Below are 52,053 nucleotides of genomic sequence, written 5' to 3' on the forward strand. Positions count from 1 at the left end.
TGTCTCAAAATAAATAAACATTAAAAAAAAGAAGACTGAATTGCTAAGTCTAGCTCATGCTCACAGGGAAGGGAGTTCGGCCTTACAGGTTGAAGGAAGAGTATCGAAGACTGTGGACACTTTAACACAGTTGTAAGGTTGCTCTCAAGGAAACGCTAAAGCTTTATTGAGAGGCATCTACCCAGGGATTAATTAGTTAATGGTAGCTCCCAGGAGGCTCAGCTGTCAGGAAACTTCTGGGTCAGAGTTGGGATTGATCCTCAGGCCCAAATATCAGGGGAGGCCCCTTTTCCAGTGAGGGCTTCTCAGGAGCTGAACACTTATTTTGCTTCTGACCAGAGGAAACCCAAGTTTCCCGTGATGGCAGCTCCCTGGGCTCCACGATTTCTCCCCCAGGAGACATCACCCCGGCCTTCGGCTCAGCAAAGGTGTGCCCTATCTTTTGGGGAAATTGTGCCCTCTGACCTTCTTTTCTGTCAGCGACCTCAGGCTCTGGTGCTCGGTACAAGCCCTGCCTGCTTATCACAGCGACAGGCTGGGGCCTGAATCCTGGCTCTGCTATTGAGCTGTGTGGCGGTGGACGAGGGCCGCCATTAGTCAGAGGTGGAGGTGAGAGGAAAGAAACCCTGCCCATCCCCACCCTGCCTGGCTTCTGTTGGTCCCTGACTTGGGCCTTTTTCCAGGGAAGTCCCTAAGTCCCTTGGTCTTCTCAGGATGTCACGCCTGGAGGCAGCATGGGGCCAGATTCCCTGGGCCAAGTTCCATGGGGCTGGGGGCAGCAGGCCGACCTTGACCCAGAACAGAGCATCAGGCAGATGCTTAGGTCACACCCACGTTCAGGGTCTTGAAGTTGAGGAGGTCCCAGGCTCTCCCCACCGGGCAAGAGGAAGGCCGCCCAGGGGCAAGTCAGCAATGCTGAGGGGCCAGGAAGCACTTGACCCCGGGGTTGACTGCAAAGGTGGCCGAGAGACCTTCTGTACCCATTCTTCCTTTATTTCATTAAAAAAAATTTTTTTTAACATTTATTTATTTTTGAGACAGAGAGAGAGCATGAACAGGGAGGGTCAGAGAAAGAGGGAGACACAGAATCTGAAACAGGCTCCAGGCTCTGAGCTGTCAGCACAGAGCCCGGCGCGGGGCTCGAACCCATGGACCGCGAGATCATGACCTGAGCCGAAGTCGGATGCTTAACCGACTGAGCCACCCAGGAGCCCCTCCTTTATTTAGTTTTAAGTGGACTTTATTTTTCTAGAGCAGTTTTAGGTTCACAGCAAAACTGGCCAGAAAGTATAGAGTTCCCCTATACTCCCCGCCCCCCTGTCACATGCACAGCCTCCCCCACCACCTCCCCAAGTCCACGGCTTACATTAGGGTCCACTGTTGGGGTTGTTCGTTCTACGCGTTTTTGTTTTTTTTGTTTTGTTTTTTTTTTTTTTTTAAATTTTTTTTTTTTTTTAATGTTTATTTATTTTTGAGACAGAGAGAGACAGAGCATGAACGGGGGAGGGTCACAGAGAGAAGGAGACACAGAATCTGAAACAGGCTCCAGGCTCTGAGCTGTCAGCACAGAGCCTGACGCGGGGCTCGAACCCATGAACCGTGAGATCATGACCTGAGCCGAAGTCGGACGCTCAACCGACTGAGCCACCCAGGCGCCCCCGTTCTACGCGTTTTGACAGACATACCTGTTACCATGGGCTCATACAGAATAGTCTCTCTGCCCTGAACTACTCTGCACTCCACCCTGTCATCCCTCCCCGCTGCACCCCTGGCAACCGCCACTCTTTTTACCGTCTCCGAAGTTTTACCGTTTCCAGAATGATCTATAGATGCACTTGGACAGTATATAGTCTTTTCAGACCAGCTTCTTTCACTTAGTAATATCCATTTAAGGTTCCTCCATGTCTTTCCATGGCTTGATAGCTCATTCCTTTCTAGTGCTGAATGATATCCCATTGTCTGGATGTGCCACAGTTTATGTATCCGATCCCCCACTGAGGGACATCTCGACTGCTGCCAAGTTTTGCCACCTATGATTAAAGCTGCCATAAACATCCCTGTGTGAGTTTTTGTATGGATGTACATTTCAACTCTTTTGGGTAAATACCAAGGAGTGTGACCACTGGATCGTATGGTGAGAACATATTAAATTTTTAAGAAAGTGCCACAGCGTCTTCCAAAGTGGCCGTAGCCCTTGTGTCATTCCCAACCAGCAGAGTGGCATCCCCATCAGCAAGGAACAAGAATGCCTGTTTCTCCACATCCTCACCAGCATTTGGTGCTGTCAGTGTTTCTGATTTTGGCCATGCCGGTAGGTGAGGAGTGGAATTCATTGTTGTAATTTGCAATTCCCAGATGACACATGTTGTTGAACATCTTTTCATACGTGTATTTGCCTCCTCTGTATCTTCTTTGGGGAGTCGTCTATTCAAGGTCTTTGCTCATTAAAAAAATCAGGTGGTTAATTTTCTTATTATTGAGTTTTAAGAGTTCTTTTGTATATTTCAGATAATAATTTCATCTGATGTGTCTTGTGCGGGTATTTTCTCCCAGGCTGTGGCTTTTCTTCTCATTCTCTTGACAGTGTCTTTCTCAGATCGGGAGATTTTCATTTCAACAAATTCCAGAGTATCAGTGGTTTCTTGGATGGATCACACCTGTGGTATTATATTTAAAAAGCTCATAACCGTATTCAAGTTCGTCTAGATTTTCTCCTGTTTTACATTCTAGGAGTTTTTGTAGGTTTGCATTAAAAAAATTTTTTTAATGTTTTTATTTATTTTTGAAGGAGAGAGAGACAGAGCGTGAGTGAGGGAAGAGCAGAGAAAGAGGGAGACACAGAATTCGAAGCAGGTTCCAGGGTCTGAGCTGTCCACGCAGAACCTGACGCAGGGCTTGAACCCACGAGCTGTGAGATCATGACCTGAGCCGAACTCGGATGCTTAACCGACTGAGCCACCCAGGTGCCCCTGTAGGTTTGCATTTTATATTTAGGTTTATGATTCAGTTGAATTTTTATGAAGGGTGTAAGGTCTGTGTCTAAATTTTTTTTTTTTTGCATGCGGATGTCCACTTGTCCTAGCACCATTTATTGAAAAATCTATCTTTGTTCCACTGTACTCCTTCTGTTTCTTTCTCAGAGATCGGCTGACTATATTTGTGTGGGTCTATTTTGGGCTCTCCACTCTGTTCCAGTGATTTATTTGCCAGCACCGTATGTCTTGATTACTGTAGCTTTATAGTAAGTCTTGAAGTTGGGTAGTGTCAGTCCTCCAACTTTGTCCTTGTCTTTAATATTGTGTTGGTTATTCTGGACCTTTTGCCTCCCCATATAAACTTTGGAATCGGTTTGTCAATATCCACAAAATATCTTGCTGGGATTTTGATTGGGGCTGCACTGAATGGAGAGATCAGTTGAGAAGAACTGATGTCTTGATACTTCTGAGCCTTCCTGTCTGTGAACATGGAATACGCCTCCATTTGTTTAGTTCTTTCATTTCTTTTATTGGAGTTTTGTATTTTTCTTCATGTAGATCTTGCACATATCTTGCTCGGTTCATAGCAAAGTATTTCATTTTAGGGGGTGCTAATGTAAGTGGTGTGGTGTTTTTTATTTCAAGGTCTACTTGTTAATTGATGGTATATAGGAAAGCAAATGACTTTTGTATATTAACCTTGTATTTTGCAATCTCGCTATAATCACTTATTAGTTCCAATTTGTTGCTGTTGTTGATTCTTTAGGATTTCTACTTAGATGATCATGTCACCTGCACACAAAGAAAGTTGTATTTCTTCCTTTCCAATCTGTGTATCTTTTGACTTAATCAGTTTGGGTTGCTAATAACAAACACCATGGACTGGGGGGCTTAAACGACAAACATTTCTCACAGTTCCGGAGGCTGGATTAGCGTACCAGCATCATTGGATTCTTGGTGGGGGCCCTCTTCCTGGTTTATGGATGGTCACTTTCTTGTATCCTTGCATGGCAGAGACAGAGAGACAGAGGAAGCAAGCAGGCTCAGGTCTCTTCTTATAATGGCACTAATTATCATGATGGCTCCACCCTCATGCCCTAATTACCTCCCAAAGGCCTCTGCTCCAAATACTATCCCACTGGGAATTAGGGTTTCAACATATGAACTTTGAGGAGATGCAAGTTTTCAGTCCATAGCACCTTTCATTTCCTTTTCTTGTCTTATTGCATTGGCTGGGACTTCCAATAAGATGTTGAAAAGGAATGGTGGGAGACATAAGGTGTTGAAAAGGAGAGGGGGACATCCTTGCCTTGTTGCTGGTCTTAGTTGGAAATTATCTAGTTTTTCTCTCATTAAGTCTGATGTTGGCTGTAGGTTTTCTGTAGATGTTCTTTATCGAGTTGAGGAGGTTCCCTATGCCTAGTTTGCTGATGGGTTGGTGTTTTATTATGAATAAGTGTTGGATTTTGTCAAATGCTTTCTCTGCATTTATTAATATAATCATGAGATTTTTTTTTCTTCTTCAGCCTGTTGATGTGCTGATTACATTAGTTGATTTTTGAATGTTGAGCCAGCCTGGCATACATGGGATAAATCCCACTTGGTGACGGTGTATAATTCTTTTTGTACATTGTTGGATTTACTTTTTTGAGGACTTTTGCACCTGTGTTCATGATGTAGCTCTGTATTTTTCTCTTTTTTTTTAAATGTTTATTTATTTTTGAGAGAAAGCATGAGTGGGGGAGGTGCAGAGAGAGAGGGAGAGACAGAGAATCCCAAGCAGCCTGTCAGTGCAGAGCCTTGATGGGACCTCGAACTGATGGGGCTCACGAACCATGAGATCATGACCTGAACCAAAATCAAGAGTTGGACGCTTAAGACTGAGCCACCCAGGCATCCCGTGTAGTTTTATTTTCTTGTAATAGCTTTGTTTAATTTTGGTATTAGAGTAATTCTGGCCTCAGAATGAGTTAGGGTGTATTCCCTCTGCTTCTATCTTCTGGAAGAGATTGCAGAAAATTGGAAGAATTTCTTCCTTAAATTTACCGGTGAACCCATCTGGGGGCCTGGTGCTTTCTGTTTGGGAAGGTTATTAATTATTAATTCAATCCCTTTATTTAATTTTTAAAAGATTTTAATTTTAGGTAATCTCTACATCCAATGTGGGGCTTGAACTTACAGCCCCAAAATCAAGAGTCACATGCTCTACTGACTGAGCCAGTCAGGTGCCCCTGATTCAACCTTTTTAGTAGATACAAGGCCTATTCAGATTTCTTGTTGTGTGAGTGTTGGCCAATTGTGTCTTTCAAGGAATTGGGCCATTTCATCTAGGTAATCAGATTTGGGGACTGCAAGTTTTTCATAACATTGCTTTATTATCCTTTTAATGTTCATGGGATCCATCGTGATACATCCTCATTCATGTCTGATATTAGCAATATGTGTCTTCTCCTATTTTTCTCAATTAGCCTGGCTAGAGGATTATTGAATCTATTCACATTGTCAAAGAACCAGCTTTTGGTTTCATTGTTTTTCTTTATTGTTTTCTCATTTTCAATTTCATTGATTTCTGCTCTAATTTTTAAAATTATTTCTTCTGCTTATTTTGGACTTAATTTGCTCTTATTCTTCTAGTTTCCTAGGTGGAAGCTTAGGTTTTTGATTTTACATCTTTTTCTTTTCCAATATATGCATCAATGCTATAAACTTCCCTGTAATCACTGCATCCCACAAATTTTGGTAGATTTTATTTCATTTTCATTTAGCTCAAAGCATTTTTAAGTCTTCTTGAGATTTGTTCTTTCACCTACATGTTATTTAGGAGTATGTTGTTTAATTTCTACATATTCAGAGATTTTCCACCTACTTTTGTTGATTGATTTCTAGTTTAATTCTATTATGGTCTGAGAGCATACAGAACACATTGGAAATTGTGAGGGTGTGTTTTATGACCCAGAATATGGTATATCTTGGTGAATATTCCATGTGATCTTGAGAAAAATGTGCATTCTGTATTTTCTGGATGAAGTCCTCCATAGGTATCAATTAGATCCAGTTGGTTGATGGTACTGTTGAGTTCAACTGTGTCCTTACTGATTTTATACTTGCTGGATCTGCCCATTTCTGTTAAAGGGGAGTTGAAGTCTCCATATATAATAGTGGATCCATCCATTTCAACTTGTAGTTCTACTGGTTTTTGCTTTATATATTTTGACACTGTTGTTAGGCGCATATACATTAAGGATTGTTATGTCTTCTTGGAGAACTTTATCATCATTATAAAAAGAGGCATTACATAATGCCTCAACATTTTTCCTTTTCTGAAGTCTGCTCTGTCTAAAATTAATATAGGCTCTGATAAAACCCCAATAAGTTAAGCTCTGGCAAAATAGTTTCTCTTAAGGGCCTTGTTAAGAAAAACAGAGTGTTCTGGCATATTTCAACATGGTTACTTTCCCTTCTACTGTGAGAAGCAGGTTTTTTTCCTCTCTGAGTTTCACTGTGAGGACCTGGTAGAGCTTCAGAAGGTAAAGCTCACAAAGGTGTGGGACTCCACCCCTTCTGTGACTGGGTCACCCTGGAGTTTTTAACTCTCATACTTGTCCACACTGAGCCTCCACCAATTTGTCAATCACAGTTGAGCTTTTCCTATTCTGGTACCGGTTCCTGAGAAGGTGGCTTCTGCTTTGGCAAGTTGTGATTCTCTGCATTCGGCAGTCTGTCTCTCCAATTTGGGGGGCAGCCTTTGTCCTGTGACGTTCGTGGATTTAAGAGGATTTGTTGAATTTCCAGCTTGTTCAGCTTTTTACTTGTCGTTAGGATGGGCTGATGACTCCCAAGCTCCTTACATGCTGGACTGGAAACTGGGCACATGGTTGCCCAGCCACAAACTACATCTCCCAGCTTCCCTTGCAGCTAGGCATGGCCAGTAGGGTGTAAGTAGAAACCTTGTGAGCCAGAGAGCCTTTCCTTCCCTTCCCCTCTCCTCCTTCCTATGGGTTGGAAGGCAGATACAATTCTGATGAATTGGCTTCCACAGTGCAAGGGAGGACATCACTGTACGGAATGGCAGAGCCACAAAGTGGAAGGGACCTGGGTCCGTGGGTGACCACATAGAGCAGAGCTGCTCTGCCAACCAGGACCACGCACCTTTGGATTCTTACAGCAGGGAAGTAAAGTTCTAACCTCTTGGACCCAGAGTATTTTGGGGTCTCTTTATCAAGGCAATTTAGCCTGTACCCTAACTAATCCAGACCCCAAACCCTTAGCGAGCCCAGAGTTTCCTAGCCAGAGACAGCTGGCTGTGGTAGAAAGTACATGAGATACGGGCCGAAAACAGGCCTGCTCCAGGCTTGGATGCTGATTTACCCGGTAGCTCACCTACGCTCTCTGGGCACTTCTCCATCCTAATCCACCTCAACTTGCCTCCAATGAGCTGAGGGGCATATAAGTGTGGCGATGAACCACGGATGGCCGGGCAGTTGGTAAGAGCAGATTTTAATGAGGGACATCCCGAGGATGAAGCTTACTGTGACTATAGCCTATGAGAGCCCTCTGTGCCTCTGTCTGCAGATTTCAGGTGGCTAGACCTGGAGGCACTGTAGGAATGTGTCTTCTGGTGGCTCTTGGGTTTTATTAACATAATGGTCAAGTTGACTTTTTTGAGGACAGCTTCCAGGTCTGTGAATCTTAACACACGTGTAGCGTCCTGTGCTTGCTGCCATGGTCAGGATACAGAACAGCTGGCCCTTCTCACTGGGCGGGGCACAGGTGAGGCTCAACCTGGGTCATGCAGCTAGCAGCACAGCCGGGGGAGGCGGGCCTGGTGGGCTCAGGCTGAGCTGAGAGGAGCAAGCTGGGGGCAGCCCCCTCCTCAGGGCTCAGACCAGCCTCCTCAAGGCTCTTCCCTGCCCACTGGCCCCTGAAGAGTCCTAGGGGCCTTCTCAAAAAAGCCTGGCTCATCTGACAGGACCAGGGGTGAGGTGGCCCCCTGGAATGGCCACTGGCCTTGGTCTCTTTCCTTCCATTCCCAGAGGAACCATAGAGAAACTGGGTTGGGGCCTGTGTCACCCTGCTTAGGAGCCTGCAGTGGCTCCCTGATGCCTTCTTGCCCCATCCAAGGTGCTGAGTGTCTGAGGTCAGAGAGGAGGTTGGTCATTGTCTGTCCCCAGTCCCTGCTGCCCTGCCCTGGAGTGTCTGCTGCTCCCAGGCTCCCCCTGGGTACCCCTTGGTCCTCCTTCTCCCATGATCCCCTTCTGTGTCCCTGTAGCTTTGGCCCCAAGCTGCTGGTGCCACCTTCCTCCCACGGACCTGCAGCTGCCTCTTCTTCCCTCCTCTCCATCCATGCTCCATGGGGCAGCTCAGAATCCTCCAGTGGCTCCTGATCGCCTGTGGAAGAAAGTCCCGGATCCTCATCTGCTATTGGGTTCCCCCACTCCCGACCTTGCCACTGTCCCCCCAGGCACCTGGCCTCACCCCTGCCATTCCCCTCTGTGGTGCATCTGCCCTCGTTGGCTCGGATGAACCCCTCTAGGCTGGACTCCTGAGTAACTATTTTACCTTGATTTAGCACTGATTTCATGCATGTTGAGCTATTTGCTAACGTATCTTTCTCTCCTATGAGATGTTAAGGTAGGTGAGAACGGGCAGCTTGTCTTACTCTCTCCTGTGACCCCATGAAACCCAGTATCCACTGCATGCTTGTGAAAGAGGTGTTCCAGGTACTGTACTAATGGGGGCCCTTTCTGGCCCCACACTTTGCTCTTGCTGTTTCCTCACATTAGCATTTAATGTCCTTCTCTCCTCTCTCTGTCCATCGAAATCCTGCCTCTCATCTAGAGCTAGTTCAAGGGCAGCCTCTACCTGGAAGCCTGCAGTGATCACCCCCTCCTTATATTTCCCCAGCCTGTGTGGCCTGGAGGTTGGGCACAGTGTGCCTGCATCAGGCACATGGGTGACAGGAAGGGGGCAGTGCTGGAAGGGGAAAAGACTCCAGGAGCCCAGGGAGGGGATTCTGGGCCGGTTTGTGCATGAATGTAGGCAACTCTGCACTGAGGGTAGGGGAAGCACCAGCAGGTATGGGCTGATCCAGCAGCCCCAGGGTTTGAATGTGAACTCTGGCAGCAAGAATGCAAGGGAATCTGTGAGGAACGAACGGAAAGGATGTCTGTCAGGCTCTGTCGTGGGAGGCTCTGGGGTTATGTCCAGTCTCAGAAGGAGTCTGGGTCTCCAGGGTTCTGAAGATGTGATGCTGGTCAGGCTGACATGGAGGCTGGTCTGATGGAGGTCGGGCTGACCCAGGTGCCCACAGTTTGGGCCAATGGCCTCAGCAGGAGATGAGGAGGGTGTTGGCGAGTGCAGGAGCCGTGGAGGCTGGTGCCGAGGGCTCTCTCCGCAAGAGCTCACAGCCAGCCAAAGCCGTGTGCAGGGCGTCCAGGATGGCTGAGGGTCCAGATCTCCCCTCTGGAAGGGAAGAGTAGACAGGGAGGGCACGTCAGTTTGCTCACCATGGCCCACAGGGGCCCTCCCCAGCCCTCTCTTGTCTCACTCCCACTGAGGACCCCAGAGAAGCTGGCTCCTAGCACATAATTTCTGGCCTCCCTCTCGATTCCAGGGGCCATTCCAGGTGCTAGACATACCCAAGCCTTGCCCAGCAATGCCCTGTGAGGCTAGCAAGCAAAGGCTTATGACCAGTTGGTCATCCCATTAGCGTGTGAGGCCCTTTGAGGAGAGAGCTTGGCCTGGCTCGTCTTGATTTCACAAGACACAATCTGGCACTGATGTAATCCTACTGCCCCTGAACTTTATCCAAAAATGGCGACCATGTAGCTCAGTGCTTAAAGGAGAGACCTAAGGCTTTGGGTGCAGCTGGCACTTGGCCTCTCTGTGCTTCAGTCTCTCCATCTGTGGAATGGGCACAATAACAGAACCTTCTTCAGTGGGCTGCTGTCGTGATGCAGGGGGTTAAAACCATGTGAGGTGACTCTCCAGAGCCTGGCCCATAGTCAGCCTGCCGACTGAACTGAGAGCAGGGAACCCTGCCCAGTTCCCTTGGGGGTTTTGGCCCTGCTAGCTTCTGCTGGGCTCTTCTCCCCAGGACTTCTGTTCCCCTGCTCTTGTCAAATAGCATTTTGAACTGTTCCTGACTATGTACTTTCAGGGTGGTAATGACAGTGGAATTTTGCAGACAAGACACTCAGGACAGACAGTGCTGAGTCAGGCTACCGTCAGATGCTGTCCAGGCTCTGATAGACAGGAGAGATCTCCTACCATGCGTGGGGTCCTTGCAAGCATCCAGCGTGTTCAGCAAAATCTTCCCCAGGGCTCTTTTCGATATGTTCTGAAAAAGAAATAGAGACAGGGCTGGACTGCACTGTGGCTGCTGTGTCCTCGTTCAGCGGGTCGGACTTGGTGGCCCCTACGGGCTTCTGTATGGCTCTCTGGGGCACAGAGAGTCACTACCCCCCTCCCTTCCTGGCCCCCTGGCCCTAGGCTGGCAACACTGCTTGCTGGGCTTCTCAGAGACTTTTGGTGGGTGGATCGAGTGGTATGCGGGACCCATTCCATCAAAGATCACATATTTGTGGATTACCACTCATGTGCCCAAGGAGAAGTAGGCACTTGGGAAATAAACATGAATAAGAGCATTTCTATGCATGGTCTCATGTAACCTTTGCAACAGCTTATATTATTAGGCTCCTTTTAATGGGTGAAAAAAGCAGTGCTGAGAAAGAATGAGACATTCGGCCATAGCCACCCAGCAAGGAGGCAGAAGAACCAGCATTACCCACAGGCTGCATGGCCAGAAGCTGCCTGCTGGTGCTGGCTGCCCCTTAGCTCTTCTCCCAGGCTGTGCTAATCTGGCCTGGGCCTTGCTGGTTCTGTATCCTAGGCAGTCTGGTGCACAGGTAATAGCCTGCTTAAAACTCAGGCAAGCCGGGTTCAGATCCCACTTTCACCTTACAGCGGCTGTAATTCTAAGTTAATTGTCTCTCACGAAAAAAATTTTTAAATGTTTATTTATTTTTGAGAGAGAGAGAGAGAGAACATGAGTTGGGGGAGAGGCAGAGAGAAGTGGGGACAGAGACTCCGAAGCAGGCTCTGTGCTGACAGCAGAGAGCCTGATGTGGGGCTCGAACCCACAAACCATGAGATTGTGACCTGAGCCAAAGTTGGACGTTTAACTGATGGAGCCACCCAGGCACCCCTCAAAAAAAAATTTTTTTTAAATAGTTTGCTGAAGCTATTTAGGAACACGCTTGATTTCTGTACTCTGATATTTTGTCATTCACCTTGCCAAGAAATTACAATAATTTGCTTATGGATTCTCTTGGGTATTTCTGTGTAGATGAATATGATATATAATTACTGATAGCTTAATGTCTTCTTGTCTAATCCTTACACCTTTTCTTTTTTTTTCTTGTCTTATCGCATTGGCTAGAACAACTAGCTGGAATACAGACAGTGAGGACAGTCATGTTGGTCTTGATTCTGACTTTAGAAGGATTCCTTCTAACATTTCACCAATATCCGTGAGGTTTGTGAGACGTAGTTGGCTGAGACTCCTTATCTGGTAAAGGAGGGTCCTTACTGTTCTTTTTTTTTTTTTTAATGTTTATTTATTTTTGAAGAAGAGAGAGAAAGCAAGTGAGTGGGGAAGGGGCAGAAAGAGAAGAAGACATGGAATCCGAAGCAGGCTCCAGGCTCTGAGCTGTCAGCATGGAGCCCGATGCGGGGCCCAAACCCACAAACTGAAATCATGACCTGAGCCGAAGTCGGATGCTTAACCAACTAAGCTACCCAGGCTCCCCTATGATTTTCCTTTCTTATATTCATCCTTCTGTGGTTTTGAAATCAAAGTTAGGTTAGCTTTATAGAACAAATTAGAGAGCCTCCTCTTGTTTTTAATTACCTTCCCTGAGCCTCCTTTTCTGCATTGGAAAGTGGAGATAACACCTGCCTAATGTGAGGAAAGCTCAGAGCCAGGTGCCCAACATAGGCCGGTGCCCCCTTCTGAGAGCCCCTCTCGTTGCCCTGGGTGGGCCACCTCCTGTGAGCCTACCAGGTCCCGGAGCCTTTGCAGGAGCTGCACCACGTCTACCAGCTTCTCCTCCAGCAGGGACAGCCGCACCCTCTCTGTCTCCACCATCTGCAGCTCCAGCCTCAGCTGCTCATTCTCTTCCACCTTCCGCTGCAGCTCTGCCTGTGGGGACCAACGGGGACTCAGCGCCCACACTCACCGTGCTGTCTCCGGGCAGGACCCACAGCTTGCCTTGACCCTTTCTCAGAGGTCATCTGGCCCCCTCTGCCCCCCCCCCCCAGCCCAGAGAGGCTGCATGTCTGGCCTAAGGTCGCACAGTATGTTGGGTTAATGTAAGAATATGCATATTTTGGTTTCTATTGGAGAACTTCATTTTCCCTTCTCTATCCATATGCTTTCTTTTCATATATATATATATATATATATATATTTTTTTTTTTTTTTTTTTTTAATTTAAATGAAAAAAAATTTTTTTTTTGGTTGCAAGCAACAGAAACTTTTCTGGCTAGCTTAAACAGAAAAAAAAAAATTCACTAGTGGGCTAGGGGTCATTCCCAGAACAGACCGGTGGCTGGAGAAGCTCAGGGATGGGGCTGAGACAGTAGGACGGTCTCAGGCCTTTTGTCCAGGGGCCAGAGCTGAGAAGAACACTTTCCAGCAACTCTCCCATCTCTCTCAAGATGGAAGGCCTCAGGAGAGGGGCCTGATTGGGCCAGTGTGAGTCACTGGCCCACCCCTGGCCAGGGGAGCACTGAGACCGTGGGTATCCACTGGGATACCCACTAGGGGGCAGATGCCAGGCAGTCATAAAGTGTCACACGGCTATCTGCTTTCTAAAGCAGGGATGCCAGGAGTAAGGTGGTCCCTGTTCTTAGCACTGATGGAGGGAAAGAGAAGCAGCCGAAGACGTGGTGCCCTTAGACGCTCTGAGTCCTCTTTGGGCTTTGGGCAGGACAGAGAAGGCGTGGTGCCTATGCCTCCTTGCAGACGGGCCTGGAAGGTGGGCTTGGGGACACAGCTCATGTGCCTCAGTAACTCTCCTGATCCCCACTTCCTGGAAATTTACTTAGAAAAGGGGTGGTGGCTATGCCTTGTGGAACTGCATCAGACCAACGTCAAAGACAGCATGGGTTTAGAATTTCAGGTATATAAATATAAAACGATCTTCTATCAAAACGACAGTTGGCAAAAGCGCAATGTGCTGGGGCTTAATGAAATGGCGACTCTCAGTAGCACTCCACACTTGATTACTGTGGGATGGAGAAGTTGCTTGGAGTGGAGAGATGAGAAAAAAGGCCAAGCGGTCTCATTGAAACGGAGACACCTTGCCATTGGCTGTTGGTATTATTTGTCGGCTCCCTCCCTTACCCTCCATAACTCTCCTGGGGGGCAGTGTCCCTCCTCCCCCTCATCTGACTTTGATGGAGCTGCTAATCACTGAATCTTGCCCGGCTACCACAGGGACTGGCCCAGGGACACTCCCATGACCGAGGCTGGGCCGGTTGGCGTTCCTCCCTGAGGTTTAGTATATTGGGCTCTTATCCCCCTGGGCTTTCTTTAGGTGGGCCAGTGGGAGGCTGGAGCTGTGGTCCCTTTCCCCACCATACGGAGGAAGCCTTTCTGAAGTAGGGCGAAATGAGGCCAGCGCCAAGAGAAACACAGAGCAGATAGGTGGCAACAATCTAGTCTGAGTCGCTGGATCCAGCTGTTTCTGACGCTCATCTCCTCGGCTGTTCTTGCCAGCTCCATATTCTAATAAATACCTATTTTGCACGCAAGCTGTTCTGAGACGGTTCCTTTAACTTGCAACCAAAATATTCTTCGTTAAATCTACGACAAATCTCTTTGAGTCTTGGTTTACCCATCTGTGAACAGGGCACAGGACTTGGCTGACATCCCTCAGGGTTCTTCCAGCTATGAGAGACTTTAGCATTGGTCCAGACCTCGGCCTCTGGGGCTCAGCTGACCTCCTCCCCAGGTGTCCCCAGGGTCTTCTCACTGCAGCCCTGGGTCCCCAGCTGCTCCACCAGCATGGCGATGTGAGCCTCCAGCTCCCCCAGGGTACAGGCATGGTCAGCACTGCCAAAGTGGCCGAAGTAAGTCACGAGCTTCTTGGCTGTCTGTTCATCACACCTGCAGCAAAGGAGAGCACCAGCACTGTGGGGCTGCTTTCCAGAGTCTGCTCCAGCCTCAGAAAGTGGGTGTTGCCACCGAGTCTAAAAGCCAGGCCATGACACCCCCTGGTCAGTACCCCTCCCCTGGCTCCCCATCTGACTGAGAGGAAAAGCCAAAGGCCTCACCCAATGTGCCCCTCTGATCTCCCTGGCCTCCCTGTCATCCATCTTCACTCACTGTGCTCTAGCCACAGAAACCTCCTCACTGCCCCTCCAACATGCCTCAGGGCCTTTGCACTTCTTGCTGTCCCCTCTTCCCGGAATGCTCTTCCCTCATTTCCTTCAGGTCTTTGCTCCAATAGCACCTTCTTAGAGTGGCCTTCCTGGCATCTCCTCGCCCCTCCCTCTTCTGCTGCTTCACCTTATTTTCCTCCTACTTGTCACCACTCACTAGAATAGGGGCTCCAGGAGAGGAGGGCTGCTGTCTTGTTTATTGCGGTTCTCTCAGAGCCTCCAGATTTGTCTGGCACGAAGTAGGTGCTTAATAAATGCTTGTTGTTGACTTAAGGGTCGATGGTGACAATAGTCCTGGAAAGCTGAGAGCACCATACAAGATAATAATAAACATCAGCGCTGCCCCTTGGTGGCGTACCTACTGCGGTCAGGCACCTGTTAGGCATTTTATAGCCTTGACAACAAATCTTCACAAACCTCTTGCCTGCCTTAGAGACGAGGAAGCTGAGGCTCAGAGGAGTCAGGAGACTTGTCTGAGGTGCCCCAGGCATCTGGGTCTTTCTCCCCTCTAGGGTGGTTGTGAGGATTACATAAGTTGGGGAGTCAGAAGGCCCCTGACCTGGGCCAGGCTGGAGGAGGGCACCATAAACGCTGTTTCTCGCAGGAGCGACCGGGTAAGGAAGGGTCTGGTATGTCCTGGAATTACACGGAGCTGTGGGCCATGTCCTGGGATAGCGGCCAGGGGACTGAGAAGACACCAACGGTCATTAAAGCCCCCCACAAAGTGTGCCTTTGCCAGTCCCCTCATTTCATCCCCGCACATGCCGGGGGTGGGGGGCGGGGCATCTGATCACTTCCCTCCTATGGACTAGGGGACAGAATCAGGCCTGTCAGCCTCCTAAGCTCAAGTTCTGTCACTGTGTGAAGGGGCTCTGGGCCTCTCACACCCCCCCGCCGCCCCCCGTGGCACACATACCCACTCCTGCAGCTGGAGAGGCGAGCCAGCAGCGTCTTGACCTTGGCCAGTGACCTCTGCTCTTCCTGACACTTCTCGGCCTCCTCTTCTTCGTCGGAGGCGGCCTGGCCCTCCACTGAGCGGAACAGCTGCCCGTCCACTGCTGGAGAAACATGGGATGTGGGGACAAGGGACAGAGGGAGGGAACCAGACAGCCTGCCCCAGGGGGAAGCCACCAAGGCTCCACCAGGAGCCAAGCCGGCCACCCGGAGCCCCTCCCTGACACTCTACCCAGGGACCCTGAGAGAGAGAAACCCTTTTTCTTCTTCGCTTTCTACGATGACACAACCAGCCGGGACCTGTCTGTGCCCTCAGAGATGCAATATTATTCCCATTTGAGGATATGGCCATCCCAGCCAGGAAAGCCGTGGGGTGGGGGCTGGGGCTCTGCTGGCACACACACCAGGTTGAACAGGTTTTCAGCTTGCAGGGGGCTGCATGCCTTTGACACTCGAGCGGGGGGCAGGGGATGCAGAGGAAGAGCAGTCATACGCGTGACTCTGTGTGATCCCCAGCATGGCTGTGTCTGGTTGGTGTCCCCCAGTCTGGCTGTGCATCAGAAACCCCGGGTCAGTTGTGGCTTCCTGGTGTCCCGTCACCCAGCATCAGGCTGTGTCTCTGGGGGGGGGGGGACAGCCCCCGAATATCTCTCCAGGGGAGCCCTCCCTTTCCTCCCCACTCCACCCCAGCCCCGGGGACACAGATGTCCAGCCTGGCCAGGCAGAGTGCAGACTAGACGGCCACGGGACTGGTTCAGCCAGGGCAGCAGACCCAGGGTGGGCCGAGGACAATCAGGCCAAAATCTGATTCAAACTTCCAGGGAAGAGAAGGGCCTGCATTCCCCTGGCCTGGGAGTTGGAGGGTGTGGGTCTGGAGCTCCTGGGGGCTGTCTGGTCAGTAAAAGGGGAGCGCCTTCCGCACGATGGGTCCACGAAGGCAAGGCAGCAAGGGGTGCAGTTCTGCTGACATCTCGGCTGTGCCCAAAGCCTACTTGGACTTTTTAATTAATTCCCCGCACCACCACACCTTCCATCTAACTCGGGCCAGTTTGACAGTGACAATGGCCTGACCCTCGCAGACAGACAGTAGCCTGAGCAGCAAAGCTGTGCATGCCTTCCCCCGTAGAGGGAGAGGAGAATCAGAAGCAGCAGATCTGAGGTGGGCCTGGGCATCTGTGATCCGGGCCACCTGGCAGGTTTGGGAACCACTGATTCAGGTATCCTGACTTGGGACACCCGTCTCTCCAGCCTGACTGTCCCAGCTGGGTGGGCTCAGGGCCCTTGCGTTTTGTTTCAGTAGAAACTGTCCCGGACCAGAGCGCCTGGGTGGCTCAATCGGTTGGGTGTCTGACTTGGGCTTAGGTCACGATCTCATGGTTCGTGAGTTCAAACCCCACGTCGGGCTCTGTGCTGACAGCCTGGAGCCTGCTTTGGATTCTGTGTCTCCCTCTCGCTCTGCCCCTCCCCCGCTCACGCTCTCTCTCTCAAAAATAAATAAATGTTAAAAAAGAAAAAAAAGAAACTGTCCCGGACCAAACAGAACCAGGGTTGAGGTGACCGATCCATGACGTTTTGGTTGCGTGAATCTTGTTCCCAATATTGACGGTTTGTTTCTCGTCCTCGGGATTTCCTGGTGCTGTGTGTATGTGTGTTGTGTATGTGTGCATGTATATATGCGTGTGTGTGGGGGGGGTATCATCACAGTCACGGTCATTAACACGTCCTGGTGCCCGAGGCAGGGGCAGGCAAGGGGCTCTGAAGATAAACGGGAAAGATGGCACCCAGCGGCCCCTCCGTGCCTGCCCATGGCTGAGCCCAGCGAGCACTGTGTGCAGGGACAAACCTTCGTCCAGGGGTCTGTTCCCGGAGCTGCAGTCTGACTGCCAGGCTCCCTCAGGAGAGGTGTCTGGGCTTCTGGTCCCACTTTCCTCAGGTTCACCACTCTTGGCTTCTGGCTCTGGGCTGCCTCGTGAGGAGATTGGGAGCTGGGTGCCCTCTGACCTGTGAGCAGGGGAGAAGACACAGGTGCTGAGAGGGAGGAGGGGGCTTGGCCAGCTTCCTGCTGGCAGTGTGGGATGTGGACCCACCCTCTGCCACTGCTTACTCTGCACAGGTGAGCTGTCTATGATGTGCCTGAAGAAGACCCTGTGGTTGACCTTCCTGGCTCCCCACCCAACGGCCAGGATGTTAGAGTCAGACTTCCATGACAGACACTCCCTGTCCCAGTGTCCCTTGCATCTAAGGCACAGGCTGCAATCTAATTTTAGCCAAGGAGGCTAAAGGAAAAATCTTCTGGGGAGCCTCTGGAATGGATTTTTATCCCTTACTAAAAGTAAATCAGGAAAGAAAATGCCCTTCCTTCTTGCCTTTGGACTTTGTCGTGTGGATATGTTTGAAGCACTGGCAGCCATCTTGTGACCATGAGGAAATGGCTGAGAGAATTATGGAGTAGTTGAACAAGAGCCCTGATATCTTTCAGCTGCTGAGAGTCCTGGACCTCCCACCGCGGGACTTCTTATTATGGGAGAGATTTTTTTTTAAAGTCTTAATTGTTTCAGTTACTTTTAATTGGGCTTTGGAGAACCTACTTCACCCTCATCAATCAATGTTCTTGATATTCTAAGGTCCTCACTTGAATCTTCAGGGTCCGTGTCACTGCCCTTACAAAATCAAGGGAAAAAAAGAAAAACAAATCTATCCTAGCATGAAAATATTCACTAATGAACTGGCTGCTTATTAAACTAGTCCTTTCCTCCTCTTTCATTTTATACCCACATCTGTCTTTCATCTCTTCAGAATCTGTTGTTACTCAACCTCTCCCTGTCGGATGTAACAGCCCAATAGAAAAGAAAGGGCTGTGAAGTGAAATTTCACATCTTGGAAAAGAAGAGGCTGTGGGGGTGTCGTTGAAGGGGTACTGGGGAACCATGGGACTCGCAGGCAAAGCCACTGATGGTGGGAATGTGGCAGAGTTGGGCCAGTTTACAACCGAACAAGAGAAAAATCAACAGGATTAGGAAGGTCCAGGAGCACCAGAAGAGACTCGGGGGACTGGGAAAAGCCCTTAGAAAAACGATCAAAAGTCTCGAATATTTTTGCATAAGAGACCCTCCTCATGACCAAGTTGCAACAACAAGAAAATGTGACATTAAGGACGCCCCATTGTGTTTTCACACAGTTTTGTTGGGAAAATTATTCCAAAAGGAATATAATCAACCTGGAAACAGTCTACATCTAAGAATTAATACACTGTCCTACAGTCATGAAGATTGCTTTTAAAAAAGGAGTGAAAAGTGAAAAATAGAATTGCCGTGTGACCCGGCAGACCACTTCTGGGTATGTACGCAAAAGGTCTGAAAGCCGGGACTCAAGCAGATGTTGACACACCCTTGTCCACCGCAGCATGATTCAAAAGGTAGAAGTGACCCAAGTGTCCACTGATGGATGAATGGATAAAGTGTGATCTATCCATACAATGCAATATTATCTAGCCTCCCAAAGGGAGGAAATACCAACACGCGCTACGACACGGACGAGACTTGACTTGGTGCTCAGCGAAAGAAGCCAGTCATCAGAGGACAAATGCTGTATGATCCCACTTCTGTGAGGTCCCTAGAGCACTCAGATTCCTGGAGACAGAAAGTAGGAGGGTGGGTGCCGGGGGCTGGGGGCCAGGAGAACGGGGAGTTAGTGTTTAATGGGGACAAAGTTACATTTTGGGAAGATGAGAGAGGTTCTGTGGATGGGTGGGGGGATGGTTGCACAACAGTGTGAATGTACTTAACGCCACTGAACTGTGCACTAAAAAATGGCTACAATGGTTAAGTTGTATGTTATGTATACATGGTACAATGGGGGGAAAAAAAGAAGGAATAAGTAGTTGAAAACATCACCTGGTTTTATCTGCTAAGTAGCACAAGAAACTCACTTTAATACATTTTGGGTTTATTTTTCAAGTTAAAGCCTCAGTCAAATCAGACACAGGCCACTCTCTTTGGTCCCATTTTGTGCAGATTCACTTCAGTGGATCTCTCCGGGCCAAGTATTATTGGAAACTGAGGACCCTTCTGCTCAGTTCAGGAGTTGCTGTTTGAAGTCACCGGTCAGTCCTTGCCCACACAGACCACTGTAAAGATAGAAGCCACACAACACCGTGGATGAAGCAGGGGCCTTGGTGCCAGCCCTGGCCTTGCCAATGAGGAAGTGGCAGTGGGACTTGGTCCCTATTTTGCAGATGGGTCGCTGGAGCCGATGACCTCTGAGGTCCTCCCATCTCTGCTTGCGTTCTGGTGATCAGGCCTGTGTGAGTATTCAGAGGAGCCAGCTTGGCCAGCATGCGTGTCAGGGAAACGACAGCAGCCGTTCCAGAGTGAGTGGGACACGGGGACGCGGCACTGCAGAGAGTCCTAGCAGGTGTGGGTGCCCAGTGTTTGTTGGGTGGATTCAGCATCGGGGTAACTGTCTGCTGAGCCAAACAAGAGGGGATCTGCGGGACTGCACTCGGGACCCAGAGCAGGGCATCGGCCGCCTGGGGCCACCCAGCACCTCCTCCCCGTTGGTGGCAGCTTCCCCGACTGCCACCCAGATGTCTCACCTGCTCACCTACCCCTACCACCAGTAGGAAGTCTGCTCAGAGGAGGGCGTGGCGTGTGGCTCCTCCCCATCCTAATTAGCATGATCCCATCCCTGGCCACCGTGATTGGCCCAGGCCTGCACAGGTAGCCAATGAGACCAAAGGAACTGTCTGCTGGGGTTTCCCGCGGACCCGCTGGCTCCCTGCCTGGTGAGATCTGAGGACACGTAGGGGAGATGTGACAGCCCAGGGGGCAGGCTGTAGATGCAGGGAGCTACAGAGAGAGCCTGAAGATGACAACAGAAACGACGTCCTTAATGACATGATTTGGGTTGCTGGATCAGGGCTAACCCTGAACTTTTGTGTGTGTGTTTTAAAAATTTTTTATTTTGGGGAGACTGGGAGAGAGGGGCAGAGAGGGAGAGTATCCCAACCAGGCTCCACGCTTAGTGCAGAGCCCAATGCCGGGCTCGATCCCAGGACCCTGGGATCATGATGTGAGCAGAAATCAAGAGCTGGATGCTCAAGCGACTGAGCAACCAGGAGCCCCTAAACGTTTGTGTTTTACGAGCCAATAACTCTGACTAAGTCCTGTATTCAAGCTCCTGTAATGCAAGCCGAGAACAGGGATCTGGCTTGGCAGCCGTCAGTGTGAAAAGGCCATGGGCGGGTATTCTTGTTTAAGCATGACGCCATGTGAGGTTTCCAAAGGCTCATACAGCCCGGAGAAGAGAAGACACGAGGGTATGGGGTCACTGTTTCCAAGACTCAAAGGTGGAGACAAGTAGCCTTTTTATGGCCCCAGAGGGTGATGCTTGCCCAGAAGGAGAGAAGGAGGGGGAAGCAAAGATGAGATTTGGAGAATCAGAAGGAGGCAGTTTTAGCTCACTGTGAGGAATGACTTTCTCACAGGGATTGCTGACCAAGAACAGAATGGGCTGTCTTGTAAGGTAATGAGCTTCTGGGCCAAGGAGGTATGTAAGGAGGTAAGGGACTTCAATGGGCTGGAATTTTGAACAGAGTTGGAGGCCGAACTTGACAATATCTACATCTTCCTACTCTGAAATGCTGCTTTCCCCCCTAAATTATTTAAGGGCTTCAACAAACAATATGAGACGGAGGGACCCAGCCCTTATTTACAAGTTTCCTAGCATAGGCTAGCACTGGCACCCTGGTCCCTCCTCTCCCCACATGCCCACAGCCACTTGAGTCTTGGAAACCCTGCCCCAAGTGCAACTTTGTGCATTACCAACAATAACCAAAAACAACAACTACATCTTTCAGAATGCTTACTTAGGTGCCAGGCACTGTTCTCAGTGCTTTAAACATTTTCCTCGCAGCAACCCTAGGAAGTAGGTACTGCCATTACCCCCATTTTGCAGAGGCACAGACAGCCAGAGTAACTTCCTCAAGCCTCACAACTCAGTTCTGGAGCTGCTGGGATTCACGCTCAGGCCACTGGCTCCGGGCCCACACCTCCGTGGCCCTGCCACGTGGGAGGAAGTTTGGGAGGCAAGGTCTGGAATGACCCAGCCCAGCCACCATTCTCATTAGGTGACTATAGGCCACAGGCAATGAAATCGGGAAGAAGAAGCCACTGAGAACAGAGTGTGGAGAGTGGGACGGGGGCGGATATGCCTCGGAATTTTCCAAGAAGTAAAATGTGGCTGCAAAGCAACAGAGTGTCCCCAGGGACGCCGAGCGTGTGCTACCTGGTCTAGTAACTGGTATTTGACCGAGTCTGTCATTACCACCCCCTCACCCTTCCTGCTGATTCACTCCGTAGGGTCATTCGCATAGTCACGTAAATGTGCTGTAATATCTCCACCTTAATACCAAAAACAAAAGCCAGCCAATGAAATAACCCTCCCCAGCATACAGGTTCCCCCACCTACCACCCCTCTCTCTGTCCGGTTTAGGGCAGAACTTCTAGAAAGAGCTGCCTCGGCTACACATGCTGTTCCGATCTCACCTTGTCACCCACCACGGCTGTCCTGTGAGACCCAATGGCTGCCTCTCAGTGCTCATCTGGCCGGTGAAATGAACACTACACTTCCTAGTGCACACGTCATGGTGCACGTTTCATTTTTTTCACATTTATTTTTAATTTTAGAGAGAGCAAGCAGGGAAGAGGGGCAGAGGGAGAGAGAGAGAGAGAGAGAGACAGAGAGAGAGAGAAAGAGAATCTCAAGCTCGGTGTGGAGCCCAACTTGGGGCTCAGTCCTACAACCCTGGGATCCTGACCTGAGCCAAAATCAAGAGTCAGATCCTCAACGCTCAACCTATGGAGCCAACCGGTGTCCCCATAGTGCACATTTCATGGGGTACGTTTCACGAACACTACTATATAGAAGGCAATGGACACTACATTACTCCCTCACCTGGTCACTTTCTTCAGGTGGCTTCCAGGAGACAGCTCATCCCTCCCTGGTGCTCCTCCTTGTCTACTTGGCTCGTTCCTCCTCTTCCTCCCTACTCCTCTGTGCTGGCTGGCATGCCCTCAGACCCCACCTGAGAATTTTATATCCATTTAGTCTTTAAGGGGTCTCAGCCAATGCTGTGGCCGTAAGAGCCGATGACTTCCAAATGTATCTCCAGCTTTGGCTTCTGGGATCCAGTTTTATGACAGCCTTACCCAGCTTAACTGCTGCCTTGGCATCTCAACCTGGATGTCCCACAGGCATTGCAGATGCCTCCGAGTATCCTTGTCTTTCTCCGTCTGCTCCCTCTGTTCGCCCTCAGTGAAAAGCGCCAACACTCACTTGGCCCCCCAAAGTAGAGGTCATACATGAAGGTGGAGAGTCTGACCCATCACTCAGTTCTGATCCCATGTCCAGACCAGGGGTGCTGGAGGGAGACAGAGGGCCATTCTATAATGCTATTGTGTGGCCACTCCCATGCTGGGTTTGGGCAGGTGGGGACAGAAGTGGGAAGGAGGCAGGGGGAGTGCAGCCCCTGCCCTCAGTGGATTTCTCGGTGACAGGGAGTCCAGACCCTTCACTCTTCAAGGCAGTGCCCACTGGACTCGGGGCCAGACCCTCATAGACAAGGAGGGTGCTGGGTCTGCAAAGCAGGGAAGGTGTCCTAGAGGAGGCAGGACTTGGGGTTGAACAGAATGAAAGAGGCTTGGGCGGAAGAGGAAAGGCAGCAGGTGTCTCTGGGGACAGATCAGGGGCAGCAGGGCCAGAGAAAAGGAGTCACAGTAGACCAGAAAGGGCTGAACAGGCCCTGATTGGGCACCCCAACTCCGGGCTGGGCCTTATGTGTGCTGTTTTGAGTACTGCTCAATGGACTTAGGAGGTCGATATCTCTCAGAGGAGGAAAAGGTTAAGTCACAGGTGGTTGAGGGCCAGCAGAGATCCGGACCTGGGTCCCTCCTCTCCAAAGCCTGACCTCGCCTTGTTCCGTTGTCCCATTCCCTAGGTCACCAGGCCTTGGAAGGTCCCACATCTTATAGATGGTGGAAGCAAGCAGAGGTTGAACCATATGGAATTGCTGGGTTTTGCTTGTTTGTTTGTTTTTTTTTTTGAGAGAGAGAGAGAGAAGGGAGAACATGAGGGGCAGGGGTGGGGGGGTGGGTGGTGACAGAGAGAGAGTGAGTCAGAGGATCCGAAGCGGGCTCTGTGGCTGTTGGCTCAGGGCCCAATGCGGGGCTTGAACCCACAAACCACGAGATCATGACCTGAGCCGAAATCGGATGCTTAACCGACTGAGCCACCCAGGCTGATTTTGCTGATTCAGACCTGCAAAGGGGAATTTAAAATGGTTCAGTCTGATAGGATGTGTATGGATAAGGTCTCTCAATTGATCGGTTGCAAATCTGTCACTTCAGCGGTGAGTACCTTGGTTTGTGAGAGGCTTTGTTAGAATTTTCTAGGCCTATAGGGCTCCTGGCTGGTTCAGTCGGTGGAGCACGTGACTCTTGATCTTGGGGTTGTGAGTTCAAGCACCATGATGGATATAGAGATTACTTAGAAATAAAAAGAAAAGAAAAAAAGGGTTTTCTGGGCCTAGAAAGCTGATAGCCATCCACCCTAGGACTGGGCCATATAGCCCGGTGGTTTAAGGAGTGTTTCCCATAAGAATGGGTCCCTTCGAGTCGGCTCTGGGCAGGAGATGGAACTGCTTGGGGACAAGGCAGAGGGTCACCTGTCATCTTGCTGAATGAGCTGGGTGCTATGGCACTTCCCCCCCCCCCCCCCCCCCCCCGCCGACCCACAGGTCCAGCCTCCTTGAAACACCAGTCCCAAGGTCACAGAGCAGACACTGTATCATGTTACGTCTCTACCCTCCCTCCCCACCCCCTGGGCCATCAGTACTTGCTATCATGGTCATTTTCTGGAAGATAGCTCTGACCCTGCTCCAAAGCCCTCTGTGGCTCCCATGGCCAACTGGAGAGGTCCAGATCCCCTGATATCTGAACCCCTCCATGGAGGAGTTTCTGAAGTTGCAAAGCAAAGATCTGACGGAGGAAAGAACACATTTTGCTCAGGAGAGCCCTCTGGGTGGGGACAAGTCCCTCTGCTCCCTCCCCATCCCCCGTCCTGCCACTGTACGGGAGTACAGTAAGGGAGCAGAGGTCAGCTCTGACCCCGTGTCTCTTGCCTTCAAAATGCTTCAGTTGCTCTCTGTGGCCACCAGGAAGAACTTCAATATCCTTAACACAACATCAAGGGTCCTCCAAGATCTGACCTAACCCTCCAGCCTCATCACTGGTGATGACCACCGGGCACAGCACAGCCAGACCCACCGAACTCCTGTGTGTTGCTCTTGGGGCCTTTGCGCGTGACAACCACAGCCAACACCTGTATGGCCTCACCGTGTGCCAGACACGACACCATTCTGAGTCTTTTTATTTATTTATTTATTTATTTATTTTTGGGACAGAGAGAGACAGAGCATGAACGGGGGAGGGGCAGAGAGAGAGGGAGACACAGAATCGGAAACAGGCTCCAGGCTCCGAGCCCTCAGCCCAGAGCCTGACGCGGGGCTCGAACTCACGGACCGCGAGATCGTGACCTGGCTGAAGTCGGACGCTTAACCGACTGCGCCACCCAGGCGCCCCACCATTCTGAGTCTTTTAATGCAAACTGCTCTATTCTTCCCAGTAACCCTAAGAAGGAGTGATTTCTTGTTCTTCTTCTTCTTTTTTAGTTTGTGCATTTTGAGAGAGAGAGAGAGAGAGAGAGAGAGAATGTGCATGAGTTGGGGAGGGACAGAGAAAGAAGAAGAGAGAGAGAACCCCAAGCAGGCTCTGCACTTGGTGGTTTGGAGCCCTGGGTGAGGCTCGATCTCACGACCATGAGATCACGACCCGAGCCAAGATCAGGAGTTGGACACGCAACTGACTGAGCCACCCAGGCACCCCTGAAGGAGTGATTCTTGTTACTGCCATTTTATAGATGAGGAAACTGAGGTGCAGAGAGCAATTTGCCCAAGGCCACACAGATTGCCCCATCTTCAATGTGCACCCCGAGCCCAGCAAGTTCAGCCTGGAAAATCCTACTGGCCCTTTGCTCTCCCCTCTGCAATGCAAATACCACTTCCTCTCAGAACTCCCCTCTCTCTCACCTGGACTCCCAGAGCTCACATGCTCTCAGGTGTCCTGTTATGATACATGTCCCTCACCAGACAGAGGTTTCCTCCGGGCATCACAGGGACAGAGTGGCCCAATAATGAATTAGTGAATGAGGGCATGAATGTGTGAAGGGTAGGTCAGGCCTGGACAAGTCCTGAGCCTGGGTGAGGATCCCAGCTTCCTCCCTCACCTTGTGCTCTTGGATTGTTCCAGAAAGGACAGAAAGGAGAGCACTCATTGTGAAGCCACAAGGCCTGGGTGGCGCCCCAGCTCTGATCAGCTTTTCCTGTGGATCAGGGGCTCATCTGTGCACCTCACTGAGGGGCGGACCCTCAAAGTGAGAGGGTGTCGTGCTTTCTTAAAATGCACACCTTTTTGGCCACTGACCCTATTGCTTACTAATATAGGTTTCCTTTCCTAGGAAACATGATTACCAGCCGTGGAAAGCCAGTATCTCCTCCCACATAGAAAGTAACAACAGCAACAAAAATACATAAAAGAACAACAAAACAAAATGAGTCGATTCTACCTAGCCCTGAGGTTTCTGTCTGCCTCTGAACCCGAGACTGCTTTTTCTCTCTTAAAGTGGGTTAGCCCGGAGGCGCTAGAGATTTGCCTGTTCCAAACCAGGACTGAGGAGGCCCAGCCTCCTCGCTCCATGCCTCCCTGGCCTGTGACCCCTTCTGTGCCTTGGTGCCACTTTCCTTTGGGAGCCATGGAGGAACTGGGGGCGGTGGGGGGGGGGGGGGACTCCTGTGACTGTAGAGGTACCTGTCACTCAGTAAGCACTGGAGAAGGACCCCCTTCCCAGTTCCAGGTGGTTCTGGGGCAAGGTGGGTGCTGGAGGCTGTCCACTGTCCCCTTATACCCTCGCTTCTGGACAGACCTGAGTCCTCGTGTGCGGTTGGGCGTTCCCTCCAGCTGGCCGCATCTGTGCACTTCCCGGAGGCTGGGGTGAACCTCTGATGTCTCCCTCCTGTTGAAGGCCGACGGCCACATCTGGCCACCAGCCCGGCGGCTTATGCAATCTGACAAAGGCCAGATGTTGCTTTCTCCCTTCCTCCAGTCCTGTGGCTCTTGGCTGTCAGTTCGAGGTCCCCAACACACAGGCCCCTTCTTGGGATCCACGATGCCGAGAGGGGTCTCGGGAACTGCCTGATCTGGGTCGCGTCCCGCAGGACTGTGGCTCTGCAGTGTGACCCCCGGGTCTCCATTTCATCCTCCCATTCACTCGTGAGTAAACACGGAGGGGTCCTGGGTCCCATGAGGGTGACATGAAATGACACAGTACTTCCAAAGCTGGGGAGCCCCGGCCTCCACTAACATTCGAGGCCATCCAAGGTGGCGCTCAGATGGATAGTTGCGTGTGTGTGTTTTAAACAGCTGAGCATTCATTTTGACATGTATGAAGCACAAATAACAAGCACACCAAACAATTTCAGTTTTCTGTGTATGATAGTGTTATACCTTTCTTTTCTTTAAAAAAAAAATTTTTTTTTTTAACATTTATTTATTTTTTTGAGAGACAGAGAAATACAGAGCATGAGCAGGGGAGGTGCAGAGAAAAGGAGACACAGAATCAAAAGCAGACTCCAGGCTCCAAACTGTCAGCACAGAGCCCGACGCTGGGCTCGAACTCACGAACCGTGAGATCATGACCTGGGCCGAAGTCGGTCGCCTAACAGACTGAGCCACCCAGGCGCCCCCTTTCTTTTCTTTTTAAACAATGTTTATTTATTTACTCATTTAAAAAATGTTTATTTATTTTGAGAGAGAGAGAGAGACAGCATGAGCATGAATGGGGGAGGGGCAGAGAAAGAGGGAGCAGGAGGATCCCAGGCAGGCTCCACACGGTAAGCACAGAGCCCGACATGGGGCTCGAACTCATGAACTGTGAAATCATGACCTGAGCTGAAATCAAGAGTTGAATGCTCGACAGACTGAGCCACCCAGGGGCCCCTACCTTTCTTTTCAATAAATTTATTTAAGTAAAAAGAGTGAGATGATTTAAGGAAAAATAGTAAATAATAATAGCACAGGTGCTATGCAGATAATGGCAAAAAGTGACACGGAGCCTAGGAGAATGTCTGAAGCTTGGCGAGCCTTAGACCAGCACACGGTAAGCTCCAGAAGCTATGAGAGCTGCACTCTTTACGGCCTCAGCCACTTGGTTAGCCCCTCAGGGGAAAGGACCCCAACTCTAAATATGGGCACCCTCTTTTTACAATGGCTATTTTGGAATGGCCCCACATGAGCTGGATAAATAATATACTCAATCCTCACAAATATTCGAAAAAATTCGAAAAAAATTAATGTGATGTGCTAACAGTGATTTAAAGGAGAAAGGAATGTTATAATACACATTTCAACATGTAAATATTCAGATGTAATGATACTTTTAGGTGGTTAAACCTACGTATAATGGCTTTTTTAAAGTTAAAGTGTACTTAACACAATGTGACATTAGTTTCAGGTGTATGACACAGTGATCACACATTCTGCTGTGTTCACCACACGTGTAGCTGTCCTCTGTCACCATACAACACTGTTACAATACCAGTGACCATGTTCCCTGTGCTGTACCTTCATCCCATGACTTACTCATTCCATAACTGGAAGCCTGTATCTCCCACTGCCCTTCACCCATTGTGCCCATCCCCCCACCCCTCCCCTCTGGCGGCCATCAGTTTGTTCTCTGTATTTATGGGTCTGTTTCTACTTTGTGTTTGTTTTGTTATAACAGCTACAGTTGAATTTGAGAGTCATGACGTAATATTCAATTGCATGTTGTTGACATTCTTTCCCTATATTTGGCATTTTGAAATAAGGGCTAAGAAAATATATTCAGATGGATGGATGGATGGATGGATGGATAGGTGACTGGATGGATGGATGGATGGATAGGTGACTGGATGGATAGATGGATGGATGGATGGATGGATGGATGGATGGATAGGTGACTAGATGGATAGATGGATGGATAGATGGATGAATAGATGGATGAATAGATGGATGGATGTATGGATGGATAGGTGACTGGATGGATAGATGGATGGATGGATGCATGGATGGATGGATGGATAGGTGACTAGATGGATAGATGGATGGATAGATGGATGAATAGATGGATGAATAGATGGATGGATGTATGGATGGATAGGTGACTGGATGGATAGATGGATGGATAGATGGATGAATGGATGGATGGATGTATGGATGTATGGATGGATAGGTGACTGGATGGATAGATGGATGGATGGATGGATGGATGGATGGATGGATAGGTGACTGGATGGATAGATGGATGGATAGATGGATGGATGGATGGATGGATGGATGGATAGGTGAATGGATGGATAGATGGATGGATGGATGCATGGATGGATGGATAGGTGAATGGATGTGTGGACAGATGGGTTGATAGATAAGCAGACTCACTGGGACACAGCATAATAAATGCCAGTGGACACAGACATTCCTTATCAGCTGGTCAAGCACAAGTGTTGTCAGTGTCTAGGATGTGGTTTTGAAATGATGAGCAATTCTTGGAAAATTCCAAACAAAACAAAGTATAACCTTCCCACTACTCACGCAGCATTACATTCTTGGAAAATCCATTGTACGTTAAAGCTATGCAAAGAATTTGTGGTTATATGTAAAGCAGCGTTAGATCCCAGTCTCAGACAATTGTAGTGACAGCAAGTTTTTCACAGAATGAATGTCCAGACATTTGGAATCTGTGTGGGGTACAGGGCAATCCTGGGTTGTACAGGACCTGTGCAGAAGCTTGCATCCCTGGGAGGGCCCCCCTCAAGGGCCAGGAACACTGTCCCCCTATTCATTGAGACAAACACTCCCTCCCCACAAGTTTCCAGAACATCCCTGGAGGGAAGCTGCTTCCAGAGAGATGCCTTGTTGCAGACTCCCTCCTTGCTCCTGTTCTAACCTCAGGTCCCACTGGCTATGGGAGCCTCCACCCAAACCTGGCTCTAGGCTGCCTCATGGGGGGACTATAAGGTGCCCAATTGATGGATTTGGACTTGGAGGCTGCCGGTTTGGCCACTTGGACCATGCCAATGCCCTGGGGAAGCACCCAGGATCTCCATTGGCCAGTGCCCTCTGGTCTGCAGCCATTCTGGCCACCCCCTCCCCCCCCCCCACCATGTGGTCTCTGGGCTTGCAGAGCCACGAAGGATGGGGGATTGGCTTGTATCTGTTTACTCCTGGGCCAGCCTCTCAAGCAAGGGTGCCCTCATCAAGTCCCTTCCCCTCACTGAGACTCAGCAGCCCCAAGCTTTTAAATGGGGAAGTTGCCCCTGCTCATGGATGAGAGCTGGGGCTAAGTGAGGGACGTGTGCACCTGTTCACACTGTAGGCACGCATCCAACTCTTGTTAGCTCCCATCCTCTGTTCACAACTGCCTCCTTCTCTATTCATTTTGTTTTTAAAAACCTCAAATAAATGCTTCAGCACAGGGATAGTCGCCCAGTTTCTTAATCTGACCTGTGCCGATGAATATGGTGGCTGCTTGTCATACTGGGTTACTGAAATTTAAACTAATTACAGTGAAATTCAGCTCCTCAGCATGTGAGCCACATATCAAGTGCTCAGTAGCCACATGTGGCTTATGGCTACCATATTGGACAGTGCAGATATAAGGCATTTACATCATCACAGAAAGTTCTGTTGGACAGCACTGAGGTTATGATAAGAAGGTAAAGTAATACTTCACAGTCATTTTGCCTCGAACCGTAATTCTGACTTGTAAGTCGCCTGTCCAATTCACTATTACGTTCGTGCAGTGATAATTCTGCTTAAATTGCAATTATCTGAACCTAGAAATTGACCCTGTTGTATGTATAAACAAAATATATCACAAGTGGGTTCCTGCCATAATCCAATGCACTCCTCTCTACATGGAAAAACTCAAACTGGGTCCCCGTCTACACCCACTGAAGGGGTGGACTCTGGGTGGATTAAAGACCTAAATATGAAGGGCAGAATTAAAATAGAACATACAGCAGGATGAGTGGCTTTGAGACCTAGGGGTGGGGGACAGCTCAAACAAAAACTCAAAAGCAAAAATAACAAGGCCCAAAGCATTTGATGAATTTGATTAATCAAAGGACACATGGGAGCCGGCTGGCATCCCTTGGTCAAGTTCTGTGCAAGCCTCTCACAACCCAGCAGTTCCACCCCGGGGTATTGTTTTTTGGGGGAAGTTCTCGCACCCGTCTGCAGGGTGGCATGGAGGAGAATGCTCATCAGTGTCATCTGGGGAGGTGGCAGCTGGGAGGCGGCTCTGGGATTGGGCGGGAGACTCACCAGGAGGGAGGGACAAGGGGCAGCCGTGCACACAGCCAAGGCACCTGAAACATGCAAGGCTGAGTGAAAAATGCAAGAGGCGGCGTGAGACACAGAACACAGTGCCGTTACGGACGCGGAACGCAGACACAGAAACACACGTTTTGCCGGAGCACAGTGAAAAGAAGATACCTGGAAGTCACTTGAGGAGGGTTGCCGATAGGGCGGACAGGGAAGTGGGAAGAGAAGGGGAGAAAGTATCCATTCGTACCCCTGCTCCAACCCAAGTCTCCCGCTCTGAGTACACAACCTTCCAAGGGTCAGTCTACATGTTCACCGATGAGCAGCACGGCGGCTGTAGGACATTATCACTGAACTCGGGCTGGCAAACTTTTCCTGTAGAGGGCCAGGGGGTCAATATTTCAGGCTCAGCAGCCCATGTGGCCACTGCTGTAGTTACTCAGTTCTGCCTTTCAGGTGCAAAAGCAGCTGCAGACAATCCACAAGGAAATGAACACGGCTGTGTTCCAAACTTTATTTTATGGATACTGAAATTTGCAACGTCATGAAATTCTTCTGTGCCAGGAATATTGTTCCTTTTCGCGTTTTCAACCACGTGAAAAGGTTGAAATCATAGTTTGCATAAGGTCCATAAATAGGCATGGGGCTAGATATGGCCCACAGGCTGTAGTTTGCGAACTCCTGGTTTAATTGGTGACTTTTGCCCCCAGTGGACAGAATTTTGTCCAGAGAAAACGTGTTTAATCGGTGTGGTAGACTGAGGGCTCACCTTGCCCCCAAGGCCAGCCAGCCAGCCAGCACCTTCTGGATTTGTGAAGAGCACTGAATGAGAGATGGAACAGAGCAACCATCTGGCTGGGGCCAGAAAGACCACCCTGAGGGGAGTGGGGACCCCCTGAATGGGCAGCATGGCGTATCCATCTGGGTCAGCAGGAGGGAGGGATGTTGTTTGTGGCTGATATGCTAAGGGAGTGGGTGGCTGACAGCCTGTGGGACACACGTTCACAGGTGCAGGCTCACTCGAGCTCATTGGTGGCATCTAATGGCAGAGGGCACGAGTAGTGGGTGGCAGGAGGGGACGCCGGCAGCCTGCTCCTAGACCAGCCGGGTCAGCTCTGCCTTGCTTTGGCCTGAGTCTGGCCCTCCGATGTGCTGGCCCCTGACACCCTGCCAAATAATTCCCTTCTGGCTTTAGTGAGCCAGTGTCACTTCCTGTTGTTTGCAACCATGGTCCCCCAGCTGGTATGGCTTTGAGCAATTCACATCACCTTTCTCAACTTCAACTTTCTTTCCACAAAAATGTCTTACATGGTGTGCACCATGGTTACGGCAGGGTGGGCAGAGTTTCTAACAATGACTCAAAGGTTCCTGCAGCCCTTGACTGTGGGGAGGTATCATCCCCTTGATGGTGTTATGTTATGTTGTTACAGCTGATGTCAAGGGGGTTAACGTTCCCATCCAGTCACATGAGTCCCTTTAAAAACAGAGAGCTCTCTTGGGGCGCCTGGGTGGCTCAGTTGGTTAAGTGTCTGACTTCAGCTCAGGTCATGATCTTGTGGTTCGTGAGTTCAAGCCCCGCATCGGGCTCTGTGCTGACAGCTCGGAGCCTGGAGCCTGCTTTGGGTTCTGTGTCTCCCTCTCTCTCTGCCCCTCCCCTGCTCGTGCTCTGTCTCTCTCTCAAAAATCAATAAACATTAAAAAAAAAAATTTAATAACAGAGAGCTCTCCGGTCCAAAGAGGACTTCAGGGAGACCTGAAGTGTGAGAAGGACTTGGGTCCTCGCTGGCCAGAAGGTGAATGGGCCATGCGAGGTGCAGTGTGAGCAGTGACCCTGGAGCTGACAGCCAGCAAGGAAACTGGGATCTTAGTCCTACAACCGAAAGGAATGTAATTCTGCCGACGCTGGAGTTTGGACACGTGTTCTCCCCCTGAGCCTCTATACCTGGCCAGTGACACCTTGATTTCAGCCTCGTGAGAGCCTAAGGAGAGCCAAGCCAAGCCTGCCTGGACTTCTGGCTTGTACAACGTGAGATCATCAATGGGTGTTGTTTCAAGCCACTAAGTTTATGGTAATTCGTTACGGTTGCATAGAAACCAAACACAACTGCCAAACAGACGCGCCCCATCTGCACACACAACCTCAATTACCCTTTCAGGCACTGAGTGGCCATGTGCTTCTGGAGAAGAGATCTGATTGGTCTGTGTTGGATCATGGTGACTCCTCCCCTTTACCAGGGATTGGTTTAGGGATAGGCATGTTACGTGCTTTTGGCCAATAAGAGGGAAGGGAAGTGTTCCAGGACGATCTCTGGGAAAAGGGAAGTCCAAGGAGGAAGTTATTTTTCTGTCTGTGCATGTGGCAGTGATGCCTGAGACCATGGCAGCTATCTTGTGACCATGAGGGAGGCTTGCCGACAGGCCAAGACGACAAGCTGAGGAAGACAGCGTGGGAAGATGAAGAATTGTAATCCTTGCAGACATCACTGAGTTTCGAAGAAACTGCTTTTTCCCTGGACTTCTTATGGGTGATCATCAGCGTCCTTAAGATTTAAGCCATTTGGAGTTGGGTTTTCTGTTTCTTGCAGCCTAAAGTGTTGTCACCGAAAACGGCTCACAGCGCTGCTTGGGGATTAAGTGAGGTTGTGTATGTGAAGTCCTTAGCGCAGAGCCTCAGGCCCAGCAGGTGCTCAGAAATGTTAGCCTGCAGTCTTAATGCCTCTCCCCTCCTGCCTTAGCCCTGGGGTGAATCAGGGTTCAACCGGAGGACTGGGGCCAGCAGGGGACATTGATCTGTGCCTATGTCTGTAGTTCCAGCACTGTCTCAAGAGCTTTATTATAAGGAAGTGGCTTCTGTGGTTGGGGGGCTGGCTCAGCCGGTCTGAAATCCCTAAGAGGGGGAGATCACAGGCAGGCTGGGATCCCTGGGCATAGAGAAGCTCTAGTTACAGGCAGAACCTGTGAAAGAACCTTTTTTCTTTCAGGGAAGTCCTTGCGAGTGATTAAATTGCGCTCACCCAGATTATCCCGGATCACCTCCCTTGCTGAAAGTCAACTGATCACAGACTTTAATAACAGTTGCAGAATGCCTTCACAGCGAGCCTCGATTTGTGTTTGGACCGCCTGGGGCTGTTACCAAGTGACACATCAGAAGACCGTCACCGCTCCCCGGCCCGGCTTTTCCTAGAATGGCTGGAAAATGTCACTTGCGTTCGCTTCCCTTTCTGCTTTCAGCTGCCTGAGCCACTCAGCCCCTCTGTGCGCTTTGGGGAGCTGCAGGGCGGACAGGACGTCTAGAGCCCGGCCAGGGCCCACCGACGGGTGGGGGCTTCCAGGCAGCCGGCCAGGCCGCTGAGCCCGCCCCGGAGGGCCTGGGGGCTTGCACACCGTGCTTCCTTCGCTGCGTGCCGGCGTTTCCTGAGCGAAGCCTCGCAGGAAACGGAGGCCAGCATGTGAAAACAAGAGAACAACAGTAGGAAGAAGAGCTTGAGAGGGGGCTGTGGAGGGTGAGCTGAAAATAAATCACAAAGAGGGGAGTGTGGGACAGTCCTCAGGGGTGCTTTGGGCCTGGGAAGGGTTGTCCATGACTCCTCAACTCTGGCTCCTACTTGCCTTTCCTGGGGTGGGAGGCAGGTGCAATGGGAGTGTGTCCATCAGGGTCTCGGTGCAGGGGTCACACTGCCACTGAGTGGTCTCTAGAGGCATCTCTCCGCCTAGCTGCTAATTTTGTTCTGTGATTCATCTGACAGATGCATCACTGAGCCAGCCACCACGCCCAGTGCCAGAGGTATTGCACTTAGCAGCAGACAGCCCTAGCCTCATGGAATTCACCTTCCCCCAGGGGACACAGACCTTAATGAAGGGGTCACGACAGTAAATTAAGGATGGAAAAAGCCAGGGGCTGTGAGAGATGACAGGGGAGCAGACTAGATGGGGCTGGGGCCTCTCTGAAGAAGTGAGCCATAGCAGAGGAGACCGGCGGTATGGATGACTTAGGCCGGTGACTTAGGCAAGGCAGGGCTGAGAGCGGTCAGGAACTAAACGATCAAGGAGCAGAAGGGCCACTGTGGCCAGAGTGCTGTGGACAGTGGGCGGAGTGGAGGACGCTGGGGCTGGATCCGTGGGTGGTGGCCAGATCACTCAGGTCCACGATAGTCAATGCAAGGAGGCCAGTGTTTATTCTAAGGGCAACAGGAAGCCACAAGGTTAGATGTGGGTTTAGAAAGCCTCCCCCCCTCCCCCGCCCCACCAGCCACTGTGTGGTTGGTTAGTGGGCTAGAGAGCTAGGGACAGCAGTCACATCTGTGCTGATGCTGGTGGGTGGCAGGTGTGGCTGAAGGGGAGCAGGTAGGTTGGAGACTTAAAATTCAAACATTACCTCCTCAAGGAAGCCTTCTGCCAGGCAGGACTGAATTTACATGAAGTCTTCACCCTCAGAGCCTCGGAAAGTGACTGTATTTGGTGACAGGGTCTTGATAGAGGCGATCAAGTTAAAATGAGGTCACTGGGGTGGCCCTAATCCAATCTGACTCATGTCTTTATAGGAAGAGGAGATTAGGATCCAAACATGTGCAGAGGGAGGGCTATGTGAGGACAGAAGCAGAAGACGGCCATCTGCAAACACATTCTCCTGCAGAGCCCCCAGAAGGAACCAACCCTGCCCACACCTTGATCCTGGACTTCTGGCCTCCAGGACGGTGAAATGATGCATGTCTGTTTAAGCCGGCAATAGTATTTGTCACGCAGCCAATCTGACTGATACACTGTCCCAAGCGCCATAGTAAAGAAACCTCTTCCACCTTGCCCATATCTTATTCATCCCATTTATTGTCACCCATTGGCTGACCATATCCCCTACCCAGGATGTCAGTCCCATGAGGGCAGAGACTTTGTCTCGGTCATAGCTGTCAGGACAGCGTCGGCACTCTCTGGGCATGCAACAAAATTTGGGTGAATAAAGAAAAGTCAGTAGTTATGTCTGATGGAGACGATGAAGAGACTAAGAGAGGATTCTCTGTCCTCCACGCTTACTGGGTCTCTGACTGCTGTTGGCCCCAAGCTTCTCCAGGTCACCTCAGTCCTCTTGGGAGAAGTGTCCCCACTGCTCCCAACTCAGAGCAGGCAGTGGGAATCCTCAGATGTTTCCAACAGTCCAAGCACCTGCCAGCCAGTAGGCAGCCCTCGTCTTTCCTGGGCTTGGGTCTCTGCTAGGCTCAGTGGCAGCAGGGACAGAAAAGAGGGGCGCTGGGTGCCATCATTGCCCACAAGAAGTTCCCAGTCTAGGAGCTCCTGCCTCAACTTCCTGCATGAGACCCAGGCCTGGTCAATCACAGTGATTGGCTCCGAGTAGTTACACGACTCCCACCTGGGCCCATCACTACCTTCCGTGTCCCTGTTGTCAATGATTGGTTCAAGGATGGGCATATAACCATGTCAGGATAATCAGAGTTAATCTAAGGGTTTTGTTGGAACTACCGGAAAAGAAAAGCTCTTTCTGTTGGGGGTGATTCAGAGGGTGGAAACTCACCCTTGTGATGCTGGCAGACCTCTTGCTCCCATATAGGAAGAATGTCTGAAAGTGGAGCCCACAAGAGGGAAGCAGAGGTAAGAGAGAGATTCCACATGACATTATTTGTACTCCTAGATCCAGCCATGCCTGAAGCCATACTCTTGTGCTTTTCAGCAGATCATGCACCCCGCTCCCACCAACTTTTAAATTTAAGCCAGTTTCAGTTTAGTTTCTGCCATTGGCGACAAGTGTCCGATATAACAGAGATATTCCGCTACCTCCAAAAAAGCATACATTTATTTCTCACCATTTCCCCCACACGAGAGCACCTTGATGGTCTATACCCCAGGTCGTTGCATCAGAACATCCTGGAGACCATGATGCCCACTCCCTCATGTGCTCCAGGGTTTCTCTGGCTTGGGTCTCAGGCAGAAGCCATTTACACCACCCAGAACTCGAGACAGGTGATGTCAGGATCCTGGCTCTATAGTGCCTCTGAAGCAACAAGGCCTGCCGGGCCTCCACCCCGGCACTGGCCTCTTCCTTGTGTTTCCTTATGTGGTCGGGACCCTCTGTCGTCAGCGCAGAGCCTGGAGCCTGCTTCGGGTTCTGTGTCTCCCTCTCTCTCTGCCCCTTCCCCGCTTGTGCTTTGTCTCTCTTCCTTTCTCAAAAATAAATAAACATTAAAAAAAAATTGCTTCGTTGGTGCCATGCTGCGGCCTTTATGATTCTTGGATTTTCACTTCCAGAAAGGAAGCTCACAGGTTAGACGTTTGTTGTTTTTGTCTGACCTGCATCCTTCTTCTGTTTCCAGGTAACGGCACCCACGTTGCTTTGAGGAACTCCCCTGCCCCCACACCCAGGCTAAGCACCCACCTCTCCCAGACCTCAGGGCTCAGTGTGTGCTCTGGCCCTGGCCGGATGGAGTCTCCCAGCACCCTGGCCTAAGGAATCCCAGCCATGGATTCTTCCCTGGGACATCATCCACAGGTGCTAGAAAGCAGGATGTTGGGTCACTGAAGTTGGGCTCACCGCAGCCACGTTCGTGGGCAAAACCAAGCAGGGACAAGCAGAGATACAGGATGCACAGAGTGTGCTGGCGGCATGGGGATTTAAATCTGCTCCGGAGTGTGGAGCAGACAGACGCACGAATGCTCCCCACAGACGAGAAGGCCCCCACCACGGGAGGCCAACTGATGACAGTGACATTTACTGAGTGCCAAGTACGTGCCAGGCACAATTTGAAGTGCCCTTTGTATCCTGGCTAACTCTTCCTTCGTGACGTAGGCACTAACATCAACCCCACTTTCCAGATGAGGAAACTGAGGCGCGATAGGTTGAGTCAGAGCTTCCCAAGAAGTGTCAAGGCACCAAAGAAAATAGACGCACATAGAGGTAAGTGGACAAGGTGGGTCGTGGCCAAACATGGCTGGTGTGGCCCCTCAGGCCACCCTGAGTCCGTGTGGCTGGCTCTGACCTGGGGACCCCCGTCCACTTGGGACCCATCTGCATGCTTCAGGCTACCTGCCTGGCTGGGAACTGGACAAGCTGGGACCGGAAAGCAGGGGATCGCAGAGCCCATCCCCTAATCTGAGCACAAAGACACAGGAACTGCAGCTTGTTCCCAACCACCCAAGGGAAGCAGCACACGCAGCCCTAGACTCTGGGACTCTTGAGGACCGAGTCTCGCTTGGGGGTTGCCCTGTCCTACTGGGTGACCTTGGGAAGATCACTGTCCGTCTCTGGGCTCCAGCTTCTTCTCTGAAGGACACGTTTGCTGCACACATTAGCCTGTACGGTCAAGATCCCGCTCCTTGGTAGGCACATGAAGTCCCAGACCCTGGGCCGTCAGCCATAAGGGTGGGCTCAGCTCTGCTCTCAGAGAAATCTGGCTGGGGGCATGCTTTGCCTGAGGGGAGACTTCTCTGCGGAGATACTATTGAGCAAAGAGTCTCCATTCCTGGGACTGAAAAGGCCTCACTCCTTCTTCGGGCCCTTCTGCACCTCCGTGACCCTGCTCTGGCCATTGTGTTCACATAGACATCCACTGGTGAGTGGTTTCTCAGCAGGCTTTGCTTTTTTGGATAGGAAAGAACAGATGTCCCCCTTCTTTCTGCCTTTAATAGGGTTGTGGAGGCCACACGTCTGAAGGAACATTGCAAAGACTCATTTGCTCCAGCTCCACATCGGGGTCCGAGCTCTCAGGGCAGAGCCTGCTTGAGATTCTCTCCCTCTCTCTCTGCCCTTCCCCCGCTCGTGTACGTGTGTGCACACTCTCTCTCTCCCTTGCTCAAAATAAATAAATAAACTTTAAAGTCTGTTTCAGCCCGCAAATCCCAAGGTTCCATCCTTGCAGAAGGCTCTGTCTTGGAACAGAGAATAGCAGGCCTGAGGCACCCCCCGAGCTCCTGGCAAGGCCTCCAAGTATGGGACTGGGGGTCTGTCCCTTCTCAGGGGCTGGAGGTCAGGCCCTGCGTTCTCTCTCCCTAGACCCAGATATATCCTCCTCACCTGTCTCCTTGCCTCTCGCCACCCCTCCTGCCTGATCTGTCTTCCAGACACAGCCAGAGGGGTCTCTGTGAAGCTCAAATCTGATTAGGCCCTTCTTGCTTAAGCCCTTCTCTGTCTCCCTTGTTCTCTGGGGTAAAGGTCTCATGCTCAGTCTGGTGCTCAGGGTCCTTCGCCACCCCCTGCCTGCCTTCCAGCCTCCTCTCCTGCCACTTTCCACTTCAAACCCTCTCCCACCGTAAGCCTCCCTGTTTGCAGGAGCCACCCAAGCCCTTCACATCTCTAAGCCTTTGTACTCACTGCAACCTGCATTTGCAATGCCGGAGAAAACTCCTACTCATCCTTTAATACCCAGGTTGGATGATGGAATAACCCCAAGAGATGCCCTGACCCCCCTGCCTCATTCATGCCTCCTCCATGCTTGTCTACACTCTGCAACTTGATTAGGGTCCTGTCTACAATCAGCTGAGACTGTCCATTGCTTGCTGCTGGTCTCCAGACAGAAGGCTCTCTAGGGGCCGGGCTCTGTTACTATTAACACCAACCACCATGACCGTTACTATTTATGGGGGGTACTGCGATAAGGGATCAATAATAATAGTAACATGATATTCATTAAGCTTTCTCTCAATGCTAAGCACTTTTCTAGGTGCTTTATACATGTTAGCATTCTGAATCTTCAAATGCCCCAGGAAATGGGTATTAGTAGTAATATTCTCGTCATCCCCATTTTACAGATGAGGAAACTGAGGCTCACAGAGAGAAAGGGAAGGGCTCCAAGTCCCACAGAAAATATGTGGAAAAGCTGGGACTCAAACGCAGGTCAGGCTGGGCCTCCCGAGCCTGCCCCCACCCCCTCACCCCCCCATCAAGCCCATCTGTGGAGGGTCCCAGGCTGGGGCATGTGGCAGGTGCCTGACCACCACTGCCTCTTTGTGAGCCCTGGGTATTGTCCCTAAGAGAAAGGCCTCAGTTCCCACCAGTGGCCACCCACACACCTGCTTCCAAGACTAATGGAATCCGTGACCAGACGCCTCCTAGCTCCAGATGGTACCCCATGCCCCACTGCCCCGCCTCTGCCTGTCTGCTTTCCTCCCTCCCCTGACCTGCTGACTTGGCCCCCCCCCCCGTGCCCCCGGCCCCCCCCCCCCCCCCCCAGGTCAGGCTGGGCTGCCGCCGTGGGGCAGAAGAAAGGAGCTGGCCCTCCAATGGCCTCATCTTTGTGTCCCTTCCACGGTGGTCTGGTCTGCCGAAGGAGCTGTCCTCCTACTCGCCCCCACCCCCATGGGGCCTTTTCATCTTTCCCCTCCCGGACAACAAAGCCACAGAGGCCAGGAGGAAGCCCCTCCTCCCTGCTCCAGCTGAGCTGAGCTTTCTGTCTTCTTTTCTGTAAGTTTCAGCTCAGCCCCTGCCCAGAGGTACTGGCCCCAGGCTCAGCGCAGAGCAGGGGCAGGCAGGCTTCAAGGTGGAGATGCCAGAAACCCATGGTCACTGAGTCAAGGGCAGTTCCTCCAGGAGCACCACCCGCCTTGAAGCAGGATCTACCCACTGGACCACTCACCCAGGGCTGACCCTGTGCTGGAGTCCCCTGTGCCCGCACCCTTCTCACCAAGACACGTCTGAAGTCGCATCCATCCATATGCTCACGCGTCCATTCATTCACCATCTTACTGCGAGCCCTGGGCTGGGTGCCCTGCTACAGAAATGCCAACACGTAGTGTTGGAGACCAGTTATTATGACCCTTTTTGCCCACTCTCCGAGCAAGTTCTGAAGCGCCTGAACAGGCACAGGATGGCGAGGGTGGAATGCCCCTAACCACCCAAAGCATTCAGCAGCCTGGAAAAGCCAACCTTGAGACAAGCCTGTTCTGCAGCTAAACCAGCCTTCCTCCCCGGGGCCTCCACTGTCCAGGGAGTCTCCGGCTGCCAGAGTTGGCCTATTTTTCAAGACAAGAAGGGGGATTTGGGCTGCAGGCTCCAGAGAGAGGCATGGGTGGGGGATACGTGTTTTTTAACACATATGGGATATGTTCCTCCTTAATTGTCCTGGGAGGGGCTCAGTCCCACAGTCCGATGGGGCTGGCTATGGCTCCAGCAGTGGGTATGTGACTAAGCTTTGGCCAATCAGAACGTCAAATCTTCTTGCCCCTCCTCTACCTCCCGCTCCCCACCCCCACTGATGGGTTCAGGGATGAATATGTTTCCAAGTTGGTTCAATGATTTCCAGTTCCAGTACTTCATTGGGATGTCTCAGACGAGAGATGATCTTTCTATTGGACTTAGACCTTTGAGGAGGTAAGTGCCCCAAAGGCTACCAGGAGAGAGAACTTGCCTGAGAGAGAGGCAGAGCTTCTATATTCTGGTGACATTGTTTGAGTACCTTGATCTAGCCATGCCTGAAGCTGGTCTGCCGAGACTTTCCCAGAAGCCACTGTTTTAACCCAAGTCAGTTAGAGTCAGGCTTCCAGGCATTCATCTAAGAGAGGTGGCTGATGGGAAGAAAGAAAACAGAGAAGAGAAGGGTGGAGAGTGGCTGGGTGTAGATTGGGAGAAGTAACAGTGAAAACCCTGGTTGGATGTGGGGTTAAATGACATTTGATGATTCGGGATGGCAAATATTCATAAAAAATGATCGCTGTAATGTCATCTCGCCTCCCTCCCATCATCAGTAAGGTCTATGCTGCTCAAAAATGTGTTGGGAGGGGGGACTGTTTTCGGGGATTTGAAGAAGCTGAGTCTCTCGCCTGAGATGAGGTGGTGTGTCCAGCTGTGGGAAGCAGGAGCCCAGAGGCTGATGTGGCTGTGATGGAGCAGGTAATCCTCCTTGGCAGACTGGGCTGGGTCCGGTGAGCCCCTGAGTTTTTGTCTGGTTCCAAGAGGCCCGAAGACCCCTTTGATTCCTGGAATGCTTCCATATGATCTGGGACTCAGTCCCACAGCTGTGAAACCAGAAGTTCTTCCATGGGGCCTGTCTGCACACAGCCCATTTGTATCCTAACATGGGTGTTCATGGCCTGCTCCCCCCAGGCCCCAGAGGAGCCTCTGGGGGCAGCAGACACGTCTGTGTCATTCCCGTGTACCCGACGTATCCACTTTCTCCATGGAAGGTGCGTAGAGAATGTGGAACTAATATGTGAACATCCTCAATTGCTTAAATGTTTACCGTCCGTTCTCTTAGGTTCCCGGTCAGGGTGGTGAATTGAGGTGCTGTGCAAGGTTCCCTTCCCATGTACTAATACACAGAAGAACTGGATAAAATATAACCATTTAAATGAGTACAGAGCCAAGGTCAAAAACAAGAAGGAGCTTGCCTGGGGAGTTCATACAAGGAGGCTCCTGCATGAAGCCAGGGGCCAGCCCGGGGCTGCCTCATCCATGAACAGAGGTGAGAAAAACCCCTCTTACTGGCCTTGGGATGTTGTCCCTATATATGGACTCAATTTCTCCCGACCTGTGTAGTTCTGAAGCTTCAAGCTGAGAAATGAAGTTACAAGCCGGCCCGGAATCGGGCCCTGGGGGAGGCAGACGGGGAACAGCTCTGACGGGAACGCCACAGCCCTGGGGATGGGTGGGTTCTCCAGGATCATGGCTTCTGCCAAAGATGGGCTCGCAGTTGGCCATCACGAGGCACACCGAGGACCTTGCCATCAGCACGGAAAGGGCAGAGAGGTAAAACACCAGGGAAAGCTGAGCGGTTGCAGCGATCCCAAAGAGATGGGAAAAGAAGGACGTTTGGGAAAGACATGACGGGCAGGATGGCATCCACAACACAAGGACAGAGGGGGACGAAAAAGAAGTAAATGGAAGCCCAGGGAATGAGAAAGGGAGTCACTGAGATATCGTTTTAGGGCGACGGCACGGAAGGGGAAAGGACATCTACTCAGAGTCGGGAAACTCACCAGGGCCCTGGAACAGCCAAGGTTTCGTTAGGAGGCCACCCCCGCTCCAGGGCTCTATTTCCTCGTGTGAGAAAAGGTGGCTCAGATACCAACCTCAGAGGTTATGAGAAGGTCAGAGTGTGTCGCTTCCTGCCACAGTGCTGGAAAAGTGTCATTCATTCTAACCAAATGGCTTCAAGCTGTCATTCCCAGCAGGGATTTCAGTCACTGCGCTTTTTCTCCCCAAACATACATCTGCAGAACACCTGGAGGCATTCCAGAGCGATGTCACTTAAGAGGGCATGACAGGCTCTAGTCTTTGGGGTGTGAGGCCTCTTCAACCCACCAAGTTCCTTCAGACCCTACCGCAGGCTCCATGCGTCTGGTCACAGAGGGACACCTGAGTTCCTGACACTTATCATGCAAAAACAGAGGTGACACTGTAGCCCACAGCTCCTCTGCAGGCTGTGACATTCCTTCAGGTGTTTCGGGGGGGGGGGGGGGCACAGGGAGACTCCAGGAGGACTTGTGGAAGTTGCCAGACTGGCCTGGGGTATGTGGCTTTGTGCTGTTCGGGCTGGGGCTTGGATCCTGGCTTGTCTGGCCTTGGTTTTCTCATCCAGCAAGTGGAGATAATAATAATACCTTTCTTTGAGGCCAGTTGAGGGGCTCATTTGTACTAACATGGGGAAAGTGCCTTGCATCATGCCTGGTACACACGTGATGCTCAATGCATGTCCTTGGCTCTTCCACCCCCCCCCCCCCGCCCTTTCCTTTCTTCAAAGAAGGAGAGCTTTGGGGCAAGTCACCCACAAACTCTGATCATAGAAAATGGGCAGAGGAGGTCTGCCTCCTGGGGCTGGGCATGGTTTAGGGGGCATGTTGTTATAGGGGCAGGGGAGCGAGTGACAGAGCCATCTCCTAATCACCGCGACCTGAGCACAGTGTCACTCTTTCTCCTCACCAAGAGAACCCAGTTTTGTTTGGGGCCTCAGTATGTAGATAAGAGCAGACATGTGACACGATGCTGGCCCAGGACATGGAGATGCACGTTCTGGTGGGGAAGGGGTGTCTCTCCCTGGAAACAAAGGCAAAGCTCACTTGAAGAAAATCCTCCCCACCCTCAGCATTGCCCATCCTTCTTCTGATGCCTGGACACAGACGTGAGGCCTGGAGGTGTGGCAGCCATCTTGTAACTGTGAGTCCACACACACAAAAAGGTAAAGTGGAAAGAGAAAGAAAGAAAGAAAGAAAGAAAGAAAGAAAGAAAGAAAGAAAGAAAGAAAGAAAGAAGGAAAATAGGGAGGGAGGAAAGAAGGAAGGAAGGAAGGAAGGAAGGAAGGAAGGAAGGAAGGAAGGAAGGAAGGAAGGAAGGAAGAAAGAACACAGGTGGTAGGGGCAGGCTGACCTTACTTTTCCATGTTCTGGCTGTGTGACCTTGGGTATGTTACTTCACTTCTCAGAGCCTCACTCCCCACAATCTGTAAACTGGGGATAAAACCTCTACCTTGGCACAGTTCTTGTGAGGGTTAAGTGGCGCCCTGGATACAAATCCACCTTTTCTAGCACAAAGGTCTATCCCAATGTTTGTAGTAGCTTCTGTAGTCATGCTGTGGGAGACAGTGAGTTACTTTAGGGTGAAACAAAGAAGGGCCCCTTCATTTCTCCTCTTGGAGAAAGTTCTAAGGCTGGACACAGGCCCCAAGCCAACCAGCTCTGCTCTTTGGTCGATCAGCTATGCAAACAGGAAGTGACTACCCAAACATTTGGAGCTGCAGGAGGCTGGCCCCGGGGTGGGCCTCCTCACGGAGGCCTCTCTCCACATTGTGTCTTCTCATCTTCCAGCTGGGAGCACCTCAGAAGTGAAGGAGGAGGTCCCTCCTCTGAGGGGCTAGGTTCAAAGCCTCCCCTTCTGGTTGCCTTGCCCACCAGCCTAGGCCAGGCCACTTTCCCTTCGGGCTGGAAGATGACAACAGCCCCTCTGTGGGCTCCCCACAGGCTCTTGCTCTTCCCTCCTCCCATTTCTTTGTCACAACTGCAGCCAGGGCCACTTTTTTTGAAATGCAAATCTGTTCCTGTCCCCCTCTTGCTGAAGTCTTTCATGCTCTCTTTGGGGGAAAGATTAAAGCCCCTGACACACCCTTCCAGGCCCTGGAAGGCCTGGCCTCGGCCTGCCGCTCCAGCCACTCTGGCCTCCTTTTAGTTTCTGGAATGTGCCACAGTTCCCCTTGCCTCAGGGCTTTGCCCACACGATTCCCATTTTCTAACCCCCCCCCCTTCCCCCTGTCCCTCTCCCCGGCCCACCTTGCCAAGTAACATCCTATTCTCAGCTCTCAGCAGCTCAAGGGTCACTTCAGGTGCTGGCTGAGCCCCGCTCTTCCCCCACAGCATTCATCCAGCCGGCTGCCCTACATCTCATCACATGATCTCACATGCTCGGTAGTGGCTGCTCAGGGCAGGGACTCGGGGCTGTCTTGCCCCCAGTCACATTCCTGGTACCTGGTGTAGCCTCTGTACAGAGTCAGTGCTCAGTAAATGTGGAAGGCAGGCAGGCAGGCAGGTGTGCCTTGGGACTCAAAATGGAGAGGGGGCTGCTCACTGAGCGCCTGCCCCGTGGCAGGCAGGACCTCGCGCCCTCTTCACAGCAACTCTGGCAGGCAGGGACTCCACTCTGTTCTACCAAAGGGGAAACAGAAGCTCCAAGAGGGGTCAGTGACTTGCCCAAGGTCGCACATCTGGCAGAGGCCCTGCTGGGATTTAAACTTGGTCCCAAGCCCGGCTTCCTGCCTGGTGGAGTTGGCACAAGGGATCGTTGTCCATCTGTTTCCTCATCTGCCGAACGGGGATGAAATGGTACCAAGTGACGGGGCTGCCGTGAGGATTCAGTCAGGCCACTAAAGTGCTTGGCTCAGCGTCTGGTGCACGTTAAGGACTCAGCAACTGTTAGCTATCACCACCACCACCACCATCATCATCATCACCGGGTTGATCAAAGAACGGATACGAATAACTCTATCCTGTTGCGACCCACGCATGGGCAAATGGAAGGCCTTTGTGGGTGAACACGCACAGGAGTGGTCGGGTGGGTGGCAAGCGATGGAGTGGATGAACGTCGGAGGAAAGGGAAGAACGGCCGACGGAGCGGAGGGATACACGAAACGAACAAACGGGAACGCGAGCACCAACGTGCGTGCGGGGAGGATACACGCCCGTGGTCTGGGACACCCGGAGCTGACTTGGGGCACCGGGGCCGCACCCCCCCGCTCACCTGTAGCGCCGCAGCTCGCCCTCCAGCCGCCGCACCCAGCGCTGCAGGCCGGGCACCTGTCTCGCCAGCGCTTCGAGCTCGCGCACGCGGCCCAGGCTGCGCAGCACCGCCTCCCGGGCCTCCTCGGCGCGTCGCCGAACCTCGACCTGGCCCTGGCGCAGCCGCCCCGCGCGGGCTTCGGCCACCGCCAGGGCGCCCCGCGCCTGCCGCAGCTCCCGCGCCGCCACCTCGGGCCCAACGCGCCCCGCCTCCTGCGCGCCCGCCTGGCTCTTCCAGAGGCCGACCTGCGGGGGACAGGGCCGCGGGGACAGCCGTGAGCGCCTCGCTGCGCTCACCATTCCCGCGCCCCCAGGAGCACCGACCGTGCACGTTTGTTGCGCGCACTGGCTCCCGCTCCCGGGCTACTCTGAACTCGGTTCATTCCTCGCAATAAACCTAATGAGACAGGAGCTCTGATCAGCCCCCCTTTTCCTGGGTGATGGAAACTGAGCCACAACACCCATGTTCTCATCTTGGCGCGGTACCAATTAATTCCCAAACTTTACTCTTCCCTGCCGATTGCCTGCATTGGTGGCACTCGACCTTCCGTGGCGCCTCTGATCCCTAGACTCGAGGAACAAAAAGGCGTTTCCGGACTTCCCCAAGGTCTGGTCAATAGACTGTTCTTGACGATGGGGTTTTGTCTGTCTTGTTTACTGCGGTGTCCCCGACGCCTAAACCAGGCCTGGCACACAGTAGGTGCTCAATAAATACCTGGAGTGAATGATCCTGGACCCTCTTACTCTGCACTCCCACCCTTTGCTTCTCTGGTGCTCCCTGGCTGCCAGCCCTTGCCTCGTCCATAGCTATGGCCACTCAAAGCAGCGCCCTGCCACCCCTCTGCCACTCAGGGCTGGTGTCTGGGCAGAGTGCAGAGCAGGGCCAATACGGGTCAGTTCCCTCCTGCCCTAGGCTTCCTTGGGGCTGCTCTTTTCCTCCTCCCACCCCTGTCACCCTTGGCACAGGGCTGGGCACAGTGCAGAAGTGTTTGTTGACTGAATCCCAGATGCTTGGGCTGGGTCCATATCTCGCTCACTGCTTCCTTCTCAATATCCCAGAGAAGGCCTGACCCCCACAGGTGTTTGGTGGCCGGCGACTACCCGATGAACACCAGGCCCTGGCCCCGAGGGAGGCCCATCACTATTTGCTGAATGATCCAATGAGCTGCTTAAGGGGGGGTGGGGGTGGGGACAGGGCCTCTTTCACCCCTTATCTCCTAACCTCTCCCCGCACCCCCATAGCCTGCCACCACGGAGAGCTCAAGATTCCTGTTTAATGACTTAATGTGTGAGCCGGTCCAGGTTTCCGGGGCGAATGCAACTACTGGGTTAGAAGAGGCAAGAAGGGACAGTGAGGGTGGGGAGATGGGGTGGGCTGGTGATCAGGGTGTGACAGCGGTTCTGGAGGTGGCACGGGGGAGGAGAAGAGGAGGGCTGGAGTGGGGCGGGAGAGGGACAGGATGCCAGCGACCTGGAGTGGGGTGGGGCTGCCCTCTCTCCCCTGTTCCACTTCCTGTGCCCAGTCCCGGCTGTTCGAACGACCCCCGCCCCCATCCAGTCGTTGCCGCCCCCCTCCCTCCGCGCCGGCGCGCACCTGCAGCGCCAGGCAGCGCGCGTCACTGCTCTGCAGCGCGGCCCGCAGGTCCTCCACCAACTCGCGCAGGCTGCCGTTCTCCTCCTCCAACCGCGCCAGGCGCTCGCCGTCCCGGCCGCCGTCGGGGCAGTCGGGGCCGCCGTCCGGGCCCGGCGTGTTGGGGGTGCGGCGGCGGCGGCGCGGGCGGCGCAGGCGGATCTGCGTCTCGATGTGCTCGCTGAGAGCGCCGCGGGGCAGCCGGGGCCCCGCGCGCGTGCCGAAGTAGCCGCAGAGGCGCGCGTGGAACTGGCGGAAGGTGAGCTCGGGCGGCTCCGCGCGCAGCGCCAGGCGCGCCTCCTCTTCAGCATCTGCGTCCCCGTCGGTGGCCACCCCGGCGGCCGCGTCCCCGGCGGCCGCATCTCCCGGGTTCGCGTCTCGGGCGGCCGCATCCCCGGAGGCCTCCCCGGCGGCGGCCCCCTCGGCGCGCAGCCCCAGCACGGCGCAGAGCGCGCGGAAGTCGGCGCGGGGCAGGCGGCCGGCGCCGCGGCAGTCCAGGTGGTGGAAGACCTCCTGCAGGTACTGGTCCAGGCCGGTGGCCAGCACCACGATCTCGTTCTCCACGCCGCGGTCCAGCCCGTAGTGGTGCGCCAGGGCGCTCAACAGCCACTGGGTGCGCCGCGCGGGTCGCCGGTACGGGTCGCCCGCCGCGCCTTCCATGCCGGCCTCCCGGCCCGCGCCGTTCGGCTCCTTCGCCGCCGAGCGTCTCTTCTCGGGTGCCTCCGCCCCGCCACTTCCAGGGGCGGCTCCGGAGTTCCTCGGAAGGAGGGGCTTAGGCTTAGCGGTCGCGGTCTGGTTGGAGCGGCGCGGGGGGCCGTGTCCCGCAGCTGCGCCGGCTTGGCGGGTCGTCCGTGTTTCCCCGGTTGGCTTGGAGGGGACTGGGGTAGGGGGCCGGGTCCTTCTCTCGGTCTCGCTTCTCCGGGTGGCCCCCGCGCTCTCCTCCCCTCATCACTCCGGGGGCGTTCCTGGCGTCTCGTCTTCCCCTCCCACTCCTGGCTCTGTGGGCTTTCGACTCCCTCACCCTCGGCCCCACCCGCCCTGGGCTCAGAGTTTGCTCGGGGACAGGCGCGAGGCGTGGGCGCAGGATAGGAAGCCGGAGCGGGACGGGACGGTGGCAGTCAGGTCCTGTGGCTGGGGGCGTGTCCCCCAAGCCCACGTGTCACTCCACCCCTTCTCCTCCGAAAGGAAAGTCTTCCGAGGATAGCCCCACGAGCTGGCTCCAACCGTCCTCTCCCCGCGCCGGTGCAGAGAAGCCCCTCTCCCCGTATGTTCAGATACTGGGGTCTTAAACTCACACGTCGCTCCACGGCAGGCGGTGCGGGGAGCCTCACGTGTAATTAGAGCCGAGGAGAGGCACCGCTTTAGCGGCATCGCGCCGGTAAGAAGTCAATCTGAGATGGACAGACCTTCGCTCTCTAAGCTGCGTGTGTGTTTGGTGAGGGGTGGGGGGGGGGGGGCGGGGAAAGCAAGGTATTTTTCCGGCCCTCACCTGTGTGCCTGTGGGTAGTGAGTTGGCAGGGCGACCTGAGTTCCACCTCTGAGCTGGGGTTATGCTGGTAGGTTGTTTGGCCAACACTTTCTCTGGTGCCTTACAACACGTTTTTGGCAGGTGAAGGGAAAACCACCCTCTCGGGGAGACCTAGGTTGCTTTTCCTTTCTTTTTCACCAGAGAGATGTCATGCACCTGTTACCGGCACTGGGACTGGTTGTCCAGCCATGTTGGAGCAGACTTTATTCAACTGTCCCTGGCTTTAAGATGGGCAGAATGTGGGCTTGTGTATAACTCTAGGAATTTAAATGCTAAATCCTGGAATTTGAAAAAGCGCTAAAATTCTGTCTCCTCTTCGGCAGTATCCCAGAGTCAGCAGTTTATTTGGTAAACTCCTGCCCATTCTTGAAGATTTTGCCCAAAGGAAGGACTTAGATGCTTCTCCCCAACCATTTTGGACATATTTTTTTTAAACTATAAAAGTAATAACATTTTGACAAAAAGTGTTACATCAGTTTCACTTCTTGGCTCCTACCTTAGAAAAATACATGTGCACAGGATGTTCACTGCATCATTGTTTATAATATTGAGAAACTAAAGACAACCTAGTACCCATCAGCCTCGATGAATCACCAAAAAAGGAGTGAGCAAGGCAAGTTGAAACCTGTTATGTACAATGTTAAGACTTACATGTAACAATAACAACAAAACCACACAGCAGGGTAGTAAATATTTTCTGTAAAGACATGTATATATGCATAGAGAGAGATGGGAGGATTCAAAACTGATTTAGTGGTTATTTCTGAGGATCAAAGATATTTAGCCTTTGCTATAGCATTTCTCTTTTTGACAAGATGACTTCTCCCTCCCTCCCTTCCTTTTTTTCTTTTTTCTTCCTTCCTTCCCTCCTTCCTTCTTTCTTTGTTTCCTTCCTCCTTCCTGCTTTCCTCTTTCTTTCTTTCTTTCTTTCTTTCTTTCTTTCTTTCTTTCTTTCTTTCTTTCTTTCTTTCTTTCTTTCTTTCCAGGGAGGACATAACTTATTTACCATTTACATGCCATAAAATTCACCCACTTAATGGTATAAGTAAATGCTCTTAGTGCATTTGTAGAGTGTATAACCATCACAGTCTAACTTCAGAACGTTTTCATCCCCTGTTTCCCAAAAACCTTTGTACTACTTAACTCATTCAGTACGTCTCCACCTTCCACCCCCAACCTCCACTGCTCAGCAGCCACCACTTTCTGTGTCTATAGATTTGTCTCTTCTGGACATTGCATGTAAAAGGAATCATACAGTGTGTGACAGCCTCCTTTTTGAAAACATTAACAATAATGTTTTCCAGGTTCACCCACATTGTAGCATGTATCGGTACTTTCTTCCTTTCTACGGATGAGTGATATCCCATTGTGTGGGTAGATCACGTTTTTGCTTATCCGCTCATCAGTTGATGGACATTTGGGTTGTCCCCACCTTTTGTCTATTCCAAATACTGCTGCTGTGAACATTCACGTGGGCATGTTTTCATTCCTCTTGTTGTGTAGACCCGGGGTGGGAAGGCTGCTGAGATGGCTTTTTTTTTAATGTTCATTTTACTTATTTTTGAGAGAGAGAGAGAGAGAGAGAGAGAGCACCAGCAGGGGAGGAGCAGAGAGAGAGCGAGAGCGAGAGAGCGAGACCGAGAGAGAGAGAGAGGGAGAATCCCAAGCAGGCTTCATGCTGTCAGCACAGAGCCCAACGTGGGGCTCTATCTCCCAACCATGAGATCATGACCGGAGCTGAAATCAAGAGTTGGCTGCTTTAACCGACAGAGCCACCCAGGCGCCCCACTGGATGGTAGTTTTATGTTTAATTTTTGAGGAATTGCCCAACTGGTTTTCAAAATGGCTGCCCCATTTACCTTCCTACCGGCAGTGTTTTCCTGTTTCTTTTTTTAATTTTTTTTTTTTAACGTTTATTTATTTTTGAGACAGAGAGAGACAGAGCATGAACGGGGGAGGGGCAGAGAGAGAGGGAGACACAGAATCGGAAACAGGCTCCAGGCTCTGAGCCATCTGCCCAGAGCCCGACGCGGGGCTCGAACTCACGGACCGCGAGATCGTGACCTGAGCCGAAGTCGGACGCTTAACCGACTGAGCCACCCAGGTGCCCCAGTGTTTTCCTGTTTCTTGATGGGTTAAGTGATACGACCGGTCTCAATCCCGGCCTCCTGCAGCTTCCATGTCAGTTCGAGGTGCCCCCAGCCTTCCTCAGCAAGTCCCTGCCATCTTCTGTTCTTCTCTGTGCTCATGCCCAGCCTCTAGACCGTCGGGCCGTCCAGTGCCGTACCCTCAGAAGACATCCCGAATCCGACTCCCTCAGCCCCCTCCACTGGTGCCACCCTGGGCCAAACCCCCAGGGTCTCCGACCTGTATTACTGCAACAGACTCCCCCAAGAACTGCCCTTGGACTCCTACAGTCTGTTCCATAGCCAGAGGACCCCTCCTCTGCTCACGACCCCCTAATTCTTTCCCTCTCACAGGGACTAGAGGCTAAGTCCTCCCTGGATCCCTAGAGTCACATTCCTCAGCCATTACTATGGACTTGCTCCCCAACCTCCTCTCAGTTCTTCTGACCTCAGGGTATTTGCATCTGCTTCCGCCAGCTGTTTACAGCCCCCTCACCTCCAAGGCCTTTGCTCCAACATCACCGCCTCAGGGAGGCCTCTGGTGACATCGAATGCACCCTGCACCTCTGACAGGCTGTCTTGCCTGTGTGTGGTGTCTGTCTCCCTGTCCGAAACTGTCCGTCAGCCATGAGGGTAGCAGCACTTGTCTGTTGCCCTGGAACGGTGTCAGGCACGCCAAAAGGAGAGAGGGTCTCCAACTTCCATCCTGGCTGCCTCC

General features: G+C 51.9%; 1 protein-coding gene across 1 annotated transcript; it reads right to left on the bottom strand.

The window, feature by feature from the left end:
* Positions 1 to 7,456: 7,456 nt before the first annotated feature.
* EFCC1 (EF-hand and coiled-coil domain containing 1) lies at positions 7,457 to 49,052 on the bottom strand. The gene is made up of 9 exons (XM_058723568.1): positions 49,013 to 49,052; positions 47,646 to 48,625; positions 46,014 to 46,297; positions 17,221 to 17,378; positions 15,340 to 15,478; positions 13,983 to 14,148; positions 12,037 to 12,177; positions 10,245 to 10,314; positions 7,457 to 9,437 (listed from the first exon to the last, which is right to left on the bottom strand). Exons 1-9 carry the CDS (start codon positions 49,050 to 49,052, stop codon positions 9,301 to 9,303), a joined length of 2,115 nt encoding a protein of 704 aa, XP_058579551.1. The 3' UTR covers positions 7,457 to 9,300.
* Positions 49,053 to 52,053: the final 3,001 nt, after the last annotated feature.

This window comes from Neofelis nebulosa, chromosome 4 (assembly GCF_028018385.1).
Source record: "Neofelis nebulosa isolate mNeoNeb1 chromosome 4, mNeoNeb1.pri, whole genome shotgun sequence".
NCBI lineage: Eukaryota > Metazoa > Chordata > Mammalia > Carnivora > Felidae > Neofelis > Neofelis nebulosa.

Excerpts from the sequence above, each read along its gene's own strand:
- EFCC1 (XM_058723568.1), bottom strand. The coding sequence starts at position 49,052 with ATGCCGCTAAAGCGGTGCCTCTCCTCGGCTCTAATTACAC. Across the intron at positions 46,298-47,645 it reads CGCGCTGCCTGGCGCTGCAG|GTCGGCCTCTGGAAGAGCCA; the intron begins GTGCGCGCCGGC and ends TGTCCCCCGCAG. Across the intron at positions 9,438-10,244 it reads TTGCAAGGACCCCACGCATG|AGGGGAGATCTGGACCCTCA; the intron begins GTAGGAGATCTC and ends CTTCCCTTCCAG.